Raw genomic sequence first — 72,089 nt, 5'->3', positions numbered from 1 at the left:
CTCTATATACCGAGCAGCATACCTCTGCATCGTCATACTTCCCTGAGTCAAAGCAGAAAACTCATTTGCCTTAGCGTCACGTGTGGAAGCCGGGAAGTATCTGTCGAAGAACACCTCCTTGAAAAGGCTCCACGTCATCTCCATCGGACCGACTCTCTGCTTCTCCAGTAGACTCACCGCAGTCCACTATTGACCTACCTCCCCAGACAGCTGGAAAGTAGCATAGAAGACTCTCTGCCTATCTGTGCAGTGTAAGACCTCCAGAATTCTCTCAGTCTTCTTAAACCAATCCTCATCTATCATCAGGTTAAGTCCCCCTGAGAACGTCGGAGGGTGCATGTGTGTGAACCTCTCAATGGTGCACCTCGTAGACGTAGGAGAGCATTCGCGTCTCCTGACACTCCGTCCGATCTCTCGCAAGACCTGCCTTGTCAATCCTTAAGGCACAGAAGGAGACTCATCGCTTGTCGTCTCCTCGGAGCCACTTCCCAGGTCGTTAACCTTGGGCTCCATTCTGAAAACACAATAGGAATCTATCAATACTCCTACAACACATGCAGTTAACACCATTATCTACCACTAATCATGTTAACTACCACTAATAGGTCCAGTTCTGTTCTATGGCACCGATATGAAAGTCATTAATGGTTTGCCATGATTTTATTGAAATCGCCACTTCAGGAAAAACACAGAACACTACCAACGAGTCTCGGTCTAGCAACAAAACAATCCTCGACCTACTCCACCCGTTACCAAAATCCTATACTCTGATATGTATATATAGCTATGCCTAATCAAGTCTACAAGGCTTAACAACCTGGTTAGGTCTGATACCAAGTTGACACGCTCAGAACCCGATAATGAGACCCAGGGGTGAATTAGTAACCTAACTTGTCTCTGTATCATACAAATCCAACTATACATCACAATGAATGAGGGTCCGACCCCGTGGGGTTTTCAGGCACCCTATACACATCCATATACAAATCATATACATAGCAGAAAAAGATCATTTTATACATATATGTGTTGTACCATACCAGTCTATATAAAAGGGACTAGGATCCATAATACAATACAAACCTGGGTGTCAGCCAAAACCACAAAAGACCACCCAGTACAATCCTAGTACTTACCCAAGCACCTCTCACAGTACACCAACCACTATGCTCCCAACACAAGGACACTAGTTCCGGTTACTTGAAGGATCTCTAAAATATATACGTATAGTAGGGGTGAGACACCTCTCAGTGAGGAAGAATCAGGTTATATCAGTGTGTGGTATATGAGTGTTATTACGACATACTAACATGCATAGTTCAACAGTCAAAACAGTTTAAACCAGTTCCAGTACTTTCACAAAACAAGCAATACAATTTGGTGTTGTCACACCTTTCGGCTCGAAGCTAGACTGTCTGGTGGTATTTCACACCCTTCAGTAAAAACTGGTAATCTAGTGATATCTCACACCCTTCGGCAAATGTTGACAGTCTGGTGATATTTCATATCCTTCGGCAAACGTTGGTGCCCCCGGTAACCTGGCATAGCATCAGCCCACAACGTTGAACCGGTGCAGATATGGTGTTCGCCCACCCTTCAGCTCGAAAGCAGGTCGATGTAGTGCTATTGCGCACTCTTTGGTAAAAGACGAATTTGAAAACCTGGAACAATTCGGAACCCCGTTCCTATTTCACCAAAATACAACTCATGCATGCTCATGTAACAAAAAAAAACCACACCCATTTGGTAATCTAACTTCATGTTTTTCCAAACATATACAGTTTAAAAAGTCAAGGCACGACTATCCTTATAATACAATATATATCACAATATATATTTACGGTTTCCAACAAAACCAGGGATGCAGCCCGTCGCCCCCTTTTTCTCAAAACTGTAACACAAAAATCCCATAATTTTACTCGTTAGATTTCCCAAAATGAGTAACCAAAACACACACGGGACGGTGGACCACAGTTCCATCGTGTTCGATTTCAAAAATAACCGATATAAACATAATTCCCCAAATGGTCAATTTCGGACTCTACAGCCCCTAAACAATGAACCGAGTTCCCAAAACCTATAAAACATAGTACCGAAGATACTCACAACTTATTCCCTACATAACCACCAGATCAGAATTGAAAACCGAGCCTTACCTTGATTTCGAGCCAAAACTCAAAAATGCCCGAAACGAAGATCTGATCCGTAAAATTTGTAGAGAATCCTTCCCTAATCCTCGTGGTAACGTCGGATCAACGATTCCCACAATGAACGGAGAAGAAATCTAGAGAGAGAGAGAGAGAGAGAGAGAGAAAGAGTATGTTGACTTCCTAGAGAGATAGAGAGACAATTTGAAATTTCTTAGCTGAGAAGTAATGAAAATGGATATTTATAGCCCTTTGACTTGGTCGCCCTCGTCGACGAGATGGTGTCTTCGTCGACGAGGTACTAAAGATAATTCATCAACGAGACGGTGACCTCATCGACAAGCCTGAGATTTTCGGATTCTCGAAACCCCTCGACTTCTCCTCGTCGATGAGCTCCTGCATTTCGTCGCCGAGCAACCTGAAACCTTCGTCGACGAACTCTGGCTTCGTTGACAAAGCCTGCTCAATTACCATTTTATCCTTCTCTTTATTAATTAAATTCATATATCACGGTTCAAGTTCTTACATTTATGCACTGCTTCAACAAGTTTCATGTCTCATATAACTTGAATTCTTCATGATTATCATGTCTCATAGCGTTAAGTGTGATTTTTCATTCATACTCTTCAAGCACATCCACTTGAAGTCTTAAGATCACTTAAGTCCTGAAACTTAAAACTTGCATAGACATGTTAAGTAACATTGATTTGCTATCATCAAAACGAGATTAAGCCTTATTAGACCAACAAAAGAAATTTCAGGGTGTGACGACGAAGAAGCAATGACTCCTATACAAGGAGTGTTAAAAAAGTAAGAAAAAATCATTAGGAATATTCACCTTTAAGTTATTATATATTGGAAGATAGAGTAGAAGAGGATTAGCTTATTACATGTATAGGTCAAAGACCTAATGACTTATATTTTGTTAGTACTTTATCCGTGAATATCAAGCCCATACATGAAGATTTTTGTTCAAGCCTAATAGTTTCAAGATATACCTATTTTAAGGTTATGTTTTGCTTGGAGAATGATATAGACTAGAAATAGAATGATCATAGTATAGTGATATACATCAAAATATCCTCATTAAAAAGGGGGAATAGTTTAGAAGCACCATTAAACCTCCTTACAAAATCGACAAGAAAACTTTAATATATGCACAATGATGAGAGGGATGGTTACAAAACTATATTTAAAACCTCCATATAAATGCCCATAAAACCTCTATAACTCCCACAAGCACAATAATGCTCATCAATGCCAGATTTATGGAGGGTCAACCTCAACTACTATAAAGAGGGGACTTTGAAAAGAGATAAACATCTCATTCATATCCCCTTCTTTCTACTGTTGCAATTCATAACCTCTCATTAGTCCCTTACTAAGGCATCGAAGTGATCCTTCGGAATAAACCCCGACTTTTGCAAGCCTTTCTTGTTTTATCTCATTTAGGTGGTCGTAATCAAGGAGCGATTCTCGAAGATCGTTCGATTTTCGGGCAACAACAGTTGGTGCCATTTGTGGGAATTATTTTAAGAGTTTTTTCGATCCTTGATCATGGCTATGCAGATATCCAGTTGCTATGCATATATCCCATAAATAAAGTTTTATTTTTGTGATCACCAAACATGGATTACTATTCATTTATGACTTGGAGAGTGCAATTGCAGTATACATAAATAGAATTAGTCCTGATATAATAGTTTTTAAAGTGGAACAGTGGAAGCTTCATCTATTGGAGATTTCTATGACAGGTGAGGCCAGGTTTTGCTTGCGACTATAAACTAGGCAACAATTATGCCCTTTGTTAGTGGCCAACTCAACAATTTGGAGCTTGCTATCAATATTGCTAAAATAGGAAATCTTCCTGGTGCCAAAAATTTAGTAACTTTAAAGATTATTTATATTTGTATAAATATGTACATAGACATATTTGTATATGTGAAAAGTTGACAAATAATGGGGATTAAAAAAAAAAAGATTATTAAAATGAACTGATTTAATATTCAGAGCTATAAATGTCAGGACTTGTGGTAATGGGGATAGAATTCATTTTTTAGAGGACCACTGCATCAGTGCCTTTGTCCTTTGCATATCCTCCTCTTTTTTCAGTCACCAAACTTTCATAAGACCCATATTTTTGTTTTCCTCCTTTTCTAAGATAATGGGTGTTCTTGGGGTTTTCATTTGGGAGAAACCTTAATGAGAGTGAGATTAATGGGTTGGTGCTTTTCGGCAATTTGCTCGATCATTTCCATGTCCTTTAAGGGAGTGATAAATAATCATTTCCTAATGATTGATTGGAGACAAAAGATCCTTAGAAGATACAAGAAGTAGGTGGAATAAAGGTATAACTTGTTTGTGTTGAGGAGCTATATTAATTGAAAATAGTGGAAAAAAATAGAAATTTTGATTTTTCAGGACCACCTAAAGGCAATGGTGTAGGAAAGAGGAGAGGGAATCGTCCCTCTCAAATGTCCTATTTTGCTACTGTTCATAGGTGAAAAGAATTAGATGGAAATAAAGTTTGAAATTTTAGAACCCTAATGCACCCAAAATACAGATGTATGTGGTACAATAACAAGGGTAAAATGCCTTACTTTGATAGTTTCGTTTCTTTTCTATTTATCTGTTCAAAGTCCGTTTTGTTTAAGTCCTCATATTTCTTTAGTTGTTATCCAAATGTTGTCTTCTAACCTTCCATCCTATTATTAGCAACCTGTGCCTACATAAGTGTTGGTTGTTGTTGTAGTTTGTCTATACCAAAAAAAAAAAGAAGATAAAACACAAGGAAAAAAGGGTGTACCCGAGTGCCAAAGACTTCCGTGAGAGATAAGGGAAGAATAAATGGGAGAAGGCTCTTTCTAGAACAAACTTGGCGAGAACATGAACATGTGGTGTGAATCCCAGAGAGGTGCAAATCCCAAAAAGGCGCAAATCCCAAATATGTACGAATCCCAGAGAGGTATGAATCCTGAAGAATCGGCCCAACTAATGAACACAACTAATGAGTCTTAAATAATTGACCTAACTGATGAGTACAACTCATGAAACCCGAAGAATTGGCCAAACTAATGAATACAACTCATGAGGCCTGAAGAATTAGTCCAACTGATGAGCACAACTCTTGAAGCTTGAAGAGCTGGCCCAACTAATGAGCACAACTCATGAAACTTGAAGAATTGACCCAATTGATAAGCATAATTCATCAAGCCTAAAGAATTGGCCCAACTAATCAAGAGCACAACTTATGAGGCCTGAAGGAAAAGCTACTCAGATTGTTGAAAGACAACGAAAATCCAACAAAAAAGCTACTCATATATTTTTTTTAAAACAAAAATCCAATGAAACAGCCACTCGGATTAGAAAGAATCATCCGAACAATTGCTCAGATCATTGAAAGATGAGAAAAGATTTAGCCAAACAAGTGCTAGGTTCATGGAAAAACAAAGCCAACAACTGCTTGGATCATTTGAAAAAAAAATGCCCAATTGAACAACTGCTCATATTGTGTAAAACGATTCAAATGCAACTAAACAATTGGTCAGATTGTTGAAAGAAGGAAAACCCATTGAAAAGTTGTTTGGATTGTGCAGAATAGTCCAAAAGTAGTCGAACAACTGCTCGGATTGTACCAATCACCGATCTAGAAAATCGGCTCAGACGAGCCGATGGCTGTACACGACAGGCCGAAACACAGCCCGATAAGACGTAAATGGCTCGGACGAACCAAGTCATGTAAACGACTCAGAGGAGCTAATCATGGCTCGGACAAGCCAATAATTGTTCAGCAGAAGCCAATCGCGGTTCAGACAAGGTGAAGGTTGTGGATTTAGTTGAAGGATGCGGCTCAAGCACACAACTCGGCATGTTGAAATAGCTCGAACGAGCTTAAACAGCTTGGTTGAAAAAATGAAAAAAGAAAAAAGGGAAGGCTCGGCAGTCTCTAAGGCATTCAAACTTTGCAAATAAGTTTCAAAAATTCGAAACTAGAAGGGGGGGGGGGGCAACTGATATACATCAACATATCCTCATTAAAAAGGGGAAATGGTTTCGAAAGTGCCATTAAACCTCCTTACAAAACCGATGGGAAAACTTTAATATATGCACATTGATGAGAGGGATGATTACAAAACTATATTTAAAACCTCCATATAAATGCCCATAAAACCTCTGTAACTCTCACAAGCACAATAATACTCATCAATGTTGGTTGATGGAGGGTCAACCTCCACCACTCTAAAAAGGGGACTTGGAGAAGAGGTAAGCATCTCATTCACATCTATTCTTTTCCTACTTTTGCAATTCATAGTCTCTCATTTAGTCTTTTACTTCGGCATTAGAGTGATTCCCTAGGGTACACCTCGGGTCCTACAAGTCATTCTTAATTTATCTCTTTCAGGTGGTTGTGATCAAGGAACGATTGCCAAAAATCGTTCGATATTCAAGCAGCAACATACAGAAAAATCATAGTTTATAAAAAATTTATTAGTTCATAACGTGTAATCGATAAGAAATAATTATTCAATTACTAAACTTTACAATGTAAATGTCTATTCTTGTTTTATTCCACATATTGTATATATAATAATACAAACTCGGGTATGAGCAATATTTTTGTAAATTTGTATACCTCTGTACATTTTCTAATTTGATTTTTGCCCAATTCCACTCACATAACCCGTGATCAGAAAAAGAAAAAAAATACAGAACTTCGAGTGGGTTTATGGTTCATCCCATATGAAGTGGCATCCACCATGGCGCAAACAATTGCTTCAAAGCGTAAGCTAGCCGTTGTCCCGGGCAAAGAAATTCGATCTCCCAGTTGAGTGGCGTAGTGTTTAAGAGAAATAAAAAAGAAAGGAAGAAGAAAAAGCAAAAGACAAAGGGGGCCATGTTTAACTCAGCCGAATTCCCACAAGATATGATGACATAATGTGGCAATCTTTTTCCAAAAAAATTGTATTTGTAGTTAAATATGACAAGAAAGGTGCTGTTGTATTGCAAGATTCCCTTTTTAATTTGGAAAGTATTTAGAAAAGCAAAGAAAAATTTAAAGGATTTCCCTTTTTATGTTTGGATTGATTTGTATTTGAACAAAAAGTCATACCAAACTATATTAAATTTTATCCAAATCTATGCAAATCCAAATCTAAGACCCTAAATTCATGTTCCCTAATATTACGTAAGTAAAATTTTAAATTTTAACATCATTTACGTTTGATATATCTTAATTTTTAATTATACTAGAATAAATTTTATTTTTAGTAGTACTTGGTATTGCAATGTCCTCGAAGGGCCAATTACCAGAAAGGAAAGTTGAATCTCCCAGCTGCTTCTACCAGGTCGCAAACTCAATATCACGTGAAACCTAGTGTAATATACGAGACTGATAAGTATGTTATTTATAAGTCAACGGAGTTGCCACTTGAGAAAGTTTGAAAACCACTAAAGTTGTAAGTGTTGTGTATACATATTAAAGATTACATTGAATAATTACATATTAATTCCCTATTAATTAGAATATGGATAAAAGGAAAGTATGTACATAGTATCCTCCTAGAATTAAGGCAGAAAATCCTCAATATCCTCAACACCCCCCCCCTCTCTCGGGAAGCTGAGTGTTGGATTGGAACGAATTTGAAGCTTGGATCAGAAGAAGTCAAAGAGAGGTCTAGACACACACTTTTCGTGAAGATGTCGACAACTTGCAAATGAGAAGGCACATATTGGGTGCGAAGCTTGCCAGCAAGAACAAGTTCATGAAGAAAGTGGTAGTCGAGCTCAATATGCTTGGACCACTTGTGAGAAACAGGATTGGAACTCAAGAAGATTGCACTCTTGTTGTCACAAAGTAAAAGAGGCCACTTTGAAAGAGGGACTTTGAGATCACGAAGGAGATGCGTGAGCCAAAGGATTTCGGCAACAGTGAGAGCCAAGGCACGATATACTCAAATTCACAACTAGAGCGAGAAATAGTAGGTTGTTTCTTTGTACTCCAAGACACCAAATTGTTGCCAAGATACAATAACCAGAGGTAGACCGACAAGTGTTAGGGCATCTGGCCCAATCTGCATTGAAGTAAACAACTAAAACACCAGGAGCAAAAGATGAATGAAAAGTGAGGCCAAAATGCAGTGTGCCCTTAATACAGTGAAGAATGTGTTTGACAGGGAAGAAATGGTCTTCAATCGGAGAATGTAGAAATTGACTAATACTCAAGTATTAAGGAGCACCAACGAGAGATCTGTAATAACCCCAAAAAAGTATATATAGAAGATTAGTGAAATGATTCCTAAAAAAAAAAATTAATTAATTAATTAATTAATTAAATTTAAACTAAAAAATAATAATTAAAATTTATTTTTATTTTTATTAATAAAATATTATTATTATTATTATTATTATTATTATTATTATTATTATTATTATTATTATATAACTTTAATCATCTTGAAGCTTAAAGAAGCTTCAAGATGCCTCCTTCTTTCAACTTACGTAGATCTAGCAGCTCCCCCCCCCCCACTGTGAATTCTTTCTCTCTCCTCTTATTTTCTCTCCCTCTCTCCTCAGTTACGTTGCGAATTCTCACCCAATCGAGAATCAGAAGATACTGTTGAGTTCCATTCTCCGCTGCCGTCATTTCTACTAGAGCGGATCAGTTGTAGGAGCAACGTAGGCGTATCTCCTGGGGTAAGCCAATTTTTCTCTTTTTCTTTAATTTCTTGTAAATTATAAGTCTGATTGACGAACGAAAACTATCACGAGAATTTAGGGATGATTCTCTACAAGTCTAGTGAGACGAAATTCTCGTGGGGTCGTCGTGGGTAAAACCCCAAATTTGGGGTACAGGGGTTATTAAGGGGCTTATTTTTAATTAATTAGGATTAATTTAGAAATGCTAAAATGTTGAGTATCTGGAGTTGAAGTAAAATTTTCAAAATTTAGGGCCCGGGTAAGCGTCGTAGGTGTAATTTTGGGACTCGTAGGCAAAATTTAGAAAATTAAGTGGGGGTATTGAATATTTGTTTAAATGTTAATTTGAGATATATGGAGCCTAGGAAAAGTTAGATGGGTATTATTTTGAAAAAATAAATTAATTAATCTTGAAAAAATGCAAATTGTAGGAGTTGAACTTCGAGCACCAAGGGCGTAGGATTTGAGTCCTAACAAAACTCTCAGTAAGTCAGGTAAGTGGAATAAATTATAATAGCATTTTTAGAATTACCGTTTGAATTAATATATGAAAATGAGCATATTGTATTTTTCCTAAAAATTATTATGATATAAATATAAGATAAATTGTGTGGCATTTCATAATATTAATTTGTGATGCTTTGGAGTCTAAAATTAATATATTATGAATATTAGATGAAAACTGTGTGGCACATGATATGTGTTGAAAAATGTGAAATATAACGATGGGTATATTTTGAGAAAACATTGAAATGAAAAGGATTAATGTGATTAGTGAAAAATAATGAAATGTGATATTTATATGTGAGTGAAAATTATTTGCATGAGAAATGAGTTTGTACAAATTATTGATATAAGTATTTTTGGAAAATGTGAAAATACGTTAAATATGATATGTATTATTACGAGATGATGAAATATGCACAGAAAATGCTGAGAATACTTATATTGAACTGAATTGTGATATACTGGAATATGATTGATGAAATGCCAATACTGCATAATGATTGTGGGTATGTGGTAGTGAACCCTGATTGATGGTTATGATATTGAGTACGATACTATTACTAGTGGTGTTAGTGCAACCACACAGACTCTTGGAATGTGTGGTGTGATAGTTGACCGTGTCATTTTGTAGGATTGTTGGGCTCCCTAAGTCCGGATCAGGGCTATAGGCAGGCTAGTCGTACTACAGACGCGATATATGATATGATATTTGATCTAACCGGGTCGGCCAACAGCAGTTAGATCCAGCTTTCAGGCTGCACAACCTTGACCATGGAGGGAAGCATGACATGGATAGAAAGATCTTCAAGGTGGCTATGAGTTATAGACGCGATGTTGGTATTTGATACCAAGGATACTCATGAGTCGAAAAATAAAATGGAAATGGAAAGTGAAAAAAATGATAAAATTGGCTAAAATGAGAAATGAAAGAAAAAGTGAAAATTGAGAAACAGAGAAAGATAAAATTGAGAAATGAACCGTGTGAGTTAATGACATAAATAATTGAGGCGAAGTGAAACTCTTCTCCTAAGGGCTTACTAAGTAAGGTGAGTGCCCTGATAGGTATCAGATGTGATCATACCTAACTGCATAACGTGTTAGGGTAGAGGGAAGCTACCTGTATGGGCAAATAATCTTCCCTATTCTTAGGAACTTCACGGATAATTATGTGTTGGAAATCATTGAATTTGAGAAATGGTTTTAAAGCTTATAAAAGCTTGTGTTGTATATCTATATGATTATGAGAGAGTGAATATCAGTGTGTTTTCTCAGATGAAAGGTTGTTTTGAAAAGTAAAGCATGTTATAACTGAACTCATATGCCCACATACTATAAATAATTTATTCTTTCTTACTAAGATGTGTCTCACCCAAATTATTTAAATTTTTCAAGGAACAGGGATAGATCGGGTGATAGAGCTCTGTGATCATAGGGAGCTGGGACCCTGACACACACAGGATGAGTTTTTGGTGGACTAGGGAGGTGTGATTCCCTAGGGTTGTATAGTTTTTGGGTATGAGATAGCATTGTATATATGTTTATGTTGATACTTTGAGTATTGTATTTTGGATGATATAAATATACTGTCTTCCGCTGTTAAGTTATATAAACAAAATAACATTTTACCTAGTACCCAGTGCGGGTCGGGTCATATGAATGATAGTAGGATTGTTGACGTGGCCAATTTATGGATGTTTTTTAGGACGAGTGAATATTTATTTATTATTAAAAAAAATTGTATGAAAATTGAGGCGTCACAATATTTGTAGAGTGTGGGATCCGAAAATAAAAGACCATCAGCAGACAGGTGCTAGGAAACAACCATTGGGGTGTGAAGTGGTTTGCTGTCAAGTAATTGAGCTCACGTGAGAATGTCTCGTGCATATTTCAGTTGACTGATAAGAAGACCATCAAAGGTGGATGTAGCTTCAAGACCAAGGAAGTAATTGAGAGAACCCAAGTCCTTAGTAGCAAACTCATAATTGAGCTTGCAAGTAAAGTTGTTAAGAAGAGAGGAGTTGTTGCCTGTAATGATGATGTGATCAATATAAAGAAACAAATAGATCATATCAGACTGTTTATGAAAAACAAAGAGTGATGTGTTTGCACAACTGCAATAAAAACCAAGTTGAGTGAGAAAAGAGCTGAAATGCTGAAACCAGGCATGAGGGGCTTGCTTTAGGCCATAGAGAGCTTTCTTCAATTGACAAACATGCTTGGGGAAGCGAGGGTCACTATACTCAGGAGACTTTTCCATATTAAAATGTTCAGTGAGATGGCCATTGAGAAACACATTTTTGACCTTAAGTTGGCGAAGGTCATTTGTTTGTCACAACAAGATAAAGAACGACACATACAGTTGTTGTAAGAACCCGAAGCGTGATAGGTGGGTTTAATTAATTAAGAGAGGGGCAAATTGGGAATTTAGTAGGCTTTGTCGACGAAGCCAGAGTTCGTCGATGAAGTCCATGTACTTCTCGTCGATGAAATTCAGAGGCTCATCGACAAGGAGAAGTCAAGAGGTTTCGAGCAACCAAGAATTTCAAGCTCGTCGACGAGGTCACCATTTCATCGACGAGGTGTTTACATAGGCTCGTCGATGAGGACGCCATTCGTCGACGAGAATGGCTGAGTCAAAGGTACTATAAATAGATATTTTCATTACTTCTTAACTAAAAAATCTCATTTTCTCTCTCTATCTCTTTAGAAACTCAACCTACTCTCCATCTCTCTAGATTTCTTGGCTGTTCGTCACGGGAATCGTTGATCTGAAGTTTGAAGTTACCATGAGGATCGTGGAAGGATTCTCTACAATATCTATGGATTAGATCTTCGTTTCAAGTGTTTCCAGGTTTTAGCCCAAAATCGAGGCAAGACTCAGTTTTCAGTTCTGATTCAGTAGTTGTGTAGAGAATAGGGTTTTGAGTATATTCTGTATTGTGATATATAGGTTTTGGAACTCGGCTTGCTGTTTAGGGGCCTTGGTGTTTGGGATTTACTGTTTGGGGAAAGGTAAGGGGATTTAGTTTATGTCGGTTATTTTTGAAATCGGACTCGATTAGGGGTGTACAAAATTTACCGAAAAATCGAAAACCGGACCGAAACACATTTCGGTTTGATTTTTCGATTTGCGGTTTCGGTTTCGGGTTTTGAAATACAAAAAATTTTGATTTCGGTTTCGGTTTCGATTTTGGACCAAAATCGAACTGAAAAAATCGAAAACCGAATTAATAAAAAATAATTATATATTATAGATGCTGCCTGTTGGTGTTGCCGTGTTGGATCTCCAGTCGTCGGCGAGAAACCACCTCTGAATCCACCTCTGGTCGGTCTGGATGGCAGAGATTTCTGGGACGAAGTCCATGGCTCCATGCGACGCTCGCGCTCCTCTTCTTGGAGCTTGAGAGAGATGCCTCGGACACGACGGACAGAACACAGAACCCTTCTGCCTTCTGGATTCGTTTCATGAGGTGGGTGGAGAACAGGAGAAGCCGGCGATCTCGTTTTGGTGTGGAAATCCAGGGTCATGCAACTATGCGAGAGTAGTACTTCTCGATCACCTGCCGGCTGTCGAGAAGATTTCTTCACCGTCTTGGTGTGCAGTGCATAGTGCACACCCCCATCTCTGTTTGTGTGTGTGTGTTTGCGAGAGAGAGAGAGAGAGAGGCCGATGGCCACCGGTGAATTGCAAAGAGGGCAAGCAGATTTTCGAAGGCACATGCAGCTGCAGGAACCACATGCTAATTGCTAGCCATCCCACATCGGTTGGAAATGGGAAGTGAACTAGGATCCCACCTTATATATTTTGTATGGATCCGCCTTTTAACTTGTCTCATGGTTTGGGCTTTGCAATTAAGCCTTGGCCTAGGAGTTCTGTAATGCTGTAATGGGCTGTGGCCCCCAGACTCAAGTATTAATATTCTTTTGATAGTTCAAAATTCAATAAAACCGAAAACAACCAAACCGAACTGAACCGTGTACACCCCTAGACTCGATAGACCTATGGTTCACAGTCCTGCATGCGTTTTGGTTACTCATTTGGGGAAATCAAACGGGTAAAATTATAGGTTTTTCATGATTACAGTTTTGAGAAAAATGGGGTATTGGGTTGCATCCCTGGTTTTGTTGAAAACCGTATGTATATGATAATTTATACTGTGTAATAGGAATGATCGTGCCTTGAATTTATATTAAAATGTATATGTTTGAAAAACCATGATTTTAGATTACCAAATGGGTGTGATATGTTTGGTTATATGAGCATGCATAGTTGTGTTTTGTGGAATGCAATTGGAGCTGAGTTCTGAGTTTTCCAAGTACTGAGAGTGTCCGGCTCTATATCCATGGGCGTATGAAATCGCTAAGCCATGTTTGACAAGAGTGTCCGGCTCTATATCCAAGGGTGTGAGCTTTACCGGCTGATTACCAAAGGGTGTGGATCCACCAGTTTGCGCTGGTACGATGCCATGGGAGCTTGGGGCTACGCCATGTGCCGGTGGCTCCATGTATTGTGGGTCAGCTACTGGCTGATGCCGGGTATCGCGAGCCGGCTTCGGGCCAAAGGGTGTGACGATACCGGGTTGCTTGATCATGTGTGTGTGTGCTTGTATGCACTGCTATGAAATTAGTACTGAAACTACATTTAACCGTGTATGTGTTGTGTATCATGATAACTCTCGAATGCTACACACTAATATAACATGTATTCTTCCTTACTAAGAGGTATCTCACCCTTACTGTATGTGCATATTTTCAAGTCCTTCGGGTAATTGGAGCTAGCTTCTTGGAGTAGAGGTGTAGTGGTCGGTATACCGCGGATAGCGCTTGGGTAAGTGCTAGGACTTTTGTTCTTGGTTTGTCATTTTGGGGTATGGTTGATAACCAGGTTTATGCTTTGTGCTATGGAGCTTGAAATCCTGTTGTATAGACTCTAGTATGGTACTGTATGTGTATATACATATATAGAAAAACCTTTTTTCGCTGTGCATATGGTTGTATATAAATGTGTATAGGGTGCCTGGGAATCCCACGGAGTCGGACCCTTATTCATCGTACTGTATCTTTGGTGATTTGTATGATATAGGTGCGGGTTAGATTACTATTTTACCTCGGAGTCCCATTTTCGGGTTCGGGGCATGACAACTTGGTATTAAAACTAACCAGGTTGTTAGGTCTTGTAGATTTGGTTAGGCTTAGCTGTGAAGACATACCAGAGTATAGGATGTTGGATGTGGGTAGATTTGGTTGAGGGTTGTTTCGTTGCTAAACCAGGATTTGTCGGCGGTATTTCGTGTTTTTCGTGGAATGATGATTTCAGTAAAAGTAGGGCAGACCATTGATGACTTTCGTGTCGGTGTGATAGAACGGACTTGGACCTGGTACGGAGTAGGTAACACGATTAGTTGTAGATATTTTTGTTAACTGTATGTGTTGTAGGAGCATTAATAAATTCTTATTGTGTTTTCAAAATGGAGCCTAAAGATAACAACCTGGAAAGTGGCTCCGAGGAGACTGCGAGTGATGAGTCTCTGTCTGTGCCTCGAGGTTTGACGAGGTAGATTTTGCGGGAGATCGGGCGGAGTGTTAGGAGACACGAACACTCTCCTACTGCTGCGGGGTGCACCATTGAGAGATTCACATGCATGCATCCTCCGACGTTCTTTAGGGGACATGACCCAATGATATTAGAGGACTAGGTGGAGAAGACTAAGAGGATCTTGGAGGTTCTGCATTGCATGGATAGGCAGCAAGTCCTCTATGCTACCTTTCAGTTATCTGGGGAGGCGAGTCGATGGTGGACTGTGGTGAGTCTGCTAGAGAAGCAGAGAGCCAATCTAGTGGAGATGATGTGGAGCCGTTTTAAGGAGATGTTCCTCGATAGATACTTCCCAGCTCTTGTACATGATACTAAGGTGGATGAGTTTTTTGCTCTGACTTAGGGGAATATAATGGTGCAAAGGTATGCTGCTCGGTATATAAAGTTATCCCAATTTACGCCATGTTTGATCTCGAACGAGTATGAGAAGTTTCGGAGGTTCGAGAAGGGCCTAAGGAAGGATATCCGCAGACTAGTGGGTATGCTTCAGATTCGTGAGTTCTCGTTTTTGGTGGATAAAGCCACTGTGATTGAGACTGGTATCCGAGAGGACGAGGTGGATCCGGAGCCGAAGAAGAGGTCAGTACTTTCAGGTTTTCAGTATGGATCTCGTCAGGGATCGTGGAAGAAGACGAACAGGGGCTTGGGTTACCGTCAGAATACTGAGTATCAAGGTTCTCAGATGAGCTAGTCAGGTGATAGTCATATCAGGTGACGCAGATGACATAGTAATGAGTGCCAGTCGTTTGGGGGTAACTGTTACAACTGTGGCCAGTCAGGTCACATGGCTCGGGATTGTCACACGCCAAAAAAGGGTATGCCTTCTTCGAGTCAGAATTGGGGAAGTAATCATGTATCCCTAAGAACATATTAGGCTAATACAGTTCTGGAACGAGTGTATTTGCTTACTCCAGTGGATGCTGAGCATGCGGGGAATGTGGTGACAGATACTGTAATGTTGCTTTTATATAGAGTTGTGGTTTTATTTGATTCAGGTGCGACCCACTCCTTCATCTCTAAAAATTTTGTGAACCTGCATTGGGTGGAGACCCAAGTCATGGATGAAGTATTGTCTGTAGCCACACCATCTGGGAGTGTATCATTTTGTAGGAGGATGTTGGAAGACTGCTCAGTGGTAATTCAGGGGAAGTTGCTACCAGCGAACCTTATAGTATACAATATGTCGGGGGTTTGATGTCATATTGGGGATGGATTGGCTATTTTCCAATTATGCTGTCTGTCATAGGAAGGTGGTAGTGTTCAGACCTCCTGGAGAGCAGGAGTATGAGTTTATAGGATTATGTGTGTAACGTCCCCCTTTTCGGGTGTTGTCACTTAACCTTGTGGGCCTTGTGCCCGTGGCAATAATGGGTACCTATCAGAGCACTCACTTACATTAAGGCGTTACGCATCGCCATCCCTCAATTCAGTAAGCCCCCGGGCGGAGAGTCTTACTTCGCCACAATCATTCATAAGTGAGAGTTCCCGAGGATCGGGGTAACTAGCCATTTGCTCTAATACCAAACTGTGACGACCTACTTAATTTCCATGTTTTTTTTTATTAAATCAACAGCATAAATCTCGACAGATCATAATCCACCTAGACCTATGAGTACCAGGGATATATCAGAACATATAGTAGAAGTCTAAGCAGCAAGAAATACATAATCATATATATCTTATTATACCATACATCATAATATACCAGAGTTACTACAATCATTGTATCCATATGTACACAACCCTCAACCCAAAAAGAATATGTCTTAGGGCCATTTCCACAAAATACCTCTGACCCTATCAAAATACTCACCCTTCTGGAAGGGTAGATCCACCGTACTAGACCAGCGGGGCTTTACCCGCTCTCCTATTAGGGGCTCCTGAAAAGTTTATAAAATTTAGAAGTGAGACGCTTCTCAGTAAGGGGAATAAACTAATACTAGCGTGTGACAACATGAGTATTCCGTGTTATACATATACCATATAAGCCATAATCAGTAACTGTTATGTCAATCTGAAAAACATATATATCATCAAAACATGGCAGAACATACTGCATTTCCATATACATATCCCATCTTATATAATAATAATACAAAAACATTCCTGATAGGTTAGCTTGCTGTTATCATGTATTATCCTCACATGGCTGGGTTGTGTGGCCCGAAAGTGGGACCTAACAATGGTTGGCTGACTAATGCCAAGTCAAAAGTACAGTCTGTAAGTCCGATGAGTCTGCCTGACCTGGTCTGTCTAGGGGCGTTCACACACTTCTTAAAAAACCACATCGACCATCCAATCTCACACCACTCTGTATAGCGGCGTTAACACAAATATCATGATCACGAAGACCATGGACATATAGCAACGGTACCGTGCAAGTGTTAGCCTAAATCAAGCCAACCAGATTCTGATACCATATAACATATATTGAAACTATGATACATGAATATTTCATATCATTAATTTTCACATCAATCATCTCATTTTGCATATATATATATATCATGAAAATCATCGGCTCGTACGCCGGTATTACACATTTTATCATAGCTCGACCCGTGTGCCGACAAATCATAGCACAGCCCGTACGCTGGCAAATCACATCATAGCACGGACCGTACGTCGGAAAACATATCATAACACAGCCCGTACGCTGGTAAATCACATCATAGCATGGCCCGTACGCCGGCAAACATGTCATAGCATAGCCCGTACACCGACAAACATATCATAAAAATCTCGGCCCGTATGCCGATTTTCCCATTTTAAAAATCTATATCACAATCTCATTCCAGAAAATAGTATTTCAAACATTTTATACTCATGCCACACTGAATAGATTTTCCGCATATTTAACATACCATCATTTTAACCATATTTTCCAAATATAAATCATATATAAATACAGTCATTTCCCTGAAATCAAATCCTATAATAATGTACATACATTTTTCATAAAATACTAGCTTAGTTTATCCCCTTACCTGATTCCTGAAAAGCCCCTTAGAAAATCTGTCCCGCATCCACAAGGCTCCTAACTCAATACTCTAAAAACAACATTCCCCATAACTAAAGTGTTGACCTTATTGGTCATGCCCGATTTTGATTATGACAAATACTCATTGTATCTAATGAGTGTTTGAGTTTTTGTGTAGGAATCAAGAATGTTAAAATAAAGATGTGCGCAAAGTCAACTAAAGCCCGAAGACCAAAGTTTTATTCCATATTGTAATATATTTAATTGGTCTGTAATAGTAAGTAGGTACTTGGCTTGTAATAAGCTCACACACATCACATGTATGATTTACTACGTAAGTTCAAACAAATCATGAATAAGAAAGGACCTTCGGTCGACCAATACTAGACTTTTTCGGTGTCTCTATTTTGGACCCAAGTGACCCTAAGACACACACATGTACACATATGTTTGTTAGGCACTTAAATAGGGCTTGATTGTGTCAAGACGAGACTAAAATGCACACTTAGTGCACTTTCGATCGACCGGCCAAATTAGTTCATTTTTTGCCTGATCGACTGAACTATAACTTGTTCAACCGTTGACCAAGGTCCCAGTCGATCGAGACCCTGTAGTTCATTTGACCCCGGTCAACCAAACCACCTGGGAGTCAACATTTTGACCTTCCGGTCGACCGACCACTTTTTGTACTCCAACTACCTGGTCGACCGGAGGGTCTTGGGAGAATTTTCAGCGGTCTGGTTGACCGAGCCTTTCAGTTCAAAAGTCACCTGGTCGACCGAACCTCAAAAATTTAGGAAATTTCCCTCTCCGGTCGACCGAGCCTTTCAGTTCAAAAGTCCCCTGGTCGACCGAGCCAGTTAAGTCCTGGTCAACCGGACCTCTCGGGTGGCTCCTATTTTTTTACCGCGGTTAAATGTTTTAAACAGGGTTAAATTGTTTTAAGTGTCATTAAACTTTTCCAACAATACCCAATAGGTCGCCAACGGACATATTTCCTTTCATGGCTATATATATGTGATCATTTGCAAAGATTAAAATAGATTAGCCACTTTGATTAGGGAAAAATTCTTTGAAAAATAAAAACCCTATACTACTCATTTTCTTACTAAAACCACTCATATTTGCCTTCTATCATTTCCTACATTTTTTGTAAGTTGATTGAGTGTTTTGGTAAAATAAGTTTGCTCTCCTTATGCTACTTGTTTGACATGATTTTCTTGAGAGCCAAACGTAAGGATTCTTAGGGGGCTTTTGCTAATAAGCCTTTCCTAAGAAAACTTTGTGAGATCTTCTAAGCTTGCACCTTCATTGCAAGATCTTGAGAAGAGTGTATTTGTTTTTGTTTGCAAAATTTTTTAAACACTTCTAAATATCTATTGTACTTTTATCTTGCAAAATATTTTGAAGAGATATTTGTCTGTGTGATTGTGATCTTAGTTGTCATATTCTTTCACTCATATATTATTAGTTGAATACAAAGATTACACACCTTTTGCAAACCAAGCATATACATCATTTAAATACTCACATGCTTGAGATATATTGCTGATTGAAATACTAGAGACGTGACATCTTTGTGTGAACTTATTTATTGAACATATTTAGTGATACAAAGACTCTCAGTTTGTCACTCTCACGTACGCATTACACTGATAGAAAATACCTTTGAGAGTTCAAACCATTTAGACCACATTGAGCTTACATATTGAATCATACTGTGGTGTTTGAAATTGCGCGTATTTGGGTACACATTTGCTTTACTTGAAAGCTTACTCATTGTACCATTTGATTGTATTTCAAATACTGTTGTATTTCCAAGCACGGGCCTGAAGAGGGAGACTAGCCCTGGAATAGTCTCGGATTGGCTTAGACCCAATTAGGAAAGTTAGGTGCGTCGTCCTGTTAAGGCGTGTAGGTTGAGGTCAGCCCGGCTAATTGACTTGGTTAAGGTTAAGATCAGCCTTGTGTTAATTTGACCTGATTGTAAACGGTGTCGCTCCACCTTTAAGTGAGCCTTTAGTGGAATCCTTTAGCTTGCGAGCTAAAAGCGGGGACGTAGGCATAGTTGGCCGAACCCCGATAACATATCGTGTGTTTGCTTATATTTCTGCATTTTATATTTACCGCACTTGTATGTTATGGGTGAATGATGTGTATGACTTAATTTCCACAGTATATTTATCTATGCATTTGGAAACTGTATAGACTGATCATAGGTTGTGTACATACCATTGTTGCATAGATCAACCTAGGTGAAAAAATTTTAAAATTCCAATTCACCCCTCCTCTTAGGAATACACCAATTCTAACAATTGGTATCAGAGCCTCATTGCACTTGACTTAAACGTTTTTGTAAAAAGATCGCAATGGCTCACATTGGTGTATCCCCATTCGTTGAGGGACAATCACTTTCCAGTCCTCCAGTATTTTGTGGTGTCGACTACACCATGTGGAGAGTTAGAATGACCATATTCTTGAAATCTATGGACTGGAGGGTCTGGCTTGTGACTGCCAAAGGAAGATGTGCACAAATAAATGAAAATGATTTTGATATGATTAATTCTAATGCCATGAACATGTTATATTTTGCGTTAGATTCTAATATCTTTGTTGAGTTTGTGGCATATCAGATTGCACAGGAAATCTGGGATGAATTAGAAAAGCAATATGGAAAATCCCAGGAAACGGAGATGGTAACTCCTCCAGATGATAGCCTCAAATCTTCGCCAGGAGCGTTATGGTAGCTTCAAATCTTCGATCCGATGAGAAACAGGTCTGGAAATGAAGAGAGAAGTGAGAGAGAGACGTAGAGAGAGAGAGAGAGAAGCGTTGAAATGTGATAAAAATCGGATTTTTAGCTATTTATAGGTCCAGATTCGTCGACGAGACACGTCACCTTGTCAACGAGTCCTTCATTAAATTCATTGACGAAACCCTGTAAATGTCGACGAAATTCAGAGCAGCCCATTCCTCACTCGATAATTTCTCGTCGACGAAATCTTGCCTTCGTCGATGAATTTCCTTATGAACTTTTCAACGAACCCCTATATTCATCGACGAATCCAGACAATTCCTTAAAATTATTTTTATTAATATTATCTCAAAAATGTAATGTCATCGACGAAGTCTACTGCCTCCTTCTATTCTTGTTTCCATTTTCCTCTCTCTTTATTATATAAATCTCATTATTATTCGAGTCGTTACATTCTCCCCTCACAAAATTTCGTCCTCAAAATTCACTACTCACGTAAATCATCATCCCTTAACAAGAAAAAAGGTCTACTTATTTTATTACTTACCCTCACTTATGGCGGAGGAATACCGTGGTTACATTCCGAGTCCTGGGAGATTACATATAAACAAAAAAATTCTCCCAAAACTAAAATGTTACACTAATTAACCCATTACAGGTACCTGCAAAAGAAATTTTACCTAACTATTTACATTTTACCTGTTTAGACTTCTTGAATAGCTGCGGATATTTCTGCTTCATTTGCTCCTTGGACTCTCAAGAAACCTCTTCAACGGTATGATTTCTTCACAACACTTTCACTTGATGAATCTTCTTGGTACGTAACTCCTGTACTTTCCTATCCAGGATTTGTACTGGTACTTCTTCATATACCAGTGAATCACTAAGCTCTAATTCATCATAACTGATGATGTGAGAAGGATATAAGACGTATTTCCTTAATATAACAACATGGAATACATCGTGGATTCTGGACAACACCGGTGGTAAAACTAGCCTGTAGGCTACCGGCCCCACTTTATCTAAAATCTCAAATGGACCGATAAATCTCGGACTAAGTTTACCCTTCTTCCCAAATCGCATAACCCCTTTCATCGGAGTTATCTTCAAAAACACATGATTTCCTGCATCAAATTCCAGATTCTTGCGGCGATTATCAGCATAACTTTTCTGTCGGCTTTGAGCTGCACTGATCCTGTCTCTGATAAGCCGAACCTTATTACGTGCTTATTGCACAAGCTCTGACCCCACTACTTTCTGCTCACCCACTTCATCCCAAACTAAAGGAGAACAACATCTCCCACCCTATAAAGCCTCGAACGGTGTCATACCAATGCTGGACTAGTAACTGTTATTATATAAGAACTCTACCAACGACATGAACTGAGTCCAACTACCCCCAAAGTCTAATACACACGCTCGGAGCATATCTTCTAGTATCTGTATCGTCCTCTTTGTCTTCCCGTCTGACTGAGGATGGAATGTTGTGCTGAAAGATAACTAAGACCCTAGAGCCTCCTGCAAGCTCCTCCAAAATCATGACGTGAATCACGGGTCTCGATCTGACACAAGCGATACTGGCACCCCATGAGAACGAATTATCTCCTGAATGTAAATCTCCGCTAAATGGCTGAGGGAATAGCTAATCTTGATAGGGAGAAAATGGGCAGTCTTAGTCAAATGGTCAATGATCACCCAAATGACATTCTGGCCATGTAATGTTGTCGGCAGTCCTGACACGAAGTCCATGGATATATGATCCCACTTCCACTCTGGAATAAATAATGGCTACAACTGCCTTACCGGCATCTAGTGCTCTGCCTTTACCTACTGGCACGTCAAACAATGCTGCACAAACTCTACTATCTCCTTCTTTATGCCACTCCACCAAAAATAATCACGCAGATCCCTATACATTTTCGTACTGCCAGGATTAACAGTATATAGAGATCTGTGTGCCTTCTCCAAAATCGTCCTCCTGATGTTGTCATCTGCAGACACACACAATCTAGCACGAAATCTCAAAGGCCCATCATCAAAGATACTGAATTCCTCTTCTTGACCATCCTGCATTCTGGTAAACACCTCCACTAACTCTGGATCATCTTTTTTAGCAACTTTAATCTTTTCATGTAATATGGGTTGTACAACCAAACTGGCAATAAGTGCTTGGGGTTCATCTTCCACTAATTCCACACCGAGTCTCTCTAAGTCCATCAGAATCTAATGCTGAACTACCGCTGCTAGCTATGTTGTGTCTCCTCATTTACGGCTTAAAGCATCTGCCACCACATTTGCTTTACCTGGGTGGTAACTGATGGTACAGTCGTAATCCTTGATAAGTTCCAACCACCTCCTCTGTCGTATGTTTAGCTCTTTCTGTGTAAAGAAGTATTTTAGGCTCTTATGATCAGAGAATATCTCACATCTCTCACCATATAAATAATATCTCCAGATCTTCAGTGTGTGTACCACTGTAGCTAATTCCAGATTGTGAGTATGGTAGTTCTTTTCATATTCTTTCAACTACATGGACGCATATGCTATCACCCTACCATGCTGCATCAACACACAACCAAGCCCTTTCAAAGACGCGTCACTGTAAATGACATAACCATCACCTCATGATGGAATCATCAGTACTGGTACAGTGACGAGCCGCTACTTTAATGCCTAGAAGCTCTGCTCACATTCTTCATCCCACACAAATCTGGCATTTTTCCTAGTCAACCGCATGAGAGGACCTGACAAAACTGAAAACACCTCAACAAAACGACGATAATAACCTGCCAATCCTAAGAAGCTCCTAACTTCCTGCACATTTCTCGGCCTAGCCCAATTTTTCCACTGCGTCAATCTTGCTAGGATCTATTGAAATACCATCCCCTGTGATCACATGGCCTAAAAATGCCACCTTCTCAAGCTAGAACTTACACTTGCTAAATTTAGCATAAAGCTTCTCCTCTCTGAGTGTCTGCAATACCTGCCTCAAATGCACCTCATGCTCCTTAAAACTTTTCGAGTACACCAGTATATCATCAATGAAAACTATTACAAACTGATCTAAATACTGGTGAAAAACTTTGTTCATCAAGTCCATGAATACAGCCGGAGCATTCATCAGACCAAACGACATAACAAGAAATTCATAATGCCCATACCGGGTCCTAAAGGCTGTCTTCGCGACGTCTTCCGCTTTTACTTTCACTTGATGATACCTGGATCTGAGGTCAATCTTCGAATACACCCGTGTACCCTAGAGCTGATCAAACAAATCGTCTATACGGGGTAGAGGATATTTATTTTTAATAGTAACCTTGTTGATTTCCCTGTAATCAATACACATCCTCATGGACCCTTCTTTCTTCTTTACGAACAACACTGGAGCTCCTTATAGTGATACACTAGGTTGTATAAACCACTTATTCAATATGTCTTGCACTATTCCTTTAATTCCCCCAATTCGGCTGGAGTCATACAGTAAGGAACCTTAGAGATCGGCGCGGTCCCTAGAAGTAAATCTATAGGAAAATCCACCTCGCGTACAGGAGGCAACCCTGGTAGTTTCTTTAGAAAAACATCTAGAAATTCTCGTACTATTGGGGTGTTGCCAATCTTCAGTTCATTTTCAGATACTTCTTTTATGACCGCTATAAATCCCTGACCTCCATCCAGGAGTAATCTGCTCGTCTGCACGGCTGATATCAACTGCGTTGGAGCACGTACCCGTGAACCAACGAATCTGAATTCCTGCTCTCCATAAGGTTTGAAAATTACTTCTTTCTGGAAAAAATCAATGCTAGCATGATTGGTAGCCAACCAGTCCATACCCAGTATTATATCGAACCCACACATATCAAACACAATAAGATTTGCTGGTAGTACTTTCTCTTGAATTTCTATCAGATAGCTTCTAAGTACCCTCTGACATTTGATCACTGATCCTGATGGGATAGCTACCAATAGTGTTATTTCTAATGACTGGGTCTCACTCTCAGATAATTTAACATAAGATGCAGAAATGAAAGAATGAGTAGCACTCGAGTCAAAAAGAATAATGAATGGATGTGATAAAACAGTAAATGTACCTGCCACCATATCCGTCGCAGCCTCAGCATCAAGCGACGTCAGAGTGTATACTCGCGCTGGGGCCACATTCCTCTTCTGGCCACCACGAGTCGCCTGGTATCCTCCCTGAGTTGCTTGATGTCCTCCCTGATAAGGCCTGGGAGCTGGAACTCCATATGGTGGGGTAGGGCAATCTCGCACCATGTGCCTCGATCTACCACAGCGATAACATACCACACCACCAGTTGCATCAGGTGGGGTAGGGCAGTCTTACACCAGGTGCCCTGATCTACTGCAGCGATAGCATACCACACCACCAGCTCGACACTCTCCCTAGTGCCTCCTACCACAAATCTGATAGACTGAAGGACCCTGCCCTATCTGCACCTCGCGTCCTCTTATCTCCTGCCTCCGTCCTCTGCCATGATTTCCTCTTCTCCACTGACCCGGTCTATGGCCCTGCTAGTAGCCCATAAATGCAGATCTCTTCCTCTGTCCCTACTCCTCTGCATCGACACGCTCACTAATCTCTGCCAAGGCCGCCCTGTCAACCAACTCAGCAAAGTCCTGGATTCGTAGCACCACTACCAGCTTGAATATGTTCTACCTCAAGCCTCTCTCAAACTGTCTCGCCTTTTTCACTTCATCGGGAATAATATACGGGGTGAAACGAGAGAACTCGATGAAACGTGTTGTATACTGCTGGACGCATAACTGTCCCTGCTTTAGACTCATGAACTCTTCTACCTTAGCCTCCCTGACAGTAATTGGAAAATACCTATCAAAGAACAATTCTTTAAACCGGTCCCATGTCATGGTTATCGGAGTCACCCTCTGCTGTTCCAACATTCTCACTGCAGTCCACCACTCTCAGCCTCTCTCGTCAATCTATAGGTGGCAAAGAGAACCCTCTATTCCTCAGTACACTGCAACACAACCAAGACTTTCTCGGTCTCCTGCATCCAGTTCTCAGCGACTGCGGGATCAACTCCACCTGAGAACGCTAGAGGATTCATCTTCGTAAACTTTTCTATAATGCACCTATGGCCTGAAGATGGACCACTTTGCTCACTCGAGTTCCTAGCGATCTCAGCCATAACCTGCTGAGCCATGCTACGTAATATCGCGTCAGAGTCGGTCCCAGCTGCATTCGAAGGCCCTGCTCCATCACTGCCACTTGCATGGGCACTATTTCCTCCTAGATCCATCCTGAAAAATAGCGGTTGCAACTTAGTAATCCTATCCTCATAATTTACCCACCTATCCTCACCACTTATCTTAACATTTCTAACTCATTTCTAATCTCCAGTCCTACATTCTAGGAACACAACCCGACAATAGTTTACTATGGTTTTCCTGAAATCGTCACCCCAGGAAAAGAACAGAAACTACCACGGAAGTCCTGCCTCTAGAATATAGAACAAAACCTCAAATAATTTCCTAAACTCTGGTATTGTTTCCGCTGCATTCTAAAGTCTACAGAACCTAGCAATCTAGGTTCTGATACCAAATTGTAACGTCCCCTTTTCAGGCATTTTCACTTAACCTTGTGGACCTTGTGCCCGTGGTAACAATGGGTACCTATCAGAGCACTCACTGACATTGAGGTGTTAAGTGTCGCTGTCCCTCAATTCAGTAAGCTCCCGGACGGAGAGTCTTACTTTGCCACAGTCATTCATAAGCAAGAGTTCTCGGGGATCGGGGTAACTAGCCCTTTGCTCTGATACCAAACTGTGACGACCTGCTTAATTATCATATTTTTTTTTTATTAAATCAACAGCATAAGTCTCAACAGATCATAATCCTCTTGGACCCGTGGGTACCAAGGATATATCAGAACATATAGCAGAAGCCTAAGCAGCAGGAAATACACAATCATATATATCTCATTATACCGTACATCACAATATACCAGAGTTACTACAATCACTGTATCCATATATACACAATCATCAACCCAAAAAGAATATGTCTTAGGGTCATTTCCACAAAATACCTCTGACCCTATCAAAATACTCACCCTTCTGGAAGGGCATATCTACCGTACTAGACTAGCGGGGCTTTACCTGCTCTCCTATCAGGGGCTCCTGAAAAGTTTATAAAATTTAGGGGCGAAACACCTCTTAGTAAGGGAAATAAACTAATACCAATGTGTGACAACATGAGTATTCCGTGTTATACATATACCATATAAGCCATAATCAGTAACTGTTATGTCAATCTAGAAAACATATATATATATATATATATAATCAAAACATGACAGAACATACTGTATTTCCATAAACATATCCTATCTCATATAATAATAATAATACAAAAACATTCCTAGTAGGTTAGCTGGTTATTGTCATGTATTACCCCCACATGACTAGGTTGTGTGGCCCAAAGGCGGGACCTGACAAAGGTTAGATGACCACTGCCAAGTCAAAAGTATAGTCTGTAAGTCCGATGGATCTGCTTGACCTAATCCGTACACCAGGGGCGCTCACACATTTCTTAAAAAACCACATCGACCATCCAATTTCACACCGCTTTATATAGTGGCGTTAACACAAATATCATGATCACGAAGACCATGGACACATAGCAACGGTACCATGCAAGTGCTAGCCTAGACCAAGCCAACTAGATTCTGACACCATATAACATATATTAAAACTGTGATACATGGATAGTTCATATCATTAATTTTCACATCAATCATATCATTTTGCATATATACATATATCATGAAAATCATCAGCTCGTACGCCGGTATTACACATTTTATCATAACTCGGCCCGTACGCCGGCAAATCATAGCATAGCCCGTATGCTAGAAAATCACATAATAGCACGGCCTGTATGCTCGCAAACATATCATAGCACAGTCCGTACATTGGCAAATCACATCATAGCATGACCCGTACGCCAGCAAACATATCATAGCATGGCCCGTACGCTAGCAAACATATCATAAAAATATCAGCCCGTACACGGGTTTTCCCATTATAAAAATTCGTATCATTATCTCATTCCAGAAAATAGTATTTCAAATATTTTATACTTATACCACACTGAACATATTTTCCGCATATTTAACATACCATCATTTTAACCATATTTTCCAAATATAAATCATATATAAATACAGTCATTTCCCTTAAATCAAATCCTATAATAATATACATAGCTTAGTTTATCCCCTTACCTGATTCCTGAAATGCCCCTAAGAAAATATGTCCCGCACCCGCAGGGCTCTTAACTCAACACTCTAGAAATAACATTCCCTAGAACTAAAGTTCAGTATTTCTACGCATATAACACTTTCCTCAATTATCAAAAATCCAAATATTGAGTAGAAAGTCTTACCCTGGATTTGGGATGGTTTCCACTTTAGCCCCATCGACGATCCGCTCCGACAGACTTGTAGAGAATTTCTCCAGGAGCGTCATGGTAGCCTCAAATCTTCGATCTAGCGAGAAATAGGCTTGAAAATGAAGAGAGAAGTGAGAAAGAGACGTAGAGAGACAGAGAGAGAGAGAGAGAGAGAGAGAGAGAGAGAGAGAGAGAGAGAAGAGAGAGAGAAGCATTGAAATGTGATAAAAATCATATTTTTAGCTATTTATAGGGTCAGATTCGTTGACTAGACACGTCACCTTGTCAACGAGTCCTTCATTAAATTCGTCGATGAAACCCTATATTCATCGACAAAATTCAGAGTAGCCCATTCCTCGCTCGGTAATTTCTCGTTAACGAACCCTTGTATTCATCGATGAATCCAAGCAATTCCTTAAAATTATTTTTATTAATATTATCTTCACAATGTAATGTCGTCGACGAAGTCTACTCCCTCCTTCTGTTCTTGTTTCCATTTTCCTCTCTCTTTATTATATAAACCTCATTATTATTTGGGTTGTTACAGTGTGTGCGTTTGATGGCACAAATTCTATCAGCATTGCAGGCGAGAAGATTACTCTTAGACTGATGTTAGGGGTACGTAGCTTATGTAAGGGAACCGCCGTGGGATGAGTTGAGACTCAAGGATATTCAAGTAGCCAGCGAATTCCCAAACGTGTTTCCAATTAATTTTCCCGGTTACCTCCAGATCGTGAGGTGAAGTTTGTGATAGAATTATTTCCTGGCAAGGCACCGATCTCTAAAGATCCGTACCGGATGGGCTTCAGCAGAATTTCGGGAGTTGGAGGAGCAGTTACATGAATTACTAGACAGGGGCTTCATTCAACCTAGTGTTTCGCCTTGGGGAGCTCCAACACTGTTTGTGAAGAAGAATGACGGGTTGATGCACATGTGTATTGATTACCATGAGATTAATAAGGTAATTGTGAAGAATCGCTATCCTTTACCTCGTATAGGTGATCTCTTTGACTAGTTGTGGGGTACGCAGGTCTTTTCAAAAATTGACCTATGGTCAGGGTATCATCAAGTGAGGGTTAGATCTGAGGATGTAGCAAAGACTGCTTTCCGTACCAGATACGGCCACTACGAGTTTCTAGTCATGCCGTTTGGGTTGACGAATGCTTTGGAAATGTTCATGGATCATATAAACAAGGTTTTCTATGAGTACCTGGACCGGTTTGTGGTGGTGTTCATTGACGATATTCTGGTGTACTTAAGGAGTACAGAAGAGCATGAAAACCATATGAGGTTAGTATTACAAATTCTGCGAAAGAAGAAGTTGTATGCTAAACTGAAGAAGTGTGAATTCTAGTTGAATCAGGTGGCATTCTTAGGCCATGTGGTGACTGGTGATGGTATATCAGTTGATCCTAGTAAGATCGAAGTTGTGGTTGACTGGGTAAAGCCGAAGAGTGTGCAAGAGGTTCAGAGTTTTCTAGGACTGGCAGGTTATTATCTTTGGTTCATGGAAGGTTTCTCTAAACTGTCTGGGCCTCTAATTCGATTGACCAGAAAAAGAGTGAAGTTTGAGTGGACCAGTGTTTGCGAGTAGTGTTTTCAAGAGTTGAAGCACTGGTTGGTTACTGCTCCGATTTTGACCATTCCTTCGGGGGATGGTGGATTTGTGATTTATAGCGACGTGTCTCTAAAAGGTTTGGGATGTGTGCTTATGTAGCAGGGTAAGGTAGTAGCGTATACTTCTCGGCAACTGAAGGAATACGAGAAGAATTACCCTATGCATGATCTGGAGTTGGCTGCTGTTGTATATGCGTTGAAGATCTGACAACACTATTTGTATGGTATGCAATGCAAGATTTTCACTGATCACAAAAGTTTCAGGTACTTTTTTACACAGAAGAAGCTGAATATGAGGCAGAGACAATGGCTTGAGTTGATTAAAGACTATAATTGCACCATCAGTTATCACCTGGGAAAAGCTAATGTGGTAGCTCATGCGTTGAGTCAGAAGTCGGATCATGTGGCAGTATCTGCAGTTGTAGCTTAGCGTCACATTAGACAGGATCTGGAAAGCTCAGGTATAGAGTTAGTGCATGGTGATCATCAGGCTTACCTTGCTAGTTTGGTGGTCCAGCCGACTTTGTTTAAGCGTATAAAAGTCGTGCAGGCTAGTGATGCGGAGTTGACAAAGGTTGTGGAAAAGGTACAACAGGGATTGGCTATAGAATTCAACATCTCTGAGGGAGGTGTGTTGAGGTTTAGGACTAATTTATGTGTTCCGAACGATGATGAGATCAGAAGGACGATTTTGGAGGAAGCACATCGTTCTTTGTATATGGAACATTCAGGTAGTACAAAGATGTATCGGAACTTGCGCAAGACCTTTTGGTGGAGTGGTATGAAAAGGCAAATTGCTCAGTTCGTGGAGCAGTGTCTGACGTGTCAGCAGGTGAAGATTGAACATCAGAGGCCGGCAAGGTCGTTACAGCCCTTAGCTATTCCGATGTGGAAATGGGAGCATATTTTTATGGATTTTGTGACCGAATTGCCACTAGCACTTCATGGGTAGAATGCTATCTGGGTGATCGTGGACAGTTTGACGAAATCTGCTCACTTCATACCAATGAAAGTTAGCTACCCTTTGAATAAGCTAGTAGATATGTACGTGCATGAGGTAGTTAGGATGCACGGGGTACCGGTGTCCATTATATCAGATCGAGACCCAAGGTTTACTTCTCGATTCTAGACGAGCTTTTAGGAAGCACCGGAGACGAAGCTTATGTTCAGTATAGCGTTCCATCCCTAAACTGATGGACAGTCAGAGAGGACGATACAGATCTTGGAGGATATGTTGCGAACTTGTGTGTTTGATTTCGGTGGTAGCTGAATACAGTTTATGCCACTAGTGGAGTTCGCCTACAACAATAGCTTCTAGGCTAGCATTGGGATGACACCATTTGAGACTTTGTATGGTCAGAGGTGCCAATATCCTTTGTATTGGGATGAGGTTGGTGAATGTCGGGTGTTAGGACCTAAACTTGTACAGCAGGCTTCTGAGAAGGTGGGTTTGATCCGAGAAAGGATTAAATCAGCTCAAAGTCGGCAAAAAAGTTACGCAGATGTTCACCACCGAGAATTAGAGTTTAAGGTGGGGGGGGTAAGGTATTGCTGAGGATTGCTCCGATGAAAGGGGTGATGAGATTTGGGAAGAAGGGCAAGCTGAGCCCGAGATATATCGGACCATTCAAGATTCTTAAGCGAGTGGGTCTGGTAGCCTACAGGATTGCACTACCCCTAGCACTCTCGAGGATCCACAATGTGTTCCACGTATCCATATTGAGAAGGTACGTATTGGATCATTCACATGTTATTAGCTATGAAGATGTGAAGATTGGGAATTCTTAGCGTATGAGGAGATACCTGTTTAGATTTTGGACCATAAAGTTCAAAAGCTACGTACCAAAGACATACTATTAGTAAAGATATTGTGGTGGAATCATGAGATTGAGGAAGCCTCTTGGGAGCTAGAAATTGAAATACACAGGAAGTATCTACAATTATTTTGAGTTATGTAGGTTACCCTTGATGTATTGGACTAGGTGGTTGGTCTTGGGGAGTGTGTGTATTGTGAGCACCTAAGACGGTTGTGTATGTAACCACGGTATTCCTCCGCCATAAGTGAGGGTATGTATATATGGTGATGGGGCTGTGTTGTAGTAGTCTCCAGTTTCTTTTGAGAGTTTTGTGTATGTGTTTGGTTATATGTATGAGTTTATGAATGAGAGATGGCAAATTTCGAGGACAAAATTTTTGTAAGGAGGGGAGGTTGTAAGAACCTGAACCGTGATAGGTGGGTTTAATTAATTAAGAGAGGGGAAAATTGGGAATTTAGTAGGCTTCGTCGATGAAGCCAGAGTTCATCGACAAAGTCCTTGTACTTCTCGTTGATGAAATTCAGAGGCTTGTCGATGAGGAGAAGGTGAGAGGTTTCGGGAAACCGGGAAGCTCAGGCTCGTTGACGAGGTCACCACTTCGTTGACGAGGTATCTACATAGGTTCGTCGATGAGGAAGCCATTCGTCAACGAGGACGGCTGAGTCAAAGGTACTATAAATAGATATTTTCATTATTTATCAGCTAAGAAATCTCATTTTTTCTCTCTATCTCTCTAGAAACTCAACCTACTTTCCATCTCTCTAGATTTCTTCGTTGTTCATCACGAGAATTGTTGATCTGAAGTTACCACGAGGATCGTGGAAGGATTCTCTACAATATCTATAGATTGGAGCTTCATTTCGGGTGTTTTCGGGTTTTAGCTCAAAATCAAGGTAAGGCTCGGTTTTCAGTTCTGATTTAGTAGTTGTGTAGAGAATAGGGTTGTGAGTATATTCTATATTGTGGTATGTAGGTTTCGAAACTCGGTTCGCTATTTAGGGGCCTTGGTGTTCGAGATTTACCGTTTAGGGTAAGGTAAGGGGATTCAGTTTATGTCTGTTATTTTTTGAAATCGGACTCGATAGAACTATGGTTCATGGTCTAGCGTGCTTTTTGGTTACTCATTTGGGGAAATCTAATGAGTAAAACTATGAGTTTTTCATGATTACAGTTTTGGAAAAGGGGGTATTGGGTTGCATCCCTGGTTTTGTTCAAAACCGTATATATATATATATATATATATATATATATATATATATATATATATATGATGATTTATATTGTGTAATTGGGATGGTCGTGCCTTGACTTTATATTGAACTGTATATGTTTGGAAAACCATGATTTTAGATTACCAAATGGGTGTGGTATGTTTGGTTATATGAGCATGCATAGTTGTGTTTTGTGGAATGCAATCGGAACTAGGTTCTGAGTTGTTCCAGGTATTGAGAGTGTCCAGCTCTATATTTGTGGGTGTATGAAATCGCTAGGTCATGTTTGGCAAGAGTTTTCGGCTCTATATCCGAGAGCGTGAGTCTTACCGGCTAATCACCGAAGGGTGTGGATCCACCAGTTTGGGAGTTTGGGGCTACGCCATGTGCTGGTGGCGCCATGTATTGTGAGTCAGCTACGGGATGACGCCAGGTATCGCGGGCCGGCTTCGGGATGAAGGGTGTGACGACACTGGGTTACTTGATCATGTGTGTGTGTGCTTGTATGCATTGCTATGAAATTAGTACTAGAACTGCATTTAACTGTGTATGTGTTGTGTATCATGATAAAACTCGAATGTCACACACCAATTTAACCTGTATTCTTCCTTATTGAGCGGTGTCTCACCCGTACTGTACATGCATATTTTCAGGTCCTTCGAGTAACCGGACCTAGATTCTTGGTGTAGGGGCGTAGTGATCGGTATACTACAAATAACGCTTGGGTAAGTGCTAAGACTTTTGTTCTCGGATTGTCATTTTGGGGTATGGTTGATAATTGGGTTTATGTTTGGTGCTATGGAGCTTGGACTCCTATTGTATGGACTCTAGTATGGTACTATATGTATATATATAGAAAAACCTTTTTCCACTGTGTATATGGTTGTATATGAATGTGTATAAGGTGCCTAGGAACCCCACGGGATCAGACCCTCATTCATCATACTATATCTTTGGTGATCTATATGATACAGGTACGAGTTAGATTACTATTTCACCCTTGGGTCCCATTTTCGAGTTCGGGGCGTGACAATTGTAGCCTTGATGATAGGACTAAAGGTGTCAGTATAGTCAAGACTAGGTACCTGTGTGTAGCCCTTGGAAACAAGATGGGCTTTAAGACGCTTGATAGATCCATTGGGTAAGTATTTGGTCTGAAACACCCATTTGGAACCCACAATGTTGGTGTTGGCGGGCTGAGGAACCAAAATCCAGGTATGATTATTTTGCAAGGCTTGAACTTCTTCGTCTATGGCGGCAAGCCAAGTAGGATTCTTAACAGCGAAATTGAAGCCTTTTGGCTCAGTGGATGCAAGAAGAGCATAAAGAAGTCTAGAGGATTTCAAAAGGCTGAGATGCGCTGGGTGACAGGTCTTAAAAATTATGGCTTTGGATCGAGTAAGCATAGAATGGGAGCCTAATGGGGTAGTTGCAATAGGAGTGCTGGCAATGATGGGAAACTTAGTGTTGGCATCTGGAGAAGCATGTCGGAGGTTTGAGTGCAGCAAAGATGGACCTGCATGAGAATTAGCTACGTGCAAATACTTATCCACTAGGGTGGATTTGGATTGAGCAATATGTTGACAAGGTTGTGCAGGAGAAGGTAGGGGCATGTCTGTATAAAGAAGACTGGGTTCCATAAATTTGGAGATATGGAGGGAGGATATGGGTTGAGTCTAGGAACTATGTTGGAAGGGAAAGTGGTGCTTATCAAATTGGGCATGTCGGGTGATATAAAGTCTAGAGGAATCATATAGAAGCTCAAAAGGGGCCTTACCTTTGAGAAGCGGTGTGGGCAAACAGTTGATGACGTAAGTAGCAGTTCTAAAAGCGTCAACCTAGAAGTGAGTGGGAGTATGAGAATGGAAAAGGAGAGCCAGGCCTATCTTAGTCACACGATGGTGTTTCCTTTCGGCACGACCATTTTGGGCGGGTGTATATGAGCAAGAGAGTTGATGATGAATGCCAGAGGTATGAAGGTGCGCTTTAAAGTAGTTTCTAGTGAATTTGCACCACCATCACTTTGAAATATTTTGATTCGGGCAGAATGTTGATTTTCCACAAATTTTTGAAATTTAAAAGGAGTATTATAGAAATCAGATTTTAATTTCAATGGGCAAAGTCAAGTGAAACGGGAAAAAATCATAGTATGCAAAACCCAAATTTGACTTTACAAGAGAAGGATCCTATATATCACAATGAATTAGATCTAACACATTGGATGATCGATGTTCATTGTGAGTCTAAGGCAATCGGTGATTCTTTGCAATTTGACATGTAGTACATAATAAAGGAGATGACAATAAAGAGGTAAAATAAAGTTGTCCTTTTTTATTCAAAAAAGAAATAACAGAATGATTCACATGTCCAAGGCGAGCATACCACAAATCATACAAAGCATAAAGAGATTTATTTTGGAAGACATAAACAAAAGCGAAATTTCTGCGTTCTAGAACATATAAGCTGCCATCTCATTTACCAGTTGCCACCACCCTTCCCATTTGGCTATTCTGAACATTAAAAAATTTGTTAGATAGGATCTAAGGTTCCTGTACATTTAGGGTTCACATATAATCAATGATTTGTAACCCTATTGTAAGCTTTGACATTGTTCATAGTGAAAAACAAAGTTGCTACTCCCATGGATGTAGGAAAATTGTTGTACCACGTAAATATTGTATCTTTTGGTTGTGTTTTCATTCTTCTCATTACTGAGCTATTTCTTCTTGAGTATATTTCAATATCGAGTGATTGCATTAGTATTTGTTGATTTATCCATGTGTGAGATTGTGTGCTTCTGCTATGCATTCAGTAACAATGAACAACAAGTGGTATCTGAAAGTGACGATGTAATCCTAAAAGGGGGTGAATTGAGTATTTTAAAATTATTATGTGGAATCTCAGTTTATTTTAAACCTTTTAAAGTTTACCAATCACAATCTCTCATAAATATCAAACACAAACAACTAATCAGCAACAGTACTATACTAATTCATAATCCTAGGTATATATGAAAGTGAAAATACAATTTGAAATTTTACTTTCAACAATTTCAATAATCAATCTTAAATTTCAACAATGAACAATTATATTCACAAACCAATATTCAATTATATATCTCAAGTAAGTAATTTTTTTATGCTCGAATAATCAGCCCACAAAAGTTTTACCTCAGCCAACCACAAATGGAATTTAAGTTTCAACACTTGTTGAACTGTTATAAAGACCTTTCAAAAATGCGTCTATTCGGGCGACCGAACTTCGGTTCTGTAAAGATCTGAAAAATTAAAATGATTAAAATAATAATAAAATAGATAAAATAACAAATAAATAAATAAAAGGAGTTGCATAAAGAAGAAAAAAAATTAAATTAACTAAAATTAAAGAAATTAAATTAAATTAAGATAAATTAAATAATTAAATAATTAGTTATTAAATTAAACATTTTTACATTGGATTTAAAAAAAAAAAACTAATTGAAATAAGAGAAATATATATATAGGTAAGTTATTATAATATATAAATAAATATATATATATATATATATAATAAGTATAAGTTAAAGTTATATATACTGAAGAAAGAAGAAAGAAGAAAGAAGAAAGAAGAACAGAAGACATGCCCCCCCCCTGAAATTTCTTCTGTGAGTCTTTGCTCGCTCCGTCTCCGTCTCTCTCTCTCTCTCTCTCTCTCTCTCTCTCTCTCTCTCTCTCTCTCTCTCTCTCTCTCTTAATTTCTCGGAAGATTTACAATGGATCGGGAAACGAAAGGTGTCGTTGGATTCCTGGTTTCGCTGCTGACATTTCTATTGGAGCAGATTTGTCATGGGAACGACTTAGGCACTGCTCCTAGGGAAAGGTAATTTTTCCCTATATTCCTAATTTCTTTGTAAATATGCGGTTAAATTAACGATCGGGCACCACCACGTGGTCCTAATCACGGTTGTCGTCATTTTGGCATAGGTAAACTTCCAATTGAGGTTTTCTAGGCCCCACTCCAAAGTAAGAGTGAGATTTAAAAATTTTGGTAATTTGGCTATATTTAAGGGTATATTTATTTATTTAGAATTTATGAGCTTAGAAAATATTAAAATAATATTTTATTTAGGGTTGATTTAATGGAATTAGGATTTTTGATTCAGGATCCGGGTGAGCGCCGCAGGTATTTTTCGAGGTCCCTGTTGGCGTAGTTCAAGAAATCAGATAAGGGGAAATTATATATTAAATCAGATTTTATGAAATTAAAGGTAATAATTTATGTTATATTATATGTATGTTTTTGTCTAAATTATTAAAATTCCAACCATGTAAAATTATGATTTCTGAACCTAGGACCACTTATTTAGTTATGTTTTTGAGAAAATAAACTTAACAAAGTGGAAGGAATTTTCTGGATAATTATGTAAGATATGGAAATTGTATTTTCAGTAATTAAATGTTAAATGTGGGTTGACCTATTTTATAGGAATATGTATGAATTTTACTGTTAAATTGTATGGCATAAGACTCTGTGCAAATTATGTTAAATGTATAAGATGTATGTTAAGTAAGTAAAGTAATGAGAATAAAATATGATATGGACAATATTGCCTGTGTATGTTAAATGCAACCATGTAAAGGTACAACAACTAAAAGCCTGATTAGTAGATTCTAGGGCATTTCTATGTGGACTAACTGTAGTAGATTCTAGCGCATTTCTATGTGGACTAACAAATGACGGCTAAAGAGCGATTGTAGTACAAAGGAATGAAATGAAAATGTGAAATGTGAATGATACAAATGGGAAAGAGTCACTTAAAGTGAAACACAAGGAAATGTTAAGTTATGAACATGAAAGAATGTGAATGATTGAATAACGATAGAAAGAATGATGTATTATGATATTAGAAGTATCTATGTATGTAAAACATGTTACGATTGGGCGAGGCATACTCTTCGCCTAAGGCCTTGCTGAGTAAGGCGAGTGCACTGGTAACTTCAGATGTGGTAGTAGCTGTATAACACACTAGGGCAGAGAGAACGTACTTGTGTGGGTGGGTAGAATTCCCTATCCTTAGGGCCTTTACCGGTAAACTGTTGTTGAATGCGTGAGTACGAGATCAAGTTAACACTTGAGGGTTTACTGAGTAAGGTAAGTGCTCTAGTATGCTTTAATAGTGACCTTCGGGTTACCAAATTATCAAAGGAGAGGGGTGCTGCTTGTATGGGCAGGTAATAACCCCTATCCTTGGGTAATCTCGTGGGTAAACCTTTGCATGGGATTGTTAGGTTTAGAAAATGATTTTCAGTATTATGTTAATGATTTACAAATATTATAAAATGATATGTATAATCTCATGATGGCCACACACTGAGTTTAATATATTGTTTCTTCCCTTACTGAGATGTGTCTCACCCGAATATGAATTTATTTTTTTTTTCAGGATTTTCTCAAGATCGGGTTTTGAGAGCTCGAGGTTTTTATAGTATTATTGGGAAATAGTAAAAGGAAAAGGGTATATTTCTATGTTAATTTTGGGGAATGTAAATATTTATGTTTTATGTCTTTATGTTTTAAGTTTGTGGAGGAAAGAATGTTTGTGAACATACTGAAATGTTTTGGAGATATATGTAACTATGAAAATGCTGGTGTTGAAGGATATTATGGTCTATGGGTACAACTAGGAAACTCTGGTATTATTTGTATGATTGAGGTTCATAGTTGTGTTTTCCGCTGCGTATGTATGGTTTAATTATGGAATATCAGGGATTTTATCAGGTATAATGCGTCAGACCCGGGTTTAAGGGTTCGGGGTGTTACAGATGGTATCAGAGCAGTGTCCAGCCAAAAATGTGATTAATTTCACGTCGCCTGGATATAGAAATGTTAGAGTGTTATGTTAGAGATGATTTATATCAGAGTATAGGAAACGGCTAGGATTAGGATGCTAGATGGATAGGTCAGGTTAGGTGTTGAGAAGTAGGTATGGAGTAGGGAAGTATAGGATTTTGTCTTATAACTTGGAGGCAGAAATCTTTTGGTGGACTTTTGTGATTTTCTAATTCAATCGACGGTTTCAGAAAACCACGGTAAATCTATCGACGGTGATGTTTCCTAGTCGTGAGATTGGTCCTTATATGGATAACTTGGATGTGTATTGGATTTAAAGTATATAATTGTGATTGAGATTATGATGTGGGATATGGTAAATCGTAGAATTATGGGAATGAAAGATCGGTTAACAAATTTTGAGGACGAAATTTCTTGAGGGAGAATGTAAAGATCCGAAAAATTAAAATGATTAAAATAATAATAAAATAGATAAAACAACAAATAAATAAATAAATAAATAAAAGGAATGGCGTGGGAAAAAGAAGAAAAAAAAATTTAAAAAAAATTAAATTAATTAAAATTAAAGAAATTAAATTAAATTAAGATAAATTAAATAATTAGTTATTAAATTAAACATTTTTACAAAGGATTTAAAAAAAAACTAATTGAAATAAGAGAAATATATATATATATATATATATATATATATATATATAATAAGTATAAGTTAAAGTTATATATATACTGAAGAAAGAAGAAAGAAGAAGAAGAACAAAAGACATGCCCCCCCCCCCCTGAAATTTCTTTTGCGAGCCTTAGCTCACTCCGTCTCCGTCTCTCTCTCTCTCTCTCTCTCTCTCTCTCTCTCTCTCTCAATTTTTCGGCTGATTTGCAACGGATCGGGAAACGGAATGTATCATTGGATTCCTGGTTTCGTTGCCGACATTTTTATTAGAGCAGATTTGTCGTGGGAACGGCTTAGGCACTGCTCCTGGAGAAAGGTAATTTTTCTCTATATTCCTAATTTTTTTGTAAATATGCGATTAAATCGACGATCGGGCACCACCACGTGGTCCTAATCACGATTGTCATCATTTTGATGTAGGTAAACTTCCAATTGGGGTTTTCTAGGTTCCACTCCAAAGCGAGAGTGAGATTTGAGAAATTTGGTAATTTGACTATATTTAAGGGTATATTTATTTATTTAAAATTTATGAGCCTAGAAAATATTAAAAATAATATTTTATTTAGGGTTGATTTAATGGAATTGGGATTTTTGATTTAGGGTTCGGGTGAGCGCCGCAAGTATTTTTCGGGGTCCCTGTTGGCGTAGTTCAAGAAATCAGGTAAGGGAAAATTATATATTAAATCAAATTTTATAAAATTAAAGGTTATAATTTATGTTATATTATATGTATGTTTTGGTGTGAATTATTAAAATGCTAACCATGTAAAATTATGATTTCTGAGCTTAGGACCACTTATTTAGTTATGTATTTGTGGAAATAAACTAAACAAAGTGGAAGGAATTTTCTAGATAATTATGTAAAAAATGGAAATTATATTTTCAGTAATTAAATATTAAATGTGGGTTGACCTATTTTACAGGAATATGTATAAATTTTACTATTAAATTGGGTGGCATGAGACTCTGTCCAAATATATGTTAAATGTATAAGATGCAGGCTAAGTAAGTAAAGCAATGAGAATAAAATATGATATGGACAATGTCGCATGTGTATGTTAAATGCAACTATGTAAAGGTACGATAGCTGAAAGCCGGGTTAGTAGATTCTGGCGCATTTCTATGTGGACTAACTATAGTAGATTCTAGCGCATTTCTATGTGGACTAACAAATGACGGCTAAAGAGCGGTTGTAGTATAAAGGAATGAAATGAAAATGTTATGAAATGAAATGACAAGGAATGACAATGCAATGAAATGAAATGTGAAATGTGAATGATAAAAATGGGAAAGAATCACTTAAAGTGAAACACAAGGAAATGTTAAGTTATGAACATGAAAGAATGTGAATAATTGAACAACGATGGAAAGAATGATCTATTATAATATTAGAAGTATCTATGTATGTAAAACATGTTACGATTGGGTAAGGCATACTCTTCGCCTGAAGGCTTGCTGAGTAAGGCGAGTGCACTAGTAGGTTCAGATGTGGCAGTAACTGCATAACACACTAGGGCAGAGGGAACCTATTTGTATGGGCAGGTAGAATTCCTTATCCTTAGGGCCTTTACCAGTAAACTGTTGTTGAATGCGTGAGTACGAGATCAAGTTAACACTTGAGGGTTTACTGAGTAAGGTGAGTGCTCTAATATGTTTCAGTAGTGACCTTTGGATTACCTAATTATCAAAGGAGAGGGGTGCTACTTGTATGGGCGGGTAATCACCCATATCCCTGGGTAATCTCATGGGTAAACCTTTGCATGTGATTGTTAGGTTCAGAAAATGACTTTTAGTATTATGTTAATGATTTGTAAATATTATAAAATGATATGTGTAATCTCATGATGGCCACACGCTGAGTTTAATATATTATTTCTTCCCTTACTGAGATGTGTCTCACCCGAATATGAATTTATTTTTTTTCAGGATTTTCTCGAGATCAAGCTTTGAGAGCTCGAGGTTTTATAACATTATTGGGAAATAGAAAAAGGAAAATGGTATATTTCTATGTTAGTTTTGGGGAATGTAAATATTTATGTTTTATGTTTTTATATTTTAAGTCTATGGAGGAAAGAATATTTGTGAACATACTGAAATGTTTTAGAGATATATGTAATTATGGAAATGTAGGTGTTGAAGGATATTATGGTATATGGGTAGAATTAGGAAACTCTGGTAGTATTTGTATGATTGAGGTTCATAGTTGTGTTTTCTACTGCGTATGTATGGTTTAATTATGGAATATCAGAGATTTTATCAGGTATAACGCGCCGGACCCGGGTTTAAGGGTTCGGGACATTACAGGTTCAGCCACCCTAACCTTCTCGGGTTAAAGTTATTTTAACCGAGGTAAAATTAAGTTAATGTAGGTTAATAGTGCTTAAGCATTTTGGAACTTTTCTAATAATACCCTGAAGGTCCCAAACGGTTATATTTTTTACCTTGCCTATAAATATCAACTCATTTGTGAGAATTAGTAATTAATTAGCAAAAATCATTAGCCAAGAATCCTCTTTACTCAAAAATCCTACTCTGCTCAAATACCCTCAAATACTCATTCCTTTGATAAATCTTGGTATTGTAAGAGTTTTGTAAGTGTGCTTGTAATTGCTAGATTGTGCTAAAACTCCCATTTGCTTGATTGATTATTGATTTTATTTATGGAGAGTTTGACTTAGTTTTATCCCATTGATTTCATATTATAAATATTTGTTAGGATAGACTAGCAAGCTTAGGGGTTTTTGCATAGTTGTTGCAAGACTCCCATAGTTTTGATTTTTGTTGTGCAAAAATATTTTCAACAAGTCAAAATACTTTTCAAACTAGTAGTGTGTTTATCTCATTGAAGAAAATTTTCTTAAGCTAGTTTGAATATTTGATTGATATATCTTTAGAAGCTTGATTAGCTATTGAAATTCATTTTACTTAGTTTCAAAGATATTGCTTGTATTGAACACTCTTGAGCATTCCATTGATCATACCCTATTGAGTGTTATTTGCAAACTATTACATCATTGAGCTTACACTTTATTCATATTGTTGATGTGTATGTGATTGCTTATATTAGGTACATATCTGCTTTAGATGAAAGCATAATTATTGTACCAGTCTTATTGAGAAAAATACTGTTGCATTCCAGGTGTGGCCTGAGGGGCAGTAATCCGACCTAGTAAGGATTGTGTGTAAAGGTTAAGGTCAATCCTGTGCTAATTGACCTGATTGTTTAGGTGCTGCTCCACCCGCTTAAGTAAGCATTATAGTGGTAATCTTTGTGCTTGTTAGCCAAGACAGGGCATGTAGGCAATTTGCCGAATCTCGATAACACTTATGCGCGTCACTTACTTTTTACTGCTTTCTGGCATGCTTGGTTGATTAAATTGTGCTATTTAATTTCTGCTACATATTACAATTGCTTTATTTTACTTGCACTACATTGACTTTAGGGTTGTGAAAATACTACTGTTAGGACCTAGGTCATCAATTTTAAAATACCAATTCACCCCCCTCTTGGATCACGGTAAAGCTAACACGACCCAGTGCCATGATTAGTACACCCAGCCTACTTTCGTGATCAATATAGCCGGCCTAGTGCTGTGATCAGTTGTGATATGACAATATTTTATACAGAGATACGATATGATAAAATTTAACAGAGTTATAGAAAGTGTTTAATATAGAGCATTAACATGGCAGTGCTTTTATATACAAGAGCTGTGGTATGATAGTTTGTTATATTCATGCGGATGATTGGAAAATTGTAGTTTGACCACTTATGAATACATTTAAAAACCCTTACCATACACACAAATTATATAACCTATATCAACAAATTATAAAACATGAAACATAGAATCTTGAACTATGAAACATGTAAAAATAATAATGATAACGCACAAATTGTGCTTAGGACAACCCAAATTGCATATATAACTACACGACGAAAATGCTCACCGAAACATAATGTTGTTCGTCATGGTAGTAGTACGAATGACAGGTCTGAGGGACGACGGTACGAAACGCCTCAAACTCAACAAATGTATGTGATGATTAACTAGTTTAAGGGACGGCGATGCGAAACGCCTCAAACTCAGCGAGAGCATAGTATGAATAGTTGATTGAAAGATAGTGGTATGAAATGCCTCAATCATACAGAAAATGTTTGATATGAATCATCGTATATGTATGTGATGAATATGAATAGCTAATTGAGGGACAATGGTACGAGAGGCCCAATCATGCAGAAAATATTGATATGTATCATAGCAAATGTATGTGATGAATTGTGAATTGAATATGATTGGCTGATTGGGGGACGGCAGTTAGGGGTGAGCAAACGGTCGGAACGGCCAAATTCGGTTAATTAACCGAATTAACCGAAAATTTCGGTTAAAGAATAGTGTTAACCGAACCGACCGAACCATTGGGCCTCACCGAACCGAACCCGACCGAATTTATTTTCGGGTAATTCGGTTAACCTAATTTAACCGAGAAATATGAGGGAAGGGGGAATTGGGAAGGTAAATCCGAACAAGGGAAGGGGGAAGTCAGGAAGGAGTCGGGGGAGATGATTGAGCTTGGGTGAGCTTGACGCCGATGACGATGAGGAGTCGGGGGTGGTTCTCGGTGACGATGGCTGGCCAGTGGCGACGGCGATGGCATCACGTGAAGATGGTGGTGCCGTGGTGCGGAAGTGAGCTCAGGTGAGCGAGAGAGAGGCAGTGACTCAGTGAGGGCTTCTGACTTCTCACTTCAGAGAGCAGTTACTGCGTTGCACTGTTGGTGATGAACTGATGATGGCCGGCGACGGCGACGGCGATGGACACAGATGAAGGCATCGCGTGATGATGGTGCCTGGTGGTGCAGAGGAGCTCAGGTGAGCGAGAGAAAGGCGACGACGATGGCTTCTGACTTCAGAGAGCAGTGACTGTGTTGGTGATGATGGTCGGCGACGGCGACAGCGATGGCGACGGCGCTGTCGCCGTCGACGGCAATGGCGACGGCGATGACGACGGCGAAAGGCAGTGAGGGACTTACATGTTCTGACTTCTGTGAGACTGATCGCAGTGAGAGTGTGAGACTGAGAGTATGAGAGGGATTCGGGAATGAGTGAAATCAGATTTTAATTTATTAATTTATATTTAAAATTTAATTAATTCGTAAATCGGTTAATTGGTTAACCGAATTAATATTCTCCATTAACCGAACCGAAACTTGATTAACCGAAATATTGGAAAACATAACCGAACCGACCGAACCGAATTTTTTAACCGAACCGAACCGACCAATTTCGGTCGGTTAATTCGGTTAATTCGGTTTTCTCCGAATTATGCTCACCCTTAACGGCAGTACGAAACACCCCAATCTCATCAATTGATTTATACGTGCAAACATCATGTGACTAGCAATTTATATATATACATAGGGCTTTTAAGCTGAGTTATGAACTGAAATAGAATATGCGATATGAAATTGTATAGGTATGAGTATAGTTTAAATTGCTATGTCATTTCAGTAATTAAGAGATGAATCATATGTTTATGTATATAGACTCATTGCCACACACTGACACTAATTTATTCTGTCTTACTGAGAAGTGTCTCACCCGTTAATATTTCAATATTTTAGGATCACCAGGTACTCAGACCTAGGAGCTCAAGGACGGGGTATAGATATTACAGATAGGGTAAGTGTTAGTCTGGATCTGTGCATATAAATGTTTGGAGTTTTGGATTATAGTTTTGTCTGAGGAGATGGTATAATGGTTGAGAGGTAGTACTCTAGTATGTACAGTTATAGATAAGTCTATTTTTGCTTTTGTGGGCAGTGAATGGACAGATGTAATATTTATATTATTAAAAATATCACGATAGTGTATTATTATGATTATTATTATTATATCATCAGATATTTTTTGAGGCATTACATAGTTATTGTGGGGGGGCAATAGAAGGGGTAGGGGTAGACTTAAAATAATTTGGAAGGAGATAGTGAGTAAGGATTTAATAACTCTGAATCTGCCAAAAGAATTGATCCATGATCGCATAAATTGGAGGAAAATGATTCATATAATCAACTCCACCTAATCAGACTTAAGGTTTAGTTTTATTGTTGTTATAATGCTTGAAAAATTTTAGGTTTTGACACTACTTGGAATCTAAAAAGGTCATTTCAGACATGATTTTTAGTACTTTTAGATATATAATAATTAATATAACCTATATTGTATTTTACTAATAAAATGATGATTACAAAAATAAAATAACTATAACTTTGTTTTTATTAAATACGACACATTGTTAACATTCTCACCTAAAAAGCATATGTGGGGTTTATTTGTTTATTTTGAATATCAAAAGAAACAAAGAAGATACATTTGTATTCATTAATTATTTTTTATCAAGTGTCATACAAATATTAGATTTTAATATTAATTATATGTAACATATATTTAAAATATGATATTATATAGCTCTAATTTTTTGATGCCCTAAGAAATTTGGGGTATTATATAATTTTAATTAATCACTCCATGTTGCATCACGTCCTAACATATATTATGTTATTGTATTTATATATGCTGTATCATTGTAAGTGTCTATGTTTTCTTGTTGGAAAAAAATATATATTAATTTTGATACATAAATTTTACGATACAAGCATATATATATATATATATATATATATATATATACATATAAAAATAAAAATTAAATAAAATAATTGTGGATGAAGCCATGACATGTTGCCTGATGAAATTAATAATATGCGTTCTCTTAATCATCCATGTCCATCCAAAGAGGGTTCACATGAACTGTGCTGGTGCAATCAATATGAGCACAGGCTGCGCACCATGATTGGGATAGGTGTCATAAATATATATATAGATATACATATATATATATATATACATATATATATATGAATAATCATTAGGAGAAGAAAATTATTTTTAACATATTTTTTTATATTAAATATCATTAAAGAAATATGATTGAAATTTTAAAAAATTCAAAAGTTAATGGCATACAAAATAGAAATATTATTCTCTAATTTACTATCAATTTTTTCCTTTTTCTAAAAAAATATTTTTAAATATTATTTTTATTCATATACTTCAAGTTCAGACAACTTAAAAAAGTGATAAAAGAAAAACTTTGCATAACTGGGTATTTTGCATCAAAAGATTAAAAATTTTGTTCTTTTTTTTAGAAAAAGTAAAATAAGAAATAATTTCATTTTTCATAACATTTTCTCTTTGTATTGAATACAATTTAAAATAAATTTATTTTCTAGTAAACATGACTAAATTTAAGAAAATTCATATGTTAATAATAAGTAAAATTAAAATTTTGTTCGATTCTATATTTATTTTTATCAATAAGTAGAGATGAAAGGTAATTTGTTTTTTTATCTTTCTGTAACATTTTTTGAGATCCAAATAAGGCTTGAATGACTAAAATGAAATTATTGCAATTTTCCCCAATGATTCGGGACTACTTAGTAATTCAAACGCAAATGAATGTTTTATGGTTCTTAAGAGTTTATAAATATAATTTTGAATTTTACTTGGAACAATTTTTAGATTACATTTGATTTGCAACTAAAAATATTGAAATTGGAATTAGAACCATAATGTGCTATAATAGAAATACAATAAAAAAATTTTATCTTTAATTTGACATAAAATATAAATTGAAATTTATTATAATATTTGGTGTATTTTGAGATATAGGGGGTTGTTAATAATCCATATACTTACTTGTTTTTTTAATTATACATTTACTGAAAATGGATCACCTTTTTTATATTAATGAATGTACGACTAATTTTCAATAAGTATATATAATTAAGGAAACATGCATACAGATATGTAGCGGGAGATGTCTCCTGTATAATTTCTTCTTAAATAACTGGTCTCACACTATAGAAGCACATATAATTTAGTGAGATCTACTATTTGAAATGTTTTTTTTTTTTTTTTACTGGATGGGAATATCTGATGGAAGAACTAGCTAATCGCTATTTTGTAAATTTAATTTTCAATTAGTGTAAACAATGATAAAGGGAAGAATCGTTAAATGTGGAACCGTGGGTCGATTTTGAACTATTTTATAATGAATTGTTTTCAGATTTTTGAATGATAGAATTTTCCCTAGTTCTAAATCTTTTTAATTTTTTTTTACATATTTTATATGAATTTTCATAATTAAAATAAATAAAATAAAGAATTATTTCAATCCTTGTGCCTAAAGAATCTCTCTCAATTCCTTTTCATATTTCAAGAAACTTCCATAAAATTATTCATCCCTCTCACAGTTTAAGGGGCATCACTATTATATATACATCAGCACTCTTCACAACTAAGTTGAATAGTTAAATATTAATAAATTTAAAACATTAAATTTTAAAACAAAGCAAAATCTCCTCCAAAATTCAATTCTAGGTTCATAGTATTATTAGAAATTTGGACAATAGTAGCTTCCCTTCAATTACTATAAATACAGAGTCTATGATTTTAAGTTTTCCTCCCCAGAATTCTTTAGATTCTCAGAAATGCCCCATTTATTTGTCGTCATTTGCCCAAAGCGATGAAACCATAATGATACGCCAACAGCCAACTCACTCACGCCTCTGTGGCGTACAATCAATGATTGCGGACCTGGGTGAGGTGAACCAAGGGTATTTTAGTAAAACGAAAAAGCACAAGGACATACCTGTAATTTTGTCTTCTCATTCGAAATTAATAATAAAGAATAATCAAATTAGAGGCGTCTCATCTCCGAACTCGTAGAAGACAGAAGCGGGAAGAGGGCACGTTGATGGTCAAAATCTTTTTCTTACGTCACATTTTCCCATCTCAATAGAAATTTCAGGTGATTATCGTGTTGATGTGTTCCAAAAGTCGAAATTAGCCATCGTCGTCACGCCACCATCCACCTTTCCCATTTCCCTATTTCACTTCGCCTCCAAGAACCCATTTTAAATCGAGAAAGACAACCTCTGGACACTACCCATTATCCCTCCAGCAAAGGAGTGTTTTCAATTTGATGCAAAGCTGCGGAATCTTTCAGGGTTCTGTACCTGGATGTGCTGATCGATGTCGGAGATGGAGAATGACGACGGAAACCTGTTCGGGAAGTACGAGCTCGGGAGGTTGCTCGGTCGCGGAGCCTTCGCCAAGGTCTATCACGCGCGGAACGTGCGGACGGGGCAGAGCGTGGCCATCAAGGCCGTGAGCAAGCAGAAGGTGGTGCGAGGTGGGTTGGTCGCGCAAATTAAGAGGGAGATCTCTGTCATGCACCGGCTGCGCCACCCGCACATCGTGAAGCTCTTCGAGGTGATGGCGACGAAGACGAAGGTGTACTTCGTGATGGAGTTTGCCAAGGGCGGCGAGCTCCTCGCGAAGATCGCGAAGGGACGGTTCAGCGAGGATCTCAGCCGTTGGTACTTCCAGCAGCTCATCTCCGCTGTCGGGTACTGTCACTCGCGCGGCGTTTTCCACCGCGATCTGAAGCCGGAGAATCTCTTGCTCGACGAGAACTTGGACCTGAAGGTATCGGATTTCGGGCTCAGCGCCGTTAAGGACCAAATCCGGCCTGACGGCCTCCTCCACACGCTGTGTGGTACGCCTGCGTACGTGGCGCCGGAGATTCTGGCGAAGAAAGGCTACGACGGAGCGAAGGTCGACGTGTGGTCGTGCGGCATCATCCTCTACGTTCTTATCGCAGGGTACCTCCCGTTCAACGATCCGAATCTCATGGTAATGTATCGCAGAATCTACAGAGGCGAATTCCGGTGCCCGAAGTGGACGTCGCCGGATCTCCGGCGGTTATTGTCTCGCCTCCTCGACACGAATCCGGAAACGAGAATTACCGTCGACGAGATTGTACGCGACCCCTGGTTCCATAAAGGCTACAGAGAGATCAAGTTCCACGAAGAATTCGATCTGAAGGACAACGAACACGCCGAAAACTCGAAGTTCCTGAACGCCTTCGACATCATATCGTTTTCGTCAGGCGTCGACTTATCGGGTCTTTTCAGGGATTCTGGGACGCCGGCCGGCGGCGAGCGGTTCGTTTCGGCGGAGCCGCCCGAGAAAGTAATTGCAAAAATCGAAGAGGTCGCGAAGGCGGAGAACGTGACGGTTGAGAGAAAAGCAGAGTGGAGGCTACAGTTGGTGGGGCAGAATGGTAATTTGGTGGCTAGTATAGTGATTTACCGGCTAACGGAGAAGTTAGTTGTGGTGGATGTGAAGAGAATGGAGGTAGGGGTGGGGCCTAGTGAGGAAATATGGAAGGATAAGCTGAGACCCCAGCTGAGTGGTCTAATATACGAACCGGAAGCGTCGGTATCCAGTGGTTAAAAGGAACTGCACTTTTCAGGTGATGATTGAGAAATCAGATCTCTGACAGGTTATCGGGATGGGTAAATGGGTATGGCACATTACTATTATCTGTTGGGTCCGGTTTACCCGAATGACCCCTCATGAATTATTATGGATATAATATTATTTGAACCTAATTGATGGGAGTGAAGCCCACCGCTCCCCCACAAAAACAAGAAGTGCTTTTGAAGTTTAGAAAATAATAATGGGACGAAGGCTATTATGAATATAATTATCATTTATCATGAATATATTTTGCTCCAAAAATATCATCTGTTTTTTATCTTTATTTTAAAACAATAATGTGAATGATTTTATTTATTTTTCAAATATTTCTATGAAATTTCTTTTTTAAAAAAATTATTTTAAGAACTATTTTTTTTAAAAAAAAAGAAAAAAGAAAATTGTGTGATATTTTTCTATTTTTTAAAAAATTAAAACAAAAAATTAATATTATTTTTTAATGCAATGTGCTCTTATTTTCTTCCCTCTCAATTCATATAAATAAATTATTATTATTATTATTATTGCTAGAGGCCCACCCTAAGCTTGAGAATTGAGCCAAATACCATTGCATGATCTTAGTTATTGAGGTGTGACACAGTGGTTGAAGTTTGTAAACCCACATTTTAGACTAAGAATAGAGATACTACGTATTGAAGAGTTTTGTGAGAATATATACTATTCTCGGGAATGAAATTTCTAATTATTAAATTTGAACAGAAAGATACCTTGAACATTAATGAGGATTCTTAGAGATCGCAGTTGAATCTGCTAACCAAATGCGATAAGGCAATTTAATTTGTAAGTGAAAGATTTCAGGCATTGTAGGCTTAAGATGGAAAGGTCTAGTGTTGCTTGGGAGTGAAGAAATTTTGTCAAGTAATTAAATCTTCGGGATTTTTTTATAATTTCTAAGAAAGTAGGACTAAACAAAGAATCATTAATAGGTTGCCTAATCATTTTAATCAAATTCTTAAATTTTGAATAATTTTAGAAAATTTAGATTGAATATATAATCATTTATTGAAAATCATTTAAAATCTAAGGGTTTAATCTTACAAGATGGAGCAATCCTTTTTTACCCGATCATATTTGTTAAAACAAGAAAAAAATACACGTGATAATTACATGGTACCTACATCTACAAGAAAGGTCACTCTTTTTTCTTTTTTTCTTTTTCTCTCTTTTTTTCTTTATACCTCAGAAATATTACAAGTATAAATAGAAATATTTTTCTCTCTATTTTTGATAATTTACAAAGCTTAAGGCTAGGACTATGGTTAGGATTCCTTAACCCTTGATTGAAGGGATTTGTATCTATAATCTCCCTAATTTACAACTCACGCTAACCCTCCCCCTCAAGTGAACGCATCTTCAACGTCCAACTTGTCTAATGAGTTGTAGAATTCTTTGCTTGATACTGTCTTTGTCAGAATGTTTACCAGTTGGCCTTCAAACTTCATAAATGGAAACCGAATTATTTTAGCTTATAAATTTTCTTTGATAGTGTCTGTCAATCTCCATGTGTTTGGTCTGATCATGTTGTATGGGATTATGTGCAATAACAATGGCGGATTTGTTATCACAAAAAAAATCCATCTCAGAGGTAGGGGCGAAACCTATTTCAAACATAAGTCTTTTTAGCCACAAAAGTTCGCATTGCCCTTTTGACATCCCACGAAATTCTGCTTCGGCACTTGGTAGTGCTACCACATTTTTTTTCTTACTTCTCCAAGTGACTAAATTTCCTCCAACAAATGTAAAGTATCCTAAAATAGATTGTCTATCTATAGCATTTCCTGCCCAGTTTGCATCTATATAGCCACTGATCATGAGATGATTATTTTTTGAGAACAACAGTCCCTTTCTTGGAGATGATTTTAAGTATCGTAAGATTCAGATTACTGCTTACATATGGTCTTTACTAGGTTAATGCATGAATTGACTTACTACGCTTACTGCATAGGCAAGGTCCGGGCGAGTATGTGAAAGATAGATAAGTTTGCCAGCCAATCTCTGGTATGGTCCTTTATTTGTTGGAACTTGGTTTGGGTGTTCTTCAAGTTTATGGTTTTGAATAATTGGAGTGTCTGTTGGCTTACATTCCAACATTCCAATTTCACATAGTAGATCTAGGATATATTTTCGTTGGGAAAGAAATATACCTCGTTTTGATCTAGCAACTTCTATTCCCAGAAAATATTTCAGCCCTCCTATATTTTTTATGTCAAATTCAATGGCCAATTGCTCTTGTATTCTGGAAATTTCCTCCTTGTCATCTCTTGTAATAATCATATCATCAACATAAACAATTAATGTTGTTACCTTGCCTTGTTGATATTTCAAAAGTAGTGTATGGTCTGAGTTACTCTGACGAAACCCATATTTCTTCAATGCCATTCTAAATCGTCCAAACCATGCCCAAGGTGACTGCTTTAATCCATATAGTGCCCGTTGCAATTTGCACACAACCTCGGTTTTTGAGGAGGTTTTATATCCTAAAGGTATATCCATGTAGACTTCCTCTTCAAGATCTCCATGAAGAAATGCATTCTCTACATCCAATTGATGTAAAGGCCAGTCCAAGTTAGCAGTAAGAGATAGTAGAACCCTAACTGTAATCAATTTTGCTGCAGGTGAAAATGTTTCTTGATAATCTACTCTGTACATCTAGGTGTATCCCTTTGCGACTAATCTCTCCTTGTATCCCTCTATAGATCCATCTGCCTTGTGTTTGCTGGAGAACACCCTTTTACACCCTACCGACCTTTTTCCTTTAGGCAACAACACAAGAGCCCATGCTTTGTTCTTTAGTAATGCCTCCATTTCTTCCTTTATTGCTCGTGTCTACTTAGGGTCTATTAGAGCTTCTTGAACATCCACGGGAACATGGCACGAGAAAAGTTCATGTGCAAACTTTTTAATGGGTTCGGATAGTTTCTGTGTATATACATAGTTGGCAATCAGATACCTTGACCTTCGTTTCTCAATTTCTGGAGAGTACCTATTTGGCGGCTTTCCATGATTATGCTTGAAAGGTAAGGTATAACCAATAGAGATATCCATATCATTATGAGTTGGAAGTGTAACGGGAGAGTTTACCTCAGGGATATTCTCAGGAGATGGTTCTTCAGGTACTAAGTAGTGGGGGGATTTTTGTTCAGCTTCAGGTGGGGTTGATGTGTCAATTTCAAGCGGGGTTGGTGTAGATGTTGCTGGTGTAGATGTATCAGGTTCCCCACTGACTACTGTATTTATGTCATCAACCTCTAGCCAGTCAAATCTTGACCAATTTTGCTCTTCAACTTGGATTTCCTCTTGAAGAGAAGAATTGGATACCGAGGGAGGGTAGAACATGTCGGATTCCAGGAACGATACATCCATAGTTACATAGGTGCGTTGGTGATTGGGTCATAGCACCAATATCCTTTTTGATGTATGACATATCATAGAAAAAGACATCAAATAGCACACAGATCAAGTTTATTACATTGATCCTTATGGAGATGGACAAAAGCTACACATCCAAAGACCTGGGGAGAAATCATTAATATTGTAGGCAAGGACACATAAGTTGAAAGAGCATGTAGAGGTATCTAAAAATCCAAAACTTTAGATGGCATACGGTTGAGGAGGTGCACAGTTGTAGTAACCGCAACAACCTAGTGCTAGTTGGGTACGTGGGTGCCAAGTAAAAGGGCATGAGAAATTTCAAGTATATGTCAGTTTTTTCGTTCAGCAACACCATTTTGCTCAGGAGGCGTCGCATCTCACTCTAGCAATAAGGGATGCAAATGGCTGTCGGTGAGCAACTATAGGGGTAGGGTTTATGTTTGGCTCTGATACATTGTTAAAACAAGAAGAAAATGTAACGACCTACCTAATTTACCATATTTTTTTCCACATAAAAATAATATTAATAATTCTAACATCCAACTAAATTGTCGCAATCATGATCAACTTGGACCCATAGGTATCGGGAATATACCTGTCATACAACTTTGACACCAGGACAGTGAAAAATATAAAATCATATACATGTCATAAAACACCAGAAACCATACCATAGTTCTGCTGAATTTGTCATATACATATACATACATCTCAATAAAACCAAAAAGTATCCTAGGGTCATAATCATAGAACCCATCTGACCCTATCTCATCTACTTACCCTTCTAAAAGGGTAGCTCATCCAACTCCTATCGTTACGGAGCTTCAATCCGCCCTTCTACTTGGAATTCCTGAAATGTTTGTATGGCTGGGGTGAGACACCTCTCAATAAGGGAGACAAATTAATATCGATGTGTGACAATATGAGTATTTTTCGTGATATACATATAAATAGTAGATAATCCATAATAGGTATAAATAGTTGTAACATATTTGAATAAAACATGATTTATCATAACATAGTGTAACATACTAAATTTATGCACTAAAAAATCATTTTTTATAATCAAATTATACTTGAATTATTACCTAGGATAGATAGATAGTTTGTTATCGTCATGTCTTACCCCCCACATGACAGGGTAGTTAGCTATCGTCATGTCTTACCCCCCCATATGACAGGGTTGTGCGGTTCGAAAGCTGGACCTAGCAATGGCTAGCTAACCAACTAAGTCAATATCGGTATAGTGTAAGTATGATGGGCCTATTCCACCTGTGCCGGACTACCAGGGGAACTACGACACTCCCATGAAGCCACATCGATTGCCATCTCCCACACTCTACATAAGATGTGTGGTAGCATTAACATAAACGTAAACATAAACGTACAACTACGGTACCGTGCTTCGTAAAACTAAGCTAAGCTATTTGGGTTGTGATAACATATAATACATTTCATGATATTGAACATAGCAGTTTCATATATCAGGTAAAACATAACATGATAATATTTTCTTGAAACTTGACATGACATGCATAATTACGACATTTTATGTCGTTATATCATAACGTAAAAATCATAATACTGGCGCTGACAAAATATGACGTACTTGTACATGAAAATCTTGCACTTGTTAACATAATATTCGTAAAACCTTAGTTTTTGTACTATTTTTATGGTTTTCCTAAAAACTGCTATAACATGCTTATTGTGGAAAAATCTTAATATTTCAATATAACATAATTTTCATGGAAATATTATACTCATGCCATACAAATGTAAGTAGCCTTATAAACTCATAATTAATTCTGAAATCATATTTTCATATAAAATGTGTTAAAATCATTACCCTGTTCAACAACAGTATTCCCAAATATAGTTCTATGTTATACATAATTTCTTGAAAATAAATGTTGTATAATAATAAATAATCTCATGGAAAAGATTGACTTAATTTATCCCCTTACTTGACTTACTAAGAAGCCTACAAACTTAACCAAACCCACTTCTGTGGTGTTCCCATCTCAACACCCTAGAATTACATTTTTCCCAACAAAACGTCAATATTATTTTATCTAAAACATTTTTCTCAGTCCAGAAACACCAAATACCTTATAAAACTTAAAATAACTTACACAGATTTTGGGATGGTGCCCAAGTTGGCCTAACCAACGAACTACTCCAACATACTTGAAGAGAATCTTTCTAGGAGAAGCTTGGCGTCTTCCGATCATCGAACCGACGGACATCAAAGCCGGAAATGAAGAGAGAAGGTAGAGGAGATGAGGTTTAGAGAGAGAAAGGATTTCATGCAAAATTTCAAACTAAAATCCCGAGGTTAGTGTATTTATAAGTGCTAACTCATCGACGAGACACGTCACCTCATCGACAAGTCTGTGAAGGGAGTTCGTTAACGAACTAGTAACTCTTGTCGACGAAATTTAGGCTCCATCAAACCCCCTCTCAATAAGTTCTCATCGACGAGACACGAGTCCACATCGACGAGTCCAAGAAGGCTATTTCGTCGACGAGCACTCTGCACTTGTCAACAAGACCTTGTTGAATCCCCCTTTTGAAAAATCCTTTTATCTTATTTCTTTTATTATTCAATTACTATAATTCTTCGGGTCTTTACATTCTCACCTCCTTATAAAATTTTGTCCTCGAAATTTACTATATGTATTGAACACCATCGTTTGAGGAAAATAGGCTACTTATTTTATTACTTACCTTCACTTATGGCGGAGGAATATTGTGGTTACATCAGGGTTCTGGAAGATTATATATTATACATAAAGAAAATACTCCCAAAACTAAAATACTACCTACTAACAGAAAATTATTACATATACTAACTATCCTACACAAAATAACTTAACATACTTACCTGCATCTTTACCTTATTACTGCTGATCCCCACTAAATAGATACAGTTATTTCTATCGTATTTCTTCCTCAAGCTCCCATGAAACTTCTTTCACCACATAATTCCTCCACAGGACTTTTACTAATGAAATTCTCTTATTACGCAATTCCTATTCTTTCTTATCTAAGATCTGCATTGGTATCTCCTTGTAAGCTAGTGAATCTCTGAGTTCTATCTTTGCATAACTGACCACGTGGGAGGGATCTAGGACGTATTTTCTCAGCATAGAAACATGAAATATGTTGTGTATTCTTGATAAAACTAGTGGCAAAGCTAGTCAGTAGGTAACTGACCCCACTCTCTCAAGTATCTCGAAAGGCTAATAAACCTAGGGTTTAGCTTACCCTTCCTCCCAAACCTCATAGTATCTTTCAGTAGCGATATTTTCAGAAATACATGGTCTCCCACTTCAAATTCTAACTTATGTCAGCAATTATCAGCGTAACTTTTCTACCAACTCTAAGCTGCACTAATTCTATCTCTAATAAGTCGGACTTTATCGTATGCCTACTGCACTATTTCTGGTCCCAAAACTCGCCTCTCACCAACCTTATCCTAGTATGGAGGAGAATGACATCTCCTACCATATAGCGCCTCGTAAGGTTCCATGTCGATGCTGGTATGATAACTTTTATTGTATGCGAACTCTACCAGCGGCAAATACTACGTCCAACTACCCTTAAAATCCGGCACACATGCATGTAGCATATCCTCTAATATCGGAATCATCCTCTCTGATTGCCCAACGGTCTAAGGATGAAATGTTGTGTTGAATGACAACTGAGACCGCAGAGCCTCCTACAAGCTCTTCCAAAATTGTGACATGAAACGTGGGTCCCGGTCTGATACTATAGACACCGACACACCATGTGAATGTACTATCTCTTGAATATATATTTCTTCCAGTTTGTCCATGGAGTAGTTGATTTTAATACGAATAAAGTGATCGGTCTTTGTCAGTCGATCAATGATCACCCAAATAGCATTTTGTCCCTGCCGTACCAGTGGTAAACTTGTCACAAAATCCATAAAAATGTGATCTCACTTCCATTCCGGGATGTAAAGTGGCTGTAACTAGCTCGCCAGCCTCTGGTGCTCAGCTTTTACCTACTGGCACATCAAACAATGCTACACAAATTTGGCAATCCCTCTCTTCATGCCCCTCCACCAGAAATACTTTTATAGATCCCTATACATTTTAGTGCAACCTAGATATACCATATATAAGGATCTGTGAGTCTCCTCAAGGATTGTCCTTCTGATATCCTCATCTGCAGGCATGTACAATCTAGTACAGAACCACAGAACTCCATAATCTGATGTACTAAACTCCTCCCCCAGCCCATTTTGTACCTTTTCTATCAACTCTATGTCATTCTTCTGGGCTACTTTAATCTTTTCATATCGAGTAGGCTACACCACTAGGTTGGCAATAAATGTCTAGTGATCACTCTCTACTAATTTCACGCCAAGCCACTTTAAGTCCATCTAGATCGGACGTTGCAGTATTGCTGTTAACTGTGTTGTTTCCCCTAATTTTTGACTCAAAGCATTAACCCCCACATTAGCCTTACCTGGATGGTAGCTGATAGAATAGTCATAATCCTTGATGAGCTCTAACCATCTTTTCTGCCGCATGTTCAACTCCTTCTTCGTGAAGAAGTACTTTAAACTTTTATGATCTGGAAATATCTCACATCTCTCTCTATATAGATAATGACTCCAAATCTTTAGTGCATGAAGCATTGTAGTCAATTCTAAATCATGAGTGGGATAATTCCTTTCAAATCTTTTCAATTGTTTAGAGGCATATGCTATTACTCTGTCCTGTTGCATCAATACACATCTGAACCCCCTCAAAGGCGCGTCGCAGTAGATCACGTAACCATCACCTCCCGATGGAATAGTCAATATTGGTGTTGTGACGAGCCTCTGCTTCAATTCCTGAAAGTTCTGCTCACAACTGTCATCCCATTCAAACCTGACATTCTTTTTGATTAGTCATGTTAGAGGACCTAATAATGTTGAGAATCCCTTTACAAACCGACGGTAATATTCCACCAGTCCTAAGAAACTTCTGAATTCCTGTACGTTCCTTAACCCAATTCACCACTGCCTCTATCTTGCTGGGATCTACAAAAATTCCATCCCCTAATATAACATGCCCTAGAAACACAACTTTTTCTAACCAAAATTCACATTTTCTAAACTTGGTATATAATTTCTTTTCCCTGAGTATCTAAAGTACTAACCTTAGGTGCATCTTATGCTCCTTAAAACTCTTTGAGTAGATCAGTATGTTATTAATGAAAACCCCAATGAACTGGTCTAAATACTGGTAAAAGATTCTATTAATCAAATCTATGAATACAGTAGGAGCATTCATCAGACCAAAAGGCATAGCTAGAAATTCATAATGCCTATACCTGGTCCTGAAAGCTGTCTTCAGTATGTCTTCTGCTTTAACTTTCACCTAGCGATAACCTGACCTGAGGTCGATCTTGGAATAGACCCGTGTACAATGAAGCTAATCAAATAAATCATCTATACGGGGTAGAGGATACATGTTCTTAATTGTTACTTTGTTTATTTATTTGTAATCTATGCACATCCTCATAGACTAGTCCTTTTTTTCACAAATTACATTGAAGCTTCCCAGGGCAATGTACTAGGTCTGATAAACCCTTTATTCAATAAATCCTACAACTGATCCTTTAACTCTTTCAATTCATTAGGGGCCATTTTGTAGGACACTTTAGATATTGGTGCCGGGTAATTTCTCTAAAAACATCAGGAAATCCTCTGACTACTAGAATATCATCCTGTTTCAATTCTTTCTTTGCCATCTGCTGGATATACACAATATACCCCTGACAACCAATTTGTATCAGCCTTTCCACTAGAATAACCTACACTAACTATGGCTGGCACACATACATGATCCTATGAATCTGAATTCCTACTCACTCAGGGGTATAAAGATTACTTCTCTTTAATAGCAACAATGCTCATATAATCAGCTACCTGCAATCCATGCCCTTATATCACATCGAACCCCTCATAAGCCTAAAACCACAAGGTCGGCTAGTGATACTTCCTCTTAAATGCCCATAGCATACCTCAGTTTGGATCATTGCTTAGATAGTCTTGTCCTTCTGAAAACTACATATAGCTTGCACAACAATATGTTACTTCTTGTACTTTCTTATGGAGAAATTATACGAGGGACATGTCGCTCCTTAATGTCCATGTGCTTGTTTTTTTAGATTTGAAACATGTGATAAATGGGTCTCTCTGCTCATACACTCAATGTTAATAAATGTGTAACCCATCATTGTATATATATATGTTTACACTAAAAAAACAGACACATGGACACGGAACATGACAAGTCTCCTTGCATAATATCTCTTTTTAGGGGGTGATGAGATTTCTACAATAAATAAAATTAGCAAAAGCCCAATAATTTCTCTTTTTCATAATGTGACTATTGGAATGAAATGTATGCATTTGAGAACCCATGAAAAACTTATATCATAGGCATCTTGAAATAGGAATACTGGGTGTTCCTAAAACATGGATATTCAAAACTCACATCTCTATTAAGTAATTTTGAATTCCCATGAAAATCACTCTTTATAGGACAATTTTTGCCCTCACTCATTGCTTCCATACGAAATTCACATTCTTGCTCATATTAATTATTGTTTTGTTTGTTCGTCTTTTGTTTTTATTGCTAAAAAGAGTATGATTAGAGATTATTACACTTATTATATACATATGCACATTACAAGAATATACTACTATTGAGGTTTAGAATAACATTACAATATTGATATATACCAAACACTAAGTTATATTCTCAAGAATCTTGATGAGCAAGCAAAATAGAAATATTTATGTGAGATAGAAATCTTTTTCGAAAGGCATAAATACCTAAGCAAATGGTTATAGGACAGTAAGACAACATCAGTCAAAAAATTTCCCTTAAAGACCAAATTTTCAAAGAACTAAAGTACTAATTGCGCCCTAAGGAAAAAACCTTGAACGTGGATGTCTCAATTTTTGATAATCAGAATATTGGATGAATCTCAAGATTAATTTTCATTATTTTACAATTATTTCTTATTTTTCTCCTAAAAAACTAGTAATTAATTCCCCGAGGAACTATATCACTATTAGTTACTTAATTTTTTCATGATTTTATATTAATTATTCCACCCGAAACTAATGGGGATAACACATTCAATCCCTATACAAATTTTATAAAAGGATGTTAAAAAAAAATGGAATTGAAACAAAATGCATTTTCCCACATGCCAAGTATAAGGTGTAAACCTTCTCTTAGTCTTCATTCTTTAGAGAAGTCAACCAAAATGCAAATTATCCAAAAGCCTTTTGCTCTCTTTCCCTGACAATTAGACATCCACTTATAATAATAATAAGTACCCTTTTACAACCCACTGCTAATCCAGTTGACGTAATTACTAACAACTCTACATCCAACAACTGTGTCCCAATCCAAAATAATTAAACATATTCCCATAATACGAATGAATGAGTGGTACCTGAGTCAAATTAAAAACAACAGCTTATAAGGTAAAACAATAAGAGTACCTGACACAATGTCTCCGATAGCCTCAACATCTCCCGGTGCCGATGGGTAAACCCACATCTGCTCAGTATTTTGCTGGTGACCTCCACGAGGTGCCTGGGTATTACCCCGAAGCTGTCTAGGAGCGGATACTATAATATGCTGCGCACGACAGACTCGTGTTACATGAGCCGATTTACCACATTGGTAGCAGACCTTCTTCCCTGTTTGACATTCTTTCAAGTGTCTCTTTCCACATGTCTAACAAAAAGGGCAGGTCTACCCTCCTTGAACCTCACATCTCCTTGTCTCCTGCCTCCGACCACCACTAGGTCCACCTCTCCTTCTTGGACCTCGGCTGGGTCCCACCTAAAACCCAGGAGGCGTAGGCCTCTTCCTCTGATTCAATTTCATAAACTCCTCCACCCGAGCATCCCAAATAGAAGGGAAAATGTATTGCTTATAGAAAATTTCTTTAAAATGATTCCACGCCAGGGTTGCTGATACCAGGTTTTGCTCCTCAAGTAACTTCACCAATATCCACCAACGCTTGGCCTCCCCAGTCATTTTAAAAACGTCATACAAAACCTTTTGTTCGTCTGCATAGTGAAGACTTGCCAATATACCCTCCATCTCTTGGATTCACTCCTTCGCAGTAATTTCATTAGCTCTTCCCGTAAAAATCGAGGGATTCATACTAGTAAATTGCTCAATAGAGAAGTCTGAATTAGTTGGTGACCAATACTATCCCCCAGGATTCCGCACAATTCTAGTTATAACTTGTTGACCTGTACTACGCACCATCTGTTCAGAGTAGCTGCCACCAATGCTGAAAGCCCCTATGTTGCTACTACCTCCAGTATCCATGCTGCTACTACCAAGGTTCATCCTGAAAAGGAAATAAACATGACTTAGGCACCCTATTCCTATAATTTACGTATCTAACCAAAACTCTTAATATCTCTCTACCCTGACATCCCTATCTTAATTCAAGATTCAGTCTTACACTTTAGAAACATAACCCAGCAATAGTTTATTATGACTTTCTTGAAATCGTCACCCCAGGAAAGACACATAAACCACCACGGAAGTCCTGCCTCTAACTGTAGAAAAAAACCTCAAATCTTTTTTCCTATACTCTGGTATTGTTTCAATTGTATTCTAGAGTCTACAGAACCTAGCAACCTAGGCTCTGATACCAAACTATAATGACCTGCCCAATTTACCATATTTTTGTTTTCCATATAAAGCTAATATTAATAATTCTAACATCCAAATAAAATGTCACAATCATGATCAACCTAGACCCATGGATACCAGGGATATACTTGTCATACAACTCTGACACCTAGGCAGCAAAAAACATAAAATCATATACATGTCATAAAACACCAAAAACCATACCAGAGTTCTACTGAATCTGTCATATACATACACATACATCCCAATAAGACCAAAAAGTATCCTAGGGTCATAATCACACAACCCATCTGACCCTATCCCATCTACTTACCCTTCTAAAAGGATAGCTCAACCAACTCCTACCGCTGCGGAGCTTTAATCCACCCTTCTATTTGGAATTCCTAAAATGTTTGTATGGCTGGGGTGAGACACCTCTCAGTAAGGGAGACAAATTAATATCAGTGTGTGATAATATGAGTATTTTTTGTGATATACATATAAAAAGTAGATAATCCATAACAAGTAAAAACAGTTGTAACATATTTGAATAAAACATGATTTATCATAACATAGCGTAACATACTAAATTTCTGTACTGAGAAATCGTCTTACATAATCATATCATACTTGAATTATTACCCAGGATGGATAGATAGTTAGCTATCTTCATGTTTTACCCCCCACATGACAGGGTTGTGACAGGGTTGTGCGGCCTGAAGGCTGGACCTAGCAATGGCTGGTTGACCATGCTAAGTCAATATCGATATGGTGTAAGTACGATGGGTCTGTTCCACCTGTGCCGGACTATCAGGGGAGCTACGACACTCCCATGAAGTCACATCGAATGCCATCTCCTACACTCTACATAAGATGTGTGGTAGCACTAACATAAACGTAAATGTAAATGTAAACGTGAAACTATGGTACCGTACTTCGTGAAACTAAACTAAGTTATTCAGGTTGTGATAACATAAAATACATTTCATGATATTGAACATAGTAGTTTCATATATCAGGTAAAACATAACATGATAATATTTTCTTGAAACTTGACATGACATGCATAATTACGACATTTTATGCCGTTATATCATAACGTAAAAATCATAATACCGGCGCTAGCATAATATGACGTACTTGTACATGAAAATCTTGCACTTGTTAACATAATATTCTTAAAACCTTAGTTTTTGTACTATTTTAAAGGTTTTCCTAAAAACTGCTATAACAAGCTTATCTTGGAAAAATCTTAATATTTCAATATAACATAATTTTCATGGAAATATTATACTCATGCCACACAAATGTAAGTAGCCTTATAAACTCATAATTAATTCTGAAATCATATTTTCATATAAAATGTGTTAAAATCATTACCTTGTTCAACAACAATATTTCCAAACATAATTCTATATCATACATATTTTCTTGAAAATAAATGTTGTATAATAATAAATAATCTCATGGAAAAGGTTGACTTAATTTATCCCCTTACTTGACTTACTGAGAAGCCTACAAACTTAACTAAACCTACTCTTGTGGTGTTCCTAGCCCAACACCCTTATATTACATTTTTCCCAACAAAATTTTAGTATTATTCTATCTAAAGCATTTTCCTCAGTCCAGAAACACCAAATACCTTATAAAACTTAAAATAACTAACTTACCCAGATTTTGGGACGATGCTCAAGTTGGCCTAACCAACGAACTACTCTAGCAAACTTGAAGAGAATCTTCCCAAGAGTAGCTGGCGGCTTCCGATCATTGAACTGGCGAGAATCAAACCCGATAATGGAGAGAAGGTAGAGGAGATGAGGTTTAGAGAGAGAAAGGATTTCATGCGAAATTTCACACTGAAATCCCGAGGTCAGTGTATTTGTAAAGTGTTGACTCGTCGACGAGACACATCACCTCGTCGATGAGTTCGTTAAGGGAGTTTATCGACGAACTAGTAACCCTTGTCGACGAACTTTAGGCTCCATCAAACCCCCTCTCGGTGAGTTCTCATTGACGAGACACGAGTCCATGTCGACGAGCCCAAGAAGCATGTTCGTCGATGAGCACTTTGCACTCATCGACGAGACCCTGCTGAATCCCCCTTTTGAAAAATCATTTTTTCTCCTTTATTTTATTATTTAATTACTATAATTCTCCAGATCTCTATAAAAAATACACACGATAATTACGTTGTTTGGCTTACTCCAGCCTACATCCATGGGAAAGGTCACTCCTCTATTTTTTTTTTCTCTTTTTCTTTATACCTCAGAAATATTGTAAGTATAAATAGAGATATTATTCTCACTATTTTTGGTAATTTACAAAGCTTAAGGTTAGGATTATGGTTACGATTCTCTGACCATTGATTGAAGGGATTTGTATCTATAATCTCCCTAATTTACAACTCACGCTAACAATATATATATATATATATATATATTTGTGTGTGTACGTATGTTTATGTATTAAAGAATATTAAAAAACAATCAGGTCGTAAACTTATTCTTTTTATCAAAAGGGAAAAAGGAATATTAGAGATGTAATTAAAAAAACAATCAGGTCGTAAACTTATTATTTTTATCAAGAGGGAAAAAGGAATATTAGAGATGTAATAAGGTAGACAATCATATCTTATATTTAATCATTAAGCAACAAAAAATTAAGTCCCCTTACTTCATGATTATTTTAGAATTAAGAAGCAAAAAATAATTGTTTGTGTAAATAATATAGTGAATATTATATGATAAAATTAGTTCATGAACATTTATGAGATATCAATTAAGTATTGAACCCATTAGTAATTCAAATGATGACACCTTAGTTCTTCTTATTATGAGAGTACTAACATGTTTTAATTACTTATTTTCTAGAGTTTGGCATTCTATAATTATGTTATTGTGGGTTCTTGGATTGTAATTCTTTACTAACTTGCATCGTGTCTCTAAACTCAAACATGCTTGAGGAGACCATGACCTTTAACTCCTTGTACCTAAATATAGCTAGAAAATTAATTAATTTGTAATTGTTAGTTACGTGATCTAACTGCACCTAGGTAAATAATAGGTAGCGGCTACTCTATTAACTATATTCGACCTTTCATTTCTTATCCTATATATTTACACCTATTGGCCTTACAAGGTTAAAAATTTTGTTTTGATGATAACAAATCAAAGAAACTTAACATATTTGGTTTAGTGATGATATGTCAGGACTCAAGTATGTGAATACAAGGTTAAGTGCACATAAGGAATATTGAAAGCATATACTCCAAAGAAAGAAGATGTCATAAAGCTTATACAATTAAAGCATGGATTCAAAGATGATCTGATGAAACTTAAAGTGAATTGAAGTTGGAAGTCAAGATAGACTCAAGAGATGGAAAATCGTGAAGACTTAAGTGTTTAGAATTAATGTCAAAATCTTAAGAAGTCTTTTTGTAAGTACTTCAAACAATTTTAATATAGATACATGAAACTCTTAGGTTAATTAATTAGACCTAAATACTTTTTAAAATACTTGAAAAATATTTTTATAAGGTCAAAAGTTATTTCAAAATGGTGAAAATTATTTTTGGAATGAAAAGCACCAAAACAGGATTTTCCAAATTATGTTATTTTTTCTATATCTACATTGATGAGCATTTTTCTCTATTAAAAACTCCTTATCTTAACAAGTATTCAACATAAAAGTTGTGGAAGTTTCTCTTAGCTTCTATTAATACTAAGAAAGTCTAATTTGGAGTTGTGTAGAAAAAATTATGACCGAAATACTGAAAGGCAGTCGAAGCTAACAGCACCTTAGGCGGTTGACCTTGTCTATTCAGGCGACTGAACAGTAGATAGAACACTTCAGGCGCCTGACCCTTGTAACCTCAGGTGCTTGACCCTGTATTAACTTCCAAAATTCTCTGAAATTTAAAGTCTAGGCGACTGACCCCTTGAGTTCAGGTGCCTGAACCTTTGAAATTCAAATTTTAACAGTTAGAAAACTTTCAAAAAGTGATTTCTTGGCCACCAAATTTTGGAAAAACTTGAGGAATACTCCAACCAACTTGAGCAACAAGAAAAATAATCTTTAAACTCTATAAATACATGATTAAACCCAAGGATCAAATACACCAACAACCTACAAGCAGCAAATCAATCAAATTCTTTATACTCTTCAAAGCTGCCTTGCCTATACTCTTGTAGAATTACTTGTTGCGATTTTGCTGAGAAAAGCTCATGGGTCTTTACATTTTAACTAAGTTATTCAACCTAAGAAAGAACCCCGGTGATATATATTCTTGAGCTTCATCTTTCTATATTGTGATTTTGATTGAAGTATATAGATTTCAATTGTACTAATCTACTCTTTTGAGAGTGTCATTGTATACCAAATTGTTTCTTATTTCTCTTATAGTTTTTTACGGTTCAAGGTTAGTTGAATTGTTGTACCGAGCATGGGGTATCGCTTGGAGAAGGGGCTCCCCCTAAAAGAGGGATTGTATCGGTTTGTTCCCCCCGTAAAGGAACACTATAGTGGAATCCTTAGGTGGTCTTGCCTAAAGCGAGGATGTAGGCTGGGTATTAGCCGAACCTCGTAAAAAACTCGTTCTCACTTCCTTTCCCTAAACTCTCTTTAATTTTATGCACATATATAACTGCGTGGTTGTTAATTTTAAATCTATAAATTGTGTGGATTGGATATTAAATAAACTAAAAATTAATTTGACTTTGGGATTGCAAAAACCAAATAGGAGTACATTGGTTGATCAATACTTTTTGCCGAAACCATAAGGGAGCACGTTGATTGATTAACACCCAAGACTTATTAATTGAAAGTTTATTTAAAATACGAGTTTCGGAAAAGTGTTAAAATTTTCAATTGTGCTTCATTAAAACAGGGCTTTAATCAAACTCTACTTTGAGTTACTAAATTGCTGAATCTCAGAAGGTTTGCTAAATTCATTCTTTAGTGAGAATCTTGTTTTGGTTATCTTGTTGAGATGACTAAATTATTTAAAAGTTGAAAGAATTACATTGTGAATCATTGGTTTGTGTTAATTGAATCAATTCATTGGTTGGGTGTTTATTGACATTACTGCAAGATCAAATTGATTTAGTCATTCTTAAAGTTTTAATAGTGAATATTGATTTCTACTTGATATTGTAATTCAAATTATCCTTGTTTGAATATTAAACTTACAATAAGTTGAAAATCTATAAACAGAGTCAAAAGAAACTTTTAAAACCCAATTCACCCCCCCTCTTGGGACTATACCTTACTTTTCAACACCCCTTTTCGAGCTTGTTATATGAGTTAAGGCGATCATGCCCTCTTTGAACCATGCACTGTGTAAAAACTTAATTTTTAATATTATACATTTTTAGCATTTGGTAACAATTTTTCATTTTAAATAGTATTTGATACAGAGAGAAAATATAATAGAAAATAAATTTTCTTCATATTTTTCTTTTATTTTCTTTCTCCCAAGTATAATCTTGAATTCATACTGACCCTCTATGTTAAATGCTATTAAAAATAAATGTTTGTTTTAATATGATTAAAATGTTTAAAAATTCAAATATTAATAATTTGTTAAATTAAAATTTTGTTCATGAAATTGGTATATTTTTTATTTTCTTTCTCAATTTACTTAATAATCAAACATAAAAATATAGATTTCTTGAGATTTTTCTTTGTTTTTCCTAATATATTTTGAGTTCCAAATAGGGCCTACGAGTCCTTTTGGATCAAAGATTTTTATTGGTGGGGGGCGGGCACAGGGGTGGGGGGAGAAATTGAAGTAAAATAAAAAGTAATGTATTTTCCATCACATTTTCCCTCTACGTCAAACACTATTAAAAATAAAAATTTATTTTAATGATTACAAATTAAGATGAATTAAATGTTCATTATGTGCAAAATTCAAATTTATTTATTAATTTAGCTTATTTTCATTCTCTTTTTTCATTTTCCTTGATCACAAAAAAAAAAAAAAAAGATTCTTTCACATTTTTCTTTCCTTTTCCTAATATTTTTCAAGTTCCAAATAAGGTCTAAGGGTCTGTTTAGTTGGAAAAACATTTTTTATTAATTTTTGGTTCCAAAATTTTAGATTATTTTTTATGTTTTTAATATTTATATTAAAAAGGTAGAAAATAAAGAGTTCGCTTAAATGTAATTTTTTTATTTAAAATATTTCACAATATTTGCAGAAAAGACAAGTTACTTTTTAATTTTTTAAAATTTATATAATCTAATATTTGGGATCGTGGAATTTAGAGTTTGAATTTTAATTTGCATGAATTCAGAAGAAACTCAATACATAATTCATGCAAATTAAATTTCAAAATCCAAATTTCATGCTCACATATGCAAGGTAAGAGTTAGAAATTTGAGAAAATAATAAAAAATTGCTTTTCAATTTTTATATATAAATTTGAAAATTACAACTATTTCACAAGTAACTAGTGTCAAAATATTTTATTACTGTTTATTTATTTCATACAAATATTGTGAAAATAAAAAAAAAATTAACTTAAGTCTTTGTAATTTTTTTAGAAAAATTGAAATTAAAAATAAAAATTATTTTCCATAACTAAATGTGAGCCCAAAGTTTGGTTGAAGAGAGATTTGCTGCAAAGGAAAGAAAGAAATAAATAAAAGAGAAATTAAGAAAAATAATAAGGGAAGAAACCTTTATATGAACTTTTTTATCATATCAAAAGTTTTTTAAAAATTTGGGTTCGATTTATAAAGTATTTTCATCTTACTAACTAAATCAAAATTAGAGGAGAAAATGGAGCCATATAGACCTTATATTTAAAATTATTTTTTCAAGTTTAATAATTAAATTTGAGACAACTTGACTATTGCAAAAAAAAAAAAAAAATTTCACCTATCAAAATTAATTGTCCCTTTATGTATATAAAGAAGTGGTCATAATGGCAGGAATGATAATCTAATCAAATAAAAAGTTCATTTTCCTCTCTCTAAGTTCTTTGCTGCTTGCAAATTTTGATAGTTTGTGATAACCTCAAAATATTTTAACAATTTTTCAATCTAAAAACCCATTTGAGTAAAATTAAATAACAATTTTTCAATCAAAAAACCCTCTTGAGTAAAATTAAATATCACCTTAAAACAGTAATTTAGTCATTCCTCATCTCTCCTAGTACCCTACTAGATATACATCGAATGATAATATTGCCAAAGGGGAGCAGTTGTATCACCAACACAATTGTCATAGTCATAATGCGTAATAATAGCGGGGCACATTATGATTTTCTGTGAGGAAAATTTAAAAAAACTAGAAATGTGAAATAAATTGAAAGTCAAGAATACGAGGGAGACAAGGTTTGGTTAATTAGGTCATATTTGAAGAAGGTAGAAGACAAGGATCTTGTCTTCTTTAAGACATATCTTAAGGGTAAGACTTGAAACTTTGGGTATCGCAAGTTGTTAAATGTCGTAATTCGGGAGTACGTACATGTGCCCCGTAGCGGATATGCAATATAGAGTCAGAGAGGGGTGAATGACTTTTTTCGTGTATTTAAAAATTCTCTCTACAAAATAAAATATTAGGCAAGATTCAAGCAATTATATCACAATATATGGAATTTAAATCATGTACAAGATAAACAATAAAGAGTAGGGAGAGAGAAGCTTAACACCGGGATTTAACGTGGTTCGGCACCCAGCCTACGTCCACGACTTGGCACCAAACTAAGGATTCCACAATCCACTATACACGATCTCCTTCACTGGTGGAAAAGCCTTACAACTTGGGAACAAATCCCTATTGTGCTCACCAAGAGCCTTCACTTCAGTTTACCAAGAACCTTCACTCAATGGTTTACAAAGAACCTACTACAACGAAGATGATTTACAAAGAAAAACTCTCAAAAGAGCTAATATGAAATGCAATCAAATCTTCACTCTTATCTCTTAAGAAATGATTCACACAAGATCAATTAGCAAGAGAGGATTGAACACTTTAGTATGAAAGACTAATATGCAAGGTGCAAAGTGTTAGGTTTTGCAAATCAAAGACATAATTGACTATGATGATAAAAAATCTACCTAAACAAGTTTAGGAATTTGTATATATAGCTCAAAGTCATTAATAGCCGTTAACTAGTCGTTGGGAGCACTCCCTAAACAAAACTAGCCGTTTTCTGCCCGTTAGGACGCTGGACTCAAGACCGCTTGTCGACGAGTCCACATAAACGTCGACGAGCCCCACATACACACTAGTTGACGAGTGCATGTTCTCATCGACGAGACTCCTCTGCAAGTCTCAGGTGGGTCTCAGTATCTCTTTGTCGACGATTTCCCTGTATACGTCGAGTCACCTTCACACACCAGTCGATGATTCCCTTGTTCATTATACAATTTTGCACAACTATATGCAAGTTCATCATAAGAAGGAGTATCATCATCATCTTCTAACGTTATTCCTTCTTCTTCTTGTTCGTTGGCCATGAAGCATTGATGTGCTTCTTTCTCATTTTTTCTTATTTCTTCATTCCTAAAGTTTTGTTTACCTACAAGGAATTTTCTTATGTTACTTAAGGGTGATTCCATGTCAACCTTACTATTTTCATCTGAAAACTAAGGTGTAGTCCCAAGAGAGAAGAGGGGGGGGGGGGGGGTGGGGGTGAATTGGATTTAAAATATTTTTTTTAAAATTCTTTTCAACCTTGACTCCTTGTTGATTTATCAAATACACAATGAATACTTAAAATAATATCCAATCCACAACCACAACACAAGTACTTAAACAATCAATCAACCAAACCAATCAATTTTTCCAATAAACCACAATATCCAAACTAAGATAGAATATTTAGCTATTTTTGTTTGCAACCCTGTATAAATGAAAATTTGATTCAAGCCTTGAGGTTAATAAATTTTCTTAATATAAAATTCAATATTCTTTCCAAAAACTTAGACGTTAAATAAACTTTTAGTCAAAGAGTCTTTGGGTGTTTCACTAATCAACGTACTCCCTTACGGTTTCCGCAAAGTATGGATCAACCAACGTACTCCCTTTTGATTTTCTGCAATCCCAAAAACAAATTAATCTTAAGTTTATTTAATATCTAATCCACGTAGTGTATATGTTTAAGAAACTTAAAACATCCACGCAGTTTATATATGCTGAAAGTAAAGAGCAAGCGAAAGAGAGAGTGAGACCACGGTTTTTACGAGGTTCGGCTTATACCCAGCCTACGTCCTCATCTTTGGCAAACTACCAAAGGATTCACCAAAAACAAGTTCCTTTGCTGAGCAGAAAAACACCGTTTACACACTCCTTTAGTAGGTTAGAGTTCGTCTCTCCAAGTGATATCCCCTTACTCGGTCACTCCTTCAATTAGGCTAGAGCCCGCCTCTCTACTCGATCTCCCTACGCATAGCCAACGATCCAAACACCTTGAATCGTCCAAGATCTACAAGAAATATGAAGTAAGCACTGCATACAAGAACACTCTCAAGACAGAGTAGATTAGTACAAATTCAGCACTATGTACTTCAAGAATTTAAATACCAATATGAAATAGAATTGAAGCTCAAGTGTAGAGATCACCAAGGGTTCTTTTGTGATTGAGAAAACTCAGTATGAGAACCATAGGTTGATGTTTTAGCAGCAATTCAGATGATTTCCCCCAGCAAGAGTATGAGCAATAAAGAACTTTGAGAGAGATTGAGAATTGTAATGCAAGTGTGCTGTGTAATTGCTTGGTTATTAATTTCTTGGGATTAAGGTAGTATTTATAGGCTTTTTAGAATTAATTTCCTTGTTCCCCAAGTTACATGGAGTGTCCACCAAGTTTTTATAACATTCATATTTGAAAAACTAATTTTTAAAATTTTCCCATTGAAGTTTAAAAATTTGAAATCTCATGGGGTCAGTCGGCTGGACAGGTGACTAGGTAATTTTTTTCACAGGGTCAGTCGCCTGGACAGGAGGTTGGCACCTTTCTGTTTGTTCAGAATTTAACCCAAATAAATGTTAGTCAGTTAGCTCGACCTAGTTCAAAAATGTTAGTCGGCTTGGCATGTCAATCGGCTGATTGATTTTAGTGCAAACTGTCAGTCGGCTGGGCAGTTTATCCATTCTAGTGTTTTTGTCAGTCGACTGGCCAATCTCAGTGTTTTTTGGTTAGTCGGCTGACCAGTCCACTTTCTGACAATCTTTCATTTTTCATTTTTGGTTTTCAAAATTAGTTTTGCTCTCTTGCTTTGATCTTTCATAAAACATTTTTCAAGTTTTTAAAAGTAGGTTTCTGAGTCCATATTCAACTCTAAAAGAGTTTCAACAATATTTCAAAAAGATATTTAAAATATGAACACTTACATAAATACTTCTAAG

General features: G+C 37.2%; 1 protein-coding gene across 1 annotated transcript; it reads left to right on the top strand.

Moving 5' to 3' along the window:
* The first annotated feature begins 47,709 nt into the window (after window positions 1-47,709).
* LOC131160473 (CBL-interacting serine/threonine-protein kinase 14) lies at window positions 47,710-49,901 on the top strand. Its single transcript, XM_058116181.1, has one exon. It carries the CDS (start codon window positions 48,348-48,350, stop codon window positions 49,611-49,613), a length of 1,266 nt encoding a protein of 421 aa, XP_057972164.1. The 5' UTR covers window positions 47,710-48,347; the 3' UTR covers window positions 49,614-49,901.
* The last annotated feature ends 22,188 nt before the right edge of the window (window positions 49,902-72,089 follow it).

The sequence above is a fragment of the Malania oleifera genome, chromosome 7, assembly GCF_029873635.1.
Source record: "Malania oleifera isolate guangnan ecotype guangnan chromosome 7, ASM2987363v1, whole genome shotgun sequence".
In the NCBI taxonomy this organism is placed as follows: Eukaryota; Viridiplantae; Streptophyta; class Magnoliopsida; order Santalales; family Ximeniaceae; genus Malania; species Malania oleifera.
The sequence above is the reverse complement of the archived record's forward strand: the minus strand, read 5'-3'. Positions and strand labels throughout refer to the sequence as shown.

Excerpts from the sequence above, each read along its gene's own strand:
- LOC131160473 (XM_058116181.1), top strand. The coding sequence starts at position 48,348 with ATGTCGGAGATGGAGAATGACGACGGAAACCTGTTCGGGAAGTACGAG.